The sequence below is a fragment of the Malus domestica genome, chromosome 10 (genome assembly GCF_042453785.1).
Source record: "Malus domestica chromosome 10, GDT2T_hap1".
In the NCBI taxonomy this organism is placed as follows: Eukaryota; Viridiplantae; Streptophyta; class Magnoliopsida; order Rosales; family Rosaceae; genus Malus; species Malus domestica.
This window is the reverse complement of record NC_091670.1, coordinates 26,834,643-26,906,731: the sequence shown is the minus strand read 5'-3', so window position 1 is coordinate 26,906,731 and position 72,089 is coordinate 26,834,643. Positions and strand designations below refer to the sequence as shown.

Here is a 72,089-nt window from a genome sequence, read left to right as displayed (position 1 = left end):
CATCATTTCCTTATGATTATCTATAAAAACATAAAAAGACCTTTTGTCTGTTTAAGGCGCAACCCTACTTGGGTTCGTCATTTGATTGCAAATGCTGATTTCGTTTACAACGTCTGGCTATGCATTTGTTAAAGTAAAACCCTCCTGGCCTTTGTTACTTGATATTTGGAGCATTGATCGGGAAGTTCTGTACAAATGGCTTGAAACTGGGGAAAAAATATAGTTGCGTTTGGTCCGGCATGCGCACCGGCAATGCCACTTGTACATTATTGTATAACGTGGTAAAAGATTATTTGTTTCTGCATTTAGCATATCATCTTACTCTTGAGGGATCTGTTTATAAATCAAGTTTCTCTGACCATACTCTAGAGTTGGTAATAACAAGTAAGTGTAGCGCTTTCTTTCTGTTCGTACCCTGGGAATTAATTATAACGCATACTTTGACAGGTGAAAAACATATCAATGGAGATACTAGATTTCTACGAAAACCAACGAACGATCCCAGATGAGAGGTTTAATTCTGCTCTCAATAAGCTTCCCCACAAATCATAGATGGCCGGAGAAGGCTAACGCTACTGAGAAACCATCGCCGGTCAATGTATGAAGAACTCTATCAATGGATCTTTCACCCTCCTGGAAGTGCAATAATGTTGTATAAATCAGAAAGATTCCGTTGTAAGTAACCTATCATGTAAGATTCTTATTATGGGTTTTCAAGAAGTTGGGTGCATCAATCGGTCTATCATTTCCAACATTTCGATGAACATTTTGAGCTGCATTAGGGTTTTCTCTGGCGTGATTGATACATTTTTCTACAGACATTACTTCCAACATTTCATCACTGCCAATATAACAAAAAAAGAAAAAAGAAGCCACTCACAAAGGCAACGTATGATTCCGTATCACTCTCGACTCTGTTTAGCTTTTCCCTTCTTCTTCTTGGCCTGCTGCTTCTCTGTAATTACATTCACCAAGCACAAAATCATACTATAGAAGTCGAGATGCAGGGGAAGTGATTTCCGCATAAGGTTGTGCGGAAAAGATTTTCCAAAAATAAAGTGAGAGGGTAGATAGCAGAGAGTGAGAAGAAGTACCTAGTTTCCTCTTGGCTTCAGATTTTGCGAAAAACTCCTTCCAATCGTCTGTTAAGACGAAAACCGGGTCGTCATCCTCTTCCTCTTCCAACCAACCATCATCGACCTCACCATACTCCAGCAATGGCCTGTTAACAAATTGATGAAAAACCAAATCTTGAATTGCCCAAGCTCAAAACGTGAAGCAAAAGAAAATGTTAAATAAGCTTGTGACCAACATGTGGGAGCCTAAACTGGAGTTTGTTGAGGTGCAAAAACGCAAAATGCATTCATCTCGCAGAATTGGAACAATTAACTGGAACCAGAGGGACCAAAATCAGACTTTGACCTTGAAGCAAAGAAGCTGAAGCTACTTACTGAGAGGTAGGATAGTCGTAGTACGCTTCTTTGAGCTCAGAAGGTTCTGAATTCAAATGGGTTGGGAAAGGAATGGCGGCGGCAGCTGGGGGTTCTGGGTTTTGCAGAAAAGACGCAAAATTGGGACGGTGATGGTGGAAGTGGTGGTTATGGTGGTGTTGGACCTGCTGGTGGTGGTGATGATGATGGTGGAGTAAGCATGGCCGCCATGGCCTGCTTCCATGTGGAGGATCCATGGGTTTTGTTGGGTGACTGATCGGCAATGGCAGCTGGATGGTGAGAAATCAAGTTTTCAAGATCCGAAGTAGATATGGGTTGAAAGGCCAAATGGGCTGGGTTCGGCTGTTTTGGTCCAACTCAATAATTCTTCGTACAAGTTTAAATGGGCTTCTATTTTTTTATTTTTTATTTTTTTTTTAACAAACGATAACATTAGCGGATTAAACTGTTAGTTGCTAAAGGGGAGGACTAAGATGGGAAATTCTGGATAAAGCATGATCGGTGGAGATCTAACATGTGCCATGGTGCATAAACATAATTGTTTTCCACCACTACGGTACCATAAGACACTTCTGTAAACCTTCAAAGTATGAATAAAAACATGAAACTGCAAGAAGACTTGAAGTTCAATTGGCTCCGTATCCTACATTCAAGCGCAAATGACTCTTTCATACATAATATCGCTTGCATAGAAAAAATATGACCCCGTTTGAAATTGGACTAAGATGGGGAGATTTGGGAGGTAAGGCCAATCGAAGGAGGGCCAGATGGCTCATTTTAGTCCTATAGCGCTCTAAGGAATTAATATTTTAAAGAACAGTGCCAAGTCATATTTCTTACCATCTCCAACAAAAGGCCAGAGGGTCATATGTCAAACATAGCCCTATGACAAAAAACCATCTTCAACCGACGGGGCCAAAGGGCCATATGGCCAAACATAATTTATTATTTTAATTTAAAGACTACAACAACTTAAATTTAAAGTCTATAATCATCATCAACATCATCATCCGCCATTGTGGATTATAGTCGAAGGTAAACAACTGACATCGGGCCATAATTCCCCTCTTTTTCTTATCAAAATAGGCCTTACTATTGGAGTGTAATCCGAAGTGTTCCTTTGCATATTCCTGTCATCCATCTCTTCTTATATTTGTTTGGCCCGTTCTTCATGCCTACGGTTCATTTCTTCAGCGGCAATGCCATTTTGCTCCGCCATTAATCACAAAGAGGCCGCAATTTCCTGTTGAAAGGCGTAATCATCCTTTGCCTAGCCCTTTTCTTTTAATTTTTGGGCCTTGTTTCATCCCATAACCCTAGGTATGGAACCTTCACCCTGAGACCTGAGACGGATTTTCTACCCTTGTTTCTTGAATGGTAAGAGATCCATCTTCATCGCCATCTGCAATTGAGGATGCATTTCCGAACACCGGCGTAGGACCTACTCTATGTTGAGGTGGACCTTCAAATAACACTCACCCTTTGTAAATTTCCCAACAACCGTGATGCTGAAAGGGTTTTGAGTTGTCCTCCATATACAATTCCTTCGCTTGGCGTACTAGAAATATAATTACAAAAATTAAAGAAAATTAATTTATGAAATTAAATGTAATATAATTAAATATTTAAAATAAATTGTGAAAACACTTACTTCGTCATAGTAATTGATGTCGCTTTCATGACTACTTGCGGCCGTTAACAGTGCTTGATACCATTTATTCAAACTTAGATGAAGATGTTTCTTCCATCTTGAAGAACAACTCTCGTGGTTTTGGGTATTCGGTGGAGTGGTGCCTTCATAGAACTCATAGTATTTATTAGACGTACGAGTCCAAACACCTTCACTTGTTTGAGAACTGCCCCTCACACTATCTTCCGAGACACATCTATAAGCCCAGCAAAGAGCTTCATCTTCTTTTCGGGTCCAAACACCTTCACTTGTTTAAGAACTGCCCCTCACACTATCTTCCGAGACACATCTATAAGCCCAGCAAAGAGCTTCATCTTCTTTTCGGGTCCAAACCCTACCTTTCATTGCAGATGTGGCCATTTGAAAATAATTCAAAAAATTGAAAGAAAGATTATTGGAAGAGGTAAGAAAATAGAATGTGAAGAACTGAAATATAATGAAGTAAGATAGTAAGGAATGGTGAAAATTATGTGAGAAATGGTGTAGGAATGGCTTAGGTATTTATAGGAAAAAAATGGTAATTTTTTTAAATTTTTCAAAAAATATTTGGCCAAAAAAAAAAAATTCAAATTCACCGACTATCTGACATCAGCTAGCTGTTGGTTTCAAATAATTGGGCCGGCCCTAGGCTAGCTGGCTGGCTCCTTTGGGCTAGTCGGTTGGCCTGATTCCTCTTTTTTGGCCGTGGGGCCCTTGAGCCATTTGGCCTATCCCTCGGTTGGAGACGGTTTTTGTGTCATTTCGGGCTATTTTCGGCACTCTGGCCCTCTAACCGGATCGGTTGGAGATGGCCTAAAGTTATCATTACTATCTTAGATCCTCAACCTAAGTCACTTAGTACTACGGTCTAGTGATATTTGTGTTCACTTGTAAGTAAGAGATCTTAGGTTCAATTCTCGTCAAATGCGAGTTTGAACCGCATTATTGATAGCCCAATGTAAGACTAAGTCCACCCCCTTCCCTTAGTGTAGATAATATCACTTGTTCAAAAGAAAAAGAAAAAAACTACAGAAATATCACGTGACTAAATTCCAATTCCTAATATATATATATATATATATATATATATATGTGTGTGTGTGTGTGTGTGTAATAATAATGTTAATAATAATAAAATATAAACCTTATGGCATCTAACATCACTTATACCAAGATCGTGCCATATTAATTAACATTTGATCCTTTGGAATATACTTATATACTATGACTTTATGTGGAAATCTCTGACCACCACTGAAGGATTGAACTAACTTTAAATAAGTGATTTTCACATATTTTTTAGTTTTTCACACACCTTTCTTTATTTACAAGCATGAGATTGAATGAATCAAATGGAATCACATCTAAAATTAAACAAAAATGTGTAAGAAGCTAAAAATTGTGTAGAAATCACTTCCTTAACTTTATATGCATCGCATTAACTCTTAGATTCTGTACCATAATTTTTTAAGGTCATATTCCTTTCAAACAAAACAAAACAAAAACCTTTGAGTCAACCAATAAAATAAGACAAAATAGAATAAATTCCAGGAATATAAGTAACTTCTTACTGAAAAATTGGAAACATTTTTCGTTGCATATAAATAAGAGTTTAAAGGGCATGGCATGCATGTAACATCCCGTCCCTAAAAGTTATGGTTTTCATAATTTTAATACGTGAAATTACGGAAATGCCCTAGGGGGCAAAGCGTGATTTTTCGAGGACGTATGTGATTCTCCTATATTTTGTCATGTTTCTTGACATGTTTGGATATAGTTCGACCTCACGGACGCATAGGCGCAAACCATTTGTGATTTGGAGTTATAACGAAGAAGTTATTAACGTTTAAAGTTGAGGGCATTTTGGTTAATATCTAGAAAATTCCAGATTTTTGGAGCAAAATCTGGGATGCCACGTGTGTGGCCCAGATTAAAAGGAACAAAGGATGGTCGGTGCAGATGAAGTATAAAGGAGATAAATGAGGGAAATGTGAGACAAATGAGAAGAGGAGTGATGTGAGGAGGACCAATAGGAAGCAGAAGAAAGGAGGGGAAGGGGGAGAAACGAGAAGCACATAATCACCCTTGACCCGTGCAACCCGCGAACCCTGTTACGACCCGTAGGTTTCTCCGGCAAAATTCATTATTTTTCCTACGAATTGAGCCGAACCACCACTCCCAATCCTCATATTGACCCTTCCTTTACCATTTCTACATCAAATTTAAGGAGATTGGATTCAAATTTGGGAAGAAATGCATCGGTGGGTGCGTCAATTTCGAGATGGAAATCCATAAAATCTGAAGTTAACTCCGTCAACCACCACCATCAATAGACTCTCCTCAAATCCGAAGTTAACTCTGTCAACCATCACCATCAAATCCGAAGTTAACTCCGTCAACCATCGCTAGTCAATGTATGAAGAACTCTTATCAATGGATCTTTCACCCTCCTGGAAGTGCAATAATGTTGTATAAATCAGAAAGATTCCGTTGTAAGTAACCTATCATGTAAGATTCTTTTATGGGTTTTCAAGAAGTTGAGTCCATCCATCGGTCTATCATTTCCAACATTTCGATGAACATTTTGAGCTGCATTCTCTGGCGTGATTGATACATTTTTCAACAGACATTACTTCCAACATTTCATCACTGCCAATATAACAAAAAAAAAAAAGAAAAGCCACTCACAAGTTACAGACTCGTAACCAAAGGCAACGTATGATTTCGTATTACTCTTGACTCTGTTTTAGCTTTTCCCTTCTTCTTGGCCTGCTGCTTCTCTGTAACACTGTTAGTTGCTAAAGGGGAGGGGGATCGGTGGAGATCTAACATGTGCCATGGTGTATAAACATAATTGCTTTCCGCCATTACGGTACCATAAGACACTTTTGTAAACCTTCAAAGTGAGAATGGAAACATGAAACTGCAACAAAATTTGTAGTTCAATTAGTTAAAAGCAATCACTTATATATTCAGAGAAATACTTAGGTAAACGGATTACAACCATTGCAGCGTCCAAACCACTAATACAAGACGTGTAAAGTCATATATATGGGGTTGAATGTCACAAAGTGAACTGGCTCCGTATCCTGTATTCAAGGTCGCAAATGACTCTTCATACACAATATCGCTTGCATAAAAAAGAAAAAAAAAAAAGCATGAACCCCGTTTGAAATTGGACAAAGGTGGGGAGATTTGGGAGGTAAGGTTATCATTACTATCATAGACCCCCAACCTAAGTTACTTCAAAATAGTTGGAGATATAGTAGGAGGATGACTTCGAACTTGAAACTTCTTCTAGTTTTAACAAGAGAATTATCACGTGACTAAATTCCAGTTGCTAATATATGTGTGTGTGTGTGTGATTGATTCTTTAAGCATCCGTGATTCCTTAATAATTGTGTTAATCATAATAAAATATAAACCTTATGCCATCCAACATCATTCTTCTACCAAGATCGTCCCATATTAATTAACGATCCTTTGGAATATATTTGTATACTATGACTTGTTGTGAAATCTTTGACCACCGCTAAAGGATAGAACTAACTTTAAATAAGTTATTTTCACACATTGTTAGCTTTCCACACACTTCTTTATTTATAACCATTAGATTGAAGGAATCAAATGGAATCAACATTCAGAATTAAACAAAAGTGTGTAAGAAGCTAAAAATTGTGTGAAAATCACTTCCTTAACTTTATATGCATCTCATTAACTCTTAGATTCTATACAATAATTTTTTAAGGTCATATTCCTTTTGAAAAAAAAAAAAAAAAACAAAAACCTTTGACTCGATCCATAAAATATGACAAAATAGAATAAACTTTTGGAAAATACGCAACTTCTTACTCGAAAATTAGAAACTTTTTTCGTTGCATATAAATAAGAGTTTGAAAGGCATGCATAAACCTTTATGTTCATCATTTAAAAAGAGCTATTTTCACATGTAAGACTATGAATTTGTTTATGATTGTGATTAAAAGTGTTTTATGATGACTAAAAACGTTTATATCCACATTTGTCAGAAAAAAAAAAAAAAAAACCCTAAAAGTGATTCGTGGATAGTTAGTTTGTAGTACTGGTTTTAGGGCAGTTTTAGGGCAGTTTATGTCAAGTATGTATTTAGTTTGTTGGAAGTGCTCTAACAAAGTGAGGTACCATTCATCCATAATCATTTTTTATTCTTTGATCCAATTACTTAAAATAATTGAGATATAGGGATTTGCACATATAACATCCATGAATCAATGGAGGGATTTGCATATGCCAAAGGATTTAGCATGAGTTAGAAATGTAGCACAAAACATTTTGCAGAGGAATTTAAAATGACCGTATACAATCCATTGAAAGAGATTTACAAATGACTCATTTCAACCCCTCTTCCTAATATTTTGTAGTGTGATTCAAATTCATCTTTCTAATGTTTTGTATTTATTTCTAACTAAATTGTTCTAAATTCATTGGTACTTATATATCTCTCATCAGAACATAGTGTAGTTCACTTTACAAATGGAATAATGAACTGAACCTAAGCATTCATCCTACTTGTCAATGACCTTATGTAAATCCAGAGGTGATGGAAAGCTCTGGGCGCCAAGGCCAAAAAGTTCATTAGACATGATAAAATATGTATCACAAGGGATGTAACTCAGTTAGATAGATCAAATTGTTTACACGTGGGCCAATGTTTTTCAGAGAAGTCTCCATCATGCTTGTGTGGTGATGAGTCCATATTATACTATATATTTTATCCTATTTTTAGTATTAATTTATTAGTTATTATGGTAGAATTTTGATACTTCGTTATATATTTCCAATGTAGGATATTTGACTTCCTCTGGAGAAAAAAGTAATCAAACGGATGAATTTTGGAGTGATTCTTATTGGAGGATGTTCGTGAGTGTGTCAAGATGTTCGTATCAAAATTCCAGATTTTTCTACCAAGCCGTTGACCGTGGCAATGAAATAAAGATCCAGCGCGCAGCTTTCCCAAATTGACGTTTTTGGACATTTTGGGTATTTTGAAGGTCAAGATGGCATATTTTAAGGAATATTCCTTATGAGGATTTGTTGAAGACGTCTTAAGCTTTCAAAAGAGACCATTTGGGACCAAATCGGAGTTGATTTGGTTGGTCAAAAGTTTGATTTTCTGAAAAGTCCGAATTTCAGTTTAAAATGGAAATGTTTTATTTCCTAGTTATCTTATTCTATTATGTTTCCTAGTTTTTAGAAAACCTTTTCTAGGTAGGATTTTATTTTGTAGTAGTATAAATAAAGATATTTAGCCATTAGGGTTAAAATGAGGAGAATGGAGGCATCAATTTGGAGAACTTAGCTAGGTTTTGACGTTTTGCATTTCAAGGTGTTTTCTATCTTTTTTCTATTTCAATAAAATTCCTTTTGTTTCATGGTTGTTCGTATCTAATTTTCGTTTGCTAGGACAATGCCTTGAGCCTTAGCATGAATATGTAGTCTTTATTCAATTACTTATGATATTATATATGCATATTTTGAATTATTAATCACCGTGTTTAAATTGTCTCTATATCTTAATGATTAGCTACCATTAGGATGTTTAGATAAGTAATCGGATACAATTCGGTTGGAATGCCACCAGAGGATTGAGTATTGCTTCTTGTGATTGATAGTTGTAAAGTTCACCTAGGGTGAATGCCACATCTTAGGAGTTGCATGGTTTTTCAAGGGGTTTTCAAAAAGCGTAATGATTCATGCATGTTTGATATATGTTTTAGCTTGAATGCCACAAGTAGAATATGCACAAGGAAAGCCTAACCTTCAAAGTTGCATGGGTAATTCATAAGTAATTGGTAAATCTACATAGGATTGTTAAGGGGACGGCAGAACCCTAGGACTTCTACAATTTGGTTTTCAAAACGTTTTCTTTTGTTTTCTTTACTTTGCTAATTTCTTTAATCATTTTAATTAAATTCGTTTTTATTATTTTTAAAAAATAATAAACCTTTTCCAATCTTTGTTTTCAAGTAATTAACTAAGATTTTGGTTTTGCATAAATTGTTTTAAATAATCCCTGTGGAAACGACTTTGCTTGAGCCGTTTATACTACACCTACCTTGTTCTCTTGCAAGTATTTTGTGTGTTTTTATGCCACTTCTGCAGGTGGTAAAAATTCTATCAAGAAATTGGCGTCGTTGCCAAGGATTGTTTTAAATACTTTGTGTTTACCATATTCTTAGTTAATTATTATTGTATATATATTTTTATTTAATTACTAATTTTATTTAATAGGCTACATTTTGTTAATTCTGAGAAGAGTGCAACAATGGCATGGGAACTGCCATCACCAACCAGACCACAACCTTTATGGGATTCTTCAGCGGCAATGGTGGGCTGGGAATTACCACCACTAGAAGGACCACCTTTATGGGTCTCATTCGCAAAGCAGAGTTTCTATGGATTTAAGCCTACAATTTGTGCTCTTTGTTGTTCAAATACCCATGAAATTTTGCAATGTCTTGAAAGGAAATATTTTCCAGACTATGTGAAGGAGCATATTAATATGAGGAATGACTCGCATTGGCATTGGAATGATCCCATTTTTTTATTTCTATGGTCTAGATTTGAAAAAAAATCCTGGTTTTAGATGGGCAGGTACTCAACAGCCTTTTGAGCAGCCTAATATGCCTCAAAGTTCAAAGGACGGTTAGGCTACTAGTACATTAGAATGTGTGGAGAGCTCTAATAACATGTTGGGAGATATTGAGATTGAAGAGCCATCAAGGCTTGATTCATGCACAATGGAGAAAACAGAACCTGCTGATCCTAACATATCCCAGGAACCCATTCCTACCCAGACCTATACGTCACACATACAATATCTCGAGGCTGCAAAGCAACCAACAAAGCTGCATAAAGGCATTGAAATTGACATGTTCGAAGGGGTTATTCATACAAATTCAAAATTTGATCCAACACATGACCAACACTTGACAAATCTACCAGATTTCGATACAGGGCAAATAGCTAAACATAAAATAATTTTTGCTGCCGTAAGAACTCATGAAGGACAAACCGAAAGCTTTCCCATAACTGTAGGATTACATCAAGGCTCATCCTTAAGTCCTTACCTTTTTGCGTTGGTAATGGATGAGTTAACACGACATATTCAAGATGATATTCCTTGGTGTATGCTTTTCGCAGACGATATAGTGTTGATAGATGAAACTCAGGAAGGGGTAAATGCAAAGCTTAACCTTTGGAGAGAAGTGTTGGAATCTAAAGGTCTTCGCCTAAGCCGATCAAAGACAGAATATATGGAGTGCAAGTTCAGTGCAAATGGAGGCCAAAACGAGTTAGGGGTGAGGATCGGAGATCAAGAAATACCAAAGAGCGACCGTTTTCGTTACCTAGGATCTATCTTGCAAAAGAACGGAGAATTAGATGGAGATCTCAACCATAGAATACAAGCTGGATGGATGAAGTGGAAGAGTGCATCCGGCGTGTTGTGTGACCGCCGTATGCCACTGAAGCTCAAGGGAAAATTTTATAGGACGGCAATAAGGCCGGCGATGCTGTATGGCACAGAATGTTGGGCGGTGAAACATCAACACGTACACAAAATGGGTGTAGCGGAGATGAGGATGCTTCGTTGGATGTGTGGGCACACGAGAAAGGATAAGATTAGGAATGAGGATATCCGGGGTAAAGTAGGAGTAGCCGAAATTGAAGGAAAGATGAGAGAAAATCGGTTACGGTGGTTTGGACATATGCAAAGAAGGCCTACTGACATTCCGATTAGAAGATGCGACTATGGGACAGAGGTTCAGGGCCGAAGGGGTAGAGGAAGACCTAGGAAAACTTTGGAAGAGACTCTAAGAAAAGACTTAGAGTACTTGGATCTAACGAAGGACATGACACAGGATCGAGCACAATGGCGTTCTAAGATTCATATAGCCGATCCCACTCAGTGACTTGGATTTTCCAAGTCTCCAACCGAGAAGTTTTCCTCATTCGGGAAATTAAGAGAACACTACCCCAACCTACAGGCTCCACTCAGAAAGTTTCAACATACAAGCTTTAACAAAAGAAAATTCAAAGAACTTAGCGAAGAAGGCTTTGGTGTATTTAACACAATACGTTGAAATGAAGGAAAGCTTATTTATTGATATCCCCGATAAGCTACAAATATGTACATATACATGAGTCAAAATAAGCACACAAGAGGAAGCCTTCACAAAGGTTGCTTAGGAGAAGTCTCAGCAGTCGGTAGAGCCCCAGAAAGAGAAGGCACCGGAGGGGGATCATTTGGAGCCTCAGTACTGGACAGAACCCTAGAAGGAGGAGGCATCAGAGGTTGATCATTTGGAGCTTCATTACGCGGTACAGCCCCAGAAGACGAAGGCAATAAATGCCTTTGGAACAAACCCACAAATCTCTGATGATCAAGTAAAACCTGACCATCAGTTTCCTTCATCTGGTCAAGCTTCCTCTTCATGTTTGTAGCATAGTCATGTGCGAGCTGGTGCAACTGTTTATTCTCATGCTTGAGCCCTCTAATCTCCTGTTTGAGACTCATCACTTCAGCCGCCAATGATTCAACTTGGCGGGTTCGAGCAAATAGGCGTTGGGCCATATTAGACACAGAACCTGCACACTGAACACTGAGAGCCAGCGAATCCTTAACAGCTAACTCATCAGACCGTTTGGAAAGTAGTCTGTTATCTTTGGGAGTGAGAAGGTTCCTGGCCACCACCGCAGCGGTCATATCATTCTTCATCACGGAATCCCCAACGGTAAGAGGACCAGTAGGGGAGACGAAGGATGGGCGCCATATGTTGTCTGGAGAAGGCGGGGCTGCCTCTTCAACAAGGTTCAAGTCAAAACGACGGTCGGAGGGGCCAGACATTTTCAAAGGTGTTGAAGAGAGAAGAGGTCGGACAAATCAAGATCTTAGAAGTGCAAGAATGAAGCTTCTACTGGTGGAGATTCAAGTGTGCTTTGGAACTTAATGCCAGCCCCTATAAAAATCTGCACTCGACGAAGCTTCAGAAATCGATGAGGCGCCTGCTCAGAAATCGAAGAGGCGTTTGCTTTCTCAAAAGCTGGGCTGCTTAGAGATCACGAGGGTTGATCTCAGAAATCGAAGAGGCGTTTGCTTTCTCAAAAGTTGGGCTGCTCAAAGACCACGAAGGCCGATCTCAAAAATCGAAGAGGCGCTCGCTTTCTCAAAAGCTGGGCTCCCCAGAGACCACGAGGGCCGATATCAGAAATCGAAGAGGCACCTACTTTTCCAGCCTTTTCCAGCCTTGTCAGCACCTGTCACACGCACTCAGTTTTGCGGAAATTATGGGCATTCTGTCAAAGACTTCTGGGGAAGTAGAAAACACATGAATCTTACTGTTCAATCACCCACTTCCCACACGCAACAATAGCTTATGGGTACCACAGATAACTTTGCCAAAGTTCTCTGCCAAAGTTGAGCACGTGAAGCTTGCAGCTCCCACTACATCGCTCTGACCAAGAAGGGTAAAAGAATAGCAAAGAAACAGCACTAACAAAGTTTAGACCCATAAATTTTGAAGGTCTAGCTACCATATTATTACCCACAAGGGTAAAGGAACAGTACCACTGCTGGATAATTGGAAAGTCCCTGTGTGTCAACCTCTGTGCTTCGTGGCAAGGTAGACTAGCAAACATGCCCAACCTTTACTCACATTCGAGAAAACACTCCCAATAAGATTGCTTGCTCCAAAATCGAAGAGGCACCGTCCTCCGAATCTCGAGAGCCAGACTCCCAACATGACTACTTTCTTAAAAATCGAAGAGAGGGTAAAGGAACAGTACCATTGCTGGATAATTGGAAAGTCCCTGTGTGTCAACCTCTGTGCTTCGTGGCAAGGTAGACTGGCAAACATGCCCAACCTTTACTCACATTCGAGAAAACACTCCCAACAAGATTGCTTGCTCCAAAATCGAAGAGGCACCGCCCTCCGAATCTCGAGAGCCAGACTCCCAACATGATTACTTTCTCAAAAATCGAAGAGACACTGCTCCCCGAATCTCGAGAGCCAGACCCCCAGCATGATTGCTTTCTTAAAAATCGATGAGGCATCGTTCTCCGAATCAATCGAAGAGGCGCTCGCTTTCTCAAAAGCTGGGCTGCTCAGAGACCACGAGGGCCGATCTCAGAAATCGAAGAGGCACCTACTTTTCTAGCCTTGTCAACACCTGTCACACGCACACTCAGCTTTGCAGAAATTATGGGCATTCTGTCGAAGACTTCTGGTGAAGTAGAAAGCACATGAATCTTACTGTTCAATCACCCACTTCCCACACGCAACAATAGCTCATGGGTACCACAAATAACTTTGCCAAAGTTCTCTGCCAAAGTTGAGCACGTGAAGCTTGCAGCTCCCACTACATCGCTCTGACCAAGAAAGGTAAAAGAATAGCAAAGAAACAGCACTAACAAAAGTTTAGACACATAAATTTTGAAGGTCTAGCTACCATATTATTACCCACAACTGTAAAGGAACAGTACCACTGCTGGATAATTGGAAAGTCCCTGTGTGTCAACCTCTGTGCTTCGTGGCAAGGTAGACTAGCAAACATGCCCAACCTTTACTCACATTCGAGAAAACACTCCCAATAAGATTGCTTGCTCCAAAATCGAAGAGGCACCGTCCTCCGAATCTTGAGAGCCAGACTCCCAACATGACTACTTTCTCAAAATCGAAGAGAGGGTAAAGGAACAGTACCATTGCTGGATAATTGGAAAGTCCCTGTGTGTCAACCTTTGTGCTTCGTGGCAAGGTAGACTAGCAAACATGCCCAACCTTTACTCACATTCGAGACAACACTCCCAACAAGATTGCTTGCTCCAAAATCGAAGAGGCACCACCCTCCGAATCTCGAGAGCCAGACTCCCAACATGATTACTTCCTCAAAAATCGAAGAGACACTGCTCTCCGAATCTCGAGAGTCATACCCCCAGCATGATTGCTTTCTCAAAAATCGAAGAGGCATCGTTCTCCGAATCTCGAGAGCCAGATACCACAGACCACTTTTTCAAAGTGCTCTGACAGAGTTAAAACATGTGAAACTGGCAGCTCCCACTACCGTGCTATGACCAAGCAGGGTAAAGGAATAGCATTACTACTTGTTGTTAGGGAGACTCCTATATATGTCGACCTCCATCCCCAACGGACAGGCAGACCTGCAAAAATGCTCAACCCTTCATCATATCTGAGAGGGCACTCCCAACGAAGCCTTTCGAAATATTCAGCTTTCTTTCCCCCCGATAATACCTCTGCAAACAAGCTATACTAGAGCAAGAATATCTCATATCATCAGGGTTAAAAGCAAGAGTATCCCATATCATGCTTTTTCCCTGTCTTTTCTTTTGGCCTTGTTTTTACCTGCAAGACAAGGAGAAAGAGAGCAATCAGTCAGCACTTGGAATCAAGCTTCCAGCCAGGAACTGACTGCCTGGAACCCCTTACCTGATTACTTACCTGGCATTGCTCTCGAGTACTCATCTTCAACATCTTATGTTTCCAGGGAAGATTCCGCATCTGCTTGAGGAACAGATAGGGCAAGTGCGAAGGATACAAGGAAGCATGTGGAGACAAGCGTAACAGCACACGTGCCGATACATTCATTACTCTGTCAAAAGCAAAAGTATCCCATATCAGTAGGGTGGAACGTACTCTAGATTTGATGGACTTGTTTTGACCCTCAAATTCTTCAGTCGGCCTTATACTCTGGAGGAAACCAGAAAACCCTCCAGCTCTGTTCAAGAATAAGCCTGTGGAAAGTTACTTCTTCAAAAGCAAAAGTATCTCATATCATATCTTCTCATTTTTCTTCTCTTTATCCTTCATGCTGCTGCAAGATGGGGAGAAGGTGAACAATCAGTCGGAGCTCTGATTGCTTACCTTGTCTGTCACCTCTTTCAGCAGACCCCCTAGCTCGGCGACTTGGGGGACTCCTACTACATGGTTTGTATCGCGCTTGACCAAGCCTGAAACTACAAGTAAGCTTCAAGTGAAATTGATACATTACCTTGTGTATCTCCACCAGTTAAAGATACCACCCCTGGATGGAGGAAGAGTACTTCCAGAGAAGATGCCACATCTACCTATGAGACAGATAAGGCAAGTCAAGACGACACCACACTCCGATACTTAGAAGTTTCGTGATTACGAGATCATTCTCCCACAATATTTCCTAATGTCATTTGTACTAAATCATTCACTTGTACTCACTAAATGAGAGCTTGAACCTATGTACTTGTGTAAACCCTTCACAATTAATGAGAACTCTTCTATTCCGTGGACGTAGCCAATCTGGGTGAACCACGTACATCTTGTGTTTGCTTTCCTATCTCTATCCATTTATATACTTATCCACACTAATGACCGGAGCAATCTAGCGAAGATCACAAAAAGCGATCGTTTTCGCTACCTAGGATCTATCTTGCAAGAGAACGGAGAATTAGATGGAGATCTCAACCATAGAATACGAGCTGGATGGAAAGAGTGCATCCGGCGTGTTGTGTGACCGTCGTAGGCCACTGAAGCTCAAGGGAAAATTTTATAGGACGGCAATAAGGCTAGCGATGTTGTATGACACAGAATGTTGGGTGGTGAAGCATCAACACGTACACAAAATGGGTGTAGCGGAGATGAGGATGCTTCGTGGGATGTGTGGGCACACGAGAAAGGATAAGATTGGGAATGAGGATATCCGAGGTAAAGTAGGAGTAGCCGAAATTGTAGGAAAGATGAGAGAAAATCGGCTCCAGTGATTTTGAACATGTGCAAAGAAGGCCGACTGACGCTCCGGTTCGAAGATGTGACTACGGGACAGAGGTTCAGGGCCGAAGGGGTAGAGGAAGACCTAGGACAACTTTGGAAGAGACTCTAAGAAAAGACTTAGAGTACTTGGATCTAATGGAGGACATGACACAAAACCGAGCGCAATGGCGTTCTAGGATTCATATAGCCGACCCCACTTAGTGGGAAAAGGCTTTGTTGTTGTTTGTAACAGACGGTGCACCTGCACTGCCAATCAAACTCAAATAAATTCAAGATAAGCCCTACCAGCAGGATAAGTTCTATGCGGGAATGAAGAAAAAGTTTAATGGTAGCCATATTCTTTGTTAAGAAATTTGGCCAGTGCAAGAATTGTGGGTGTTAAATACAAGGTTTAAGTAAGTTCAACAGAGGCGCAAGCCTCGCTTGAAGGGACTCTATTTGATTACAAGAATTGATTCACATAGAAGAGTAGACATTAAGGACTCAACCACAACATTTAAATACTCGGTCAATAAACATCAAGTCACTCATTACCTAATATTGTCCAATGATGCTATTGAAGATTGGTTGACTCTACAAGAACAAGTGACATGATCACCAACCTTCCACTTCGTCTAGTTATAGATGTTAACAAAAGCGCTTATTGGAAGGCAACCCAATTTTTCTAACTCTTTTCTTTTTATTTCATTTATTTTATTTTCCTGCTTTTATTCCTAATTACAAAAATCACAAAAAATAAAAAAATAAGAAAATTGAAAAGAAAAAAAATTGCAATTTTTAATTCTTGTTATTTTTCTTTACTTATCTAATTAGTTTGTTTTTTTTATTTGTGATTGCAGGCTGCATTCAGAACTGATTCGATCTAATCTCAACTACTTGTGGATTCATACATTCATCCATTCATCTCAGTATATATGCATTCAACCATCCATTCATCACAACTTTGCATTCAATATGAGCATTAAGGTGCAAAAATTTAAAAGGAAACCTAACTGGTGTTTGAGTTTAAGAAATGTTAGTGGGTTTGCAAAGAAGATTTTGTACCTACTTGGACCCACTCCACTCATTCACTCTCACATTTTGTAAAAAACAAAAAGAATTATATATACACACACACACACACACACACGCATACTACAATATGAGTTTGTGGGTGGGATCTAAGTAGCACGAAGGACGTAATATTCCAACAAAGACCAGATTCAATATCAGGCACAAAAATTTCTCAGACATTCATCACATGGTACATGGAAGCAAGACATAAGCATAAAGAATTCACTGATTTAACACATGCAAGAATAAATTGAAGATGGGGGACTAAGAAATTATACATTTTGCTTTGGATTCGAACATTTGACTTTGGATCAAATTTGGGTGCATCGTCGAATCTGAGATGTCGTAGCAAGTCCATTGTCTCTTCCATGGTACTGACATCAGCTCGAAGTTCCTTGCATAGAGAAAGACCATATGCATGTGTTAGTTTTGATTTATTTGACTGCAATGCATAACTCGAAACTGAAACAAAGAAGTTTGAGGGAAAGTTCTACCTGTGCACCTTTCGACTTTTGGATCGAACGAAAATGAGGCCTACAAAACTCCATGAACCTCTCTCTTGTGTTGTAGATGAGTAAAAGACTGAGAGAGATCTCTCATCTTAGGCCATCTCCAACCGAATGAGGGTCAGAGGGCTCGTTTTAACCCTCTGGACCTCCAACAAATTAATATTTTAATGAACATTGCAGGGCTATATTTCTTATCATCTCCAACCAAGGGCCAAAGGACCATAGGGCTCGTTTTAGCCCTGTTACAAAAACCATCTCTAACCGAGGGCCAAAGGGCCAAACATAATTTATTATTTAAATTTTAAAAATTTTGGCTGAAAAAATTAATTTCAAATCCAATGGCTAGCTGACGTCAGCTAGCCGTTAGATTTGAGTTTTTTTTTTGCTATAAATAAGGTGGATATTGGGCTATAATTCACACACCTATGAATTCAATCTCTTTCAATTCAAACTCTTTCAATTCAAGTTTGCAATGAATTCCAACTTTGGATCTTCTTCGAATTCCAACTGGGGGTCCGAATCCAATTCTGAATTGGAAGAAAAATGGGCGCAAATGAGACGAGAAGATGAGGAGTGTGATGAAGAAGATGAAGCATGGCGCAACACACAATATGTGGTGGCCATGGCTATGTCCATGGTGTGTCAGCCAACTGAGGAACAACCTTAATAGGGTGGCTCTATTACTGGTTGCTCTTACAAACCATGAAACAGAGCGATGGTCTTATGAACAACTACTTCAACCCTAACTCGGTGTACATAGAAGAGGATTTCAGATGTCGCTTTCGGATGATGCATCATGTGTTCGAGCGTTTACTTCATGATGTCCAGCAGGTCAATCCATACTTTCAACAAAAGTTAGATAGAGTAGGCCGTCCTGGTTTCTCACCTCATCAGAAGGTTACTATTGCACTCCGAATGATAGGCTATGCCTCCCCAGCTGATGCGATGAATGATACATACGGTATATCTGAGTCTACATGCCTTGATTCTTTTGCTAGATTCTATGACATAATTGTTCATCTTTACAAAGAGGAGTACCTTCGTGAGCCAAATCAAGAAAATCTGGATCGGCTCCTTCACAAAGTTGAAGACCATGGTTTTCTAGGCATGATAGGGTCAATAGACTTATGCATTGGAATTGGAAGAACTGTCCCACAAGATGGCAAAGAGGCTTTAGTGGATGATCGAGAAAGCCAACTATTGTGTTAGAGATGGTTGCCTTGTATGACATATGGATCTAGCATGCTTTCTTTAAAGTCCCTGGATCTCAAAATGACATTACAATTCTTGGGCATTTAACCCTCTTCAATAACCTGACGGAAGGTAAATCACCTCAACTTCACTATTACATCAATGACCGTCAGTATAATATAGGGTATTAATTGGCAGATGACATCTACCTAAAGTGGGCAACACTTGTCTAAGCAATTCCAAACCCTGCGATGATGCTAAAAAGTGTTTTACCTTACACCAAGAGGCATACCAGAAAGATGTTAAGAGAGCTTTTAGTATTCTACAAGCACGGTGGAAGATCATCAAGGAACCGGTAAAAAGGTGGAGTCGAGAAAATTTGGACTCCATCATGATGTCATGCATCATATTACACAACATGATTATGGAGGATGAGCGAGATGGGTGTATTGATGAAGAGTCTAATGACGACCAAGAGGATCCAAATAGGTCAAGAAGGGCTCGTGGAAAAATATATGATGGGCCTAATTTTCCTTTCAATCCAAGAACTGGTAGTATATCTTTAAATGAGTACATGAGGCGTTATTGGATGATACGTTCTTGTGCCACAAATAAGTACCTACAACAGGATCTTGTTGCACATCTTTTGTAACGACCCGTCCCCAATTACTACGAATTTTATAATTTTAAAATGTGAAATTTCGAAAATACCCTTCAAGGTAAATGTGTTGACTTTTGTTGACCGGTTTGTCATGGCACGTAAGATCTATTTTCTTGGTGTATCTTCGTAGGTCTCATCATTATGGATGCGTGGGCGCAAATGGAACGCAATTTGGAGTTATAACGAAAAAATTATGGACATTTGGAATTGTTTTACTAAACTTTAAATTATAAATTAAGTAAACTCCCACCATGTGGGAATGGTGGACCAATTAGACTAATGGCAAGGGACCAATCATAAATAAAAGGGGGGAACCAATCAGGAGAGGAGGGAGAATGACCCCTCCCATTTACCCATTCCCGCACAGCAACCGGAGTCGACCTGGTTCTAATTCCGGCCACTTCTACCATTTTTCTAGACCAAATTCACATATCTATCACCTGCAACTTCTTCCACAACCTTCCCTTTACCATCTCCACCCAAATTTGAGGGTTTTTAGGTCCAAAATCGTGAGGAATTTAACCGGAGCACCGGAGGTGCTCGATGGTGATTTTGCTGTTTTGGTGAGTTACACCACCCATCACCACCCTTAATCAACTCCCCTTGGACCCAGGAACAAGATCCAATCAGTTGTAAAGGCGTCGGAACACTGAGGAAGGAGAATCGAGCTCACCCACTCTAGGGTTTTCGACAGGTGCAAGCTAAATTGGGGCATTTCCCGTCCAAATTGGACTTGGCCACATGTATGAAACTTGCTCTACTTATTTGAGAAGTTTTAGAAATAGTTGGACTTTCCAGCGAGCCGGGACGACTGGCCACTATGTATGGCAGCGCGTGTGCCGAGACCCCACCTACCCTTCCTAGACTAATTTGGATATCCTGATTACATATGTGACGTTCGATTGACAAAATCTCGTCGTATGACTATAGTTTGATAGAGACCGTCATTTGGACATTATATGAATCGACAATCCGACTGTTGGATCGTCACCAAACTTTAATACGTTATAGTACGTAATATTTGACAACCATAGAAACTTACGGATCGGGAATTCGAGGAACGGATCTCCCTAAATAGAAATTCTAAGTTGTAAAACAAACTTTGATATCAACCTAATTTTAGTGATTGGCGGAGATTCGACCGTTGGATCGTTTCGAAACTTTAGCATGTTGTTCTAGAAGTTTATTGAAACTTTTGGGAAGTTACGGATTGGAAATCCAATGTACGGATCTTCCGGATCGAGTTACGTAAGGTTGTGGACCCTACAGTCAACCTTTGACCGACGGTTGACTTTTGGTCAATGAGTTACAAATCATTCTAGAACGTCCTTGGGAATGTGTTTTATGTAAGTTACGTGTTCTATCGATAAGAATTCTTAGACGAGATTTGATATTTGTTCTAGGTGACGATCGATCATGACGTCTCGATATTCGTGCTAAAGAGTTGTAGCGCGGACTTCAGGTTCAGGTGAGTGGGTATTTTCCTTTTTATAGTGTGTGTGTGTGTGTGATTGATAGTTTCCATTTATGCATTTGAAAAAGAATTTCTTACGTACGCTTGGATTAGACTAAAGTTTATAAGAATTAGCAAAATGACGGAATTTCTGAAATATGCTACATCCTACGGGATGCACATGTATGCTTATAATCTTTGATGCCATAATTATATGTACGGCCATGAATGTTAGTATGTTGATTAGAACTATCGAATCATTGTGGCATGCTTATATTTATGTAGTTTGCTCATCATTGTTACACCCCGGTGTTAGTGTTAGTGTTCGCCCAGGGCTAGGACCAGTCTTTCACGTGTATGTCCACCTCTACACCGCACGCTCACCTTGGATCCAAATAGGTGCCAATCATGTCGTACAAGTTTCATTAGGCAACTCTGACTTGTAGGTGATTGTGAATAACGCCAATCTTCACGTGATTGTAGCACTAGAGCGTATATTATGATTATACCCAGTCATGTCGTACAGGTCGTATTAGGCGACTTAGACTTGTGTGCTAGCATAGATTGATGAGCACCTGATTTTACTTATATTACTGTTAAGATTTTGTGATTTTGGATGTCCCACCCTTAGTTACGAGATATTGTGCTGTAATGAATTCTTGAGATATTGTGTAGTATTTTTATACTACACGTAGTAAGTATATTTTAGAAACTGTAATTGTTTTACAGCGAAGGGTTACAATGTTTTCAGAAAGGTTTTTATAAAACTTTATTTTCAGGCCCACTCACCCTTGTTTTTCACCCTTCTAGGTTTTAGTAGCGGAGTTTACGTATCGACGAGGATTCTTGGTGAATCTCGGTATAGGTGGCTACCATAAAGGGTATGATCCTCACCCTATCTTACTGTATAGTACTTATACTTTGACATTACATGTGAAATGGGTTCATTCCCTCTCACAGCGCACTCTCATATTTAGGCACTTTTAGGTTTAAATTTATTCACATTTTCCACATCACTACACTTTATGGCTTCGTCACCTTCCAGGTGTCGGCCAACACACCTCAATTCGGAGTCCTAATGCACATTCGGGGTCGGGGTGTGTCATCTTTGGGCCAAAAGAAGCATGGAGTATGTGTTTAAGTTTTATGTTGTTAAATGTTTTTAAAAATGTTGTTAAATGTTTTTTTATGTTGTATAATTTTTATATTGTTTAATGTTGTGTCATGTTACTTAATGTTATTTAATGGCTTAGGAAGTTATAAGGAAAAAAAAATAGAATTTTTTATTTTTTAAAAACAAAATTTGTAAAAAAAGAAAAGAAAAAAAGCTGTAAAAAAAAATTCAAAAATAATGGCTAGCTGACATCAGCTAGTTAGCCGTTGCAATTTGAATTTTGGCCTGGCCCGGGGCTAGCTAGCTGGTTCCTATTGGCCAGACGGTTGGCTCTTTGGCCCTTTTTTGTCTATTGGGACCATGAGCCCTTTGGCTTGGCCCTCGATTGGAGATGGTTTTCTTGTTATTTTCGATCATCTGGCCCTCTTGATCTTTCGGTTGGAAAAGGTCTTAGGAGAAATAGGGAGGCTAGGGTTTGAGTGCCCACATAGCTCTGGGCTCGAGGTGGAGTGTTTACAACTGGGGTTGGAAATGGTACATGTGAGCTAAACTTTTTATATATGAATTTGCTAGGGTTCACATCAGAAGGCTTCGCACATGTTGATCAGCGCCTCTTCTATGCTTCCAAGTCTCGAGTTTGACTCCAGGATTTTCTGTTGATTATTTGCCTATTTTATGTTTTGGTTCATTTTCATATTCTTTTATTTGTCTAGATTCACTTATGTTTGTGTCTTAGGATTTTCTAAGGTTTAGGAACCGGCCCACCCCGTAAATAACCATGGCCCGCCCCGCCCCGCCCTGTTTGTTCCCAAAAAAAGAAGGACCCGGCCCGTACCCGCCCCGAACCTACATTACCCGCCCCGACCCGCGGTTCCTCTACCCGTTTGCCCACCCCTAGTCATAAGTAGTCATTTTTATTTTATTTTTATTTATTTTCACATCTTGAGGACAATGTGTGATATAAGTTTGGGGGTGGGAAATAAGAAATTTTAGATTTTTAATTTTTGATTCAAATAAAATTTTCATTCTTTTTAAGTTAATATCCATAGATTATTTTAAACGTTAGAACAAATGGACATGGTGAAGGTTAATATCATAGTAGAGTTTTTTTCTATTTATCTTTGCTTAGACACTAATTTATGAGTTATACTTTGAAAATTTCCACATTTACATCAACATGGTTTGTGGGGAGTGAGATTGAAATAGTTGCTTTTTGCCTAGCTAATTTTTAATTTTTTATGTTCTAAATAAAGTAAAGTTTAGTATGTGTTACAAATAAAGTAATAATTGTTCCACCCAAGGCTTTGCTTAATAACCGGGCCAATCATGCCTGATTAATAGTGAGTCTCACGTCAAACGGTAGAGTTTTGGCATGGGGCAAGATGGTTAGTTGGTTTCGTAGCCTTTTCATCTCAAGTTAGTAAGTTCTTAGGGGTGTTCTACGCCTAGTGCCCTAAAGCCTTTGTGGTTTGGGAGTCATTGACCTAAAGCTCGCTACCTGGGTTGGATCGAAAGCTTAAGTAAACTGACATTGCATGACCATAACTATTACTGAAGAAAATAAAAAAGTGTAAAAAAAATTTTGAGAAAAATTTGAAAAGAGAAAGAAAAAAATAGTTATGTGTGAAGTATTAAATAAAGAGGACGAAAGCTAATGATTTTAGTCGAGTCTCTTTAACTATGTTGTTTCACTTTACACCAAAGAAAGTTCATGAATTCTTTTCTAATTGATTCTAAATGGCTTAGACTCTATGGTGGGATTAGTTGGAACTTTTGAAAAGATGTTATAATTTTTAACGTTTTCTTTGGCTTGAGACTTGAAGGTGAAAATTGTCTTAGTTAATTTTTGTTTAAGTTTCTAGTTTGTTAGTTTTTATATTTGTTTTTTATTTTAGTTTTACTTGAGGACAAGCAAAAAACTAAGTTTGGGGGTATTTGATGAGTCGATATCTTAGTATTAATTTATTGGTTATTTTGATAGAATTTTGATACTTTGTTATGTATTTTCAATGTAGGACATTCGACTTCCTCTTGAGAAAAAAGTGATCAAACGGATGAATTTTGGAGTGATTCTGATTGGAGGATGTTCGTGGGTGTTTCAAGATGTTCGTGTCAAAATTCCATATTTTTCTACCAAGCTGTTTGACTGTGGGAAAGAAAAGAAGGCCCAGAGCGTAGCTTTCCTAGATTGATGTTTATGGACGTTTTGGGTATTTTGGAGGTCAATATGACATATTAAAGAGGAAGATTCCTTATGAGGATTTGTTGGGGACGTCTCAAGCTTTAAAAAGAGATATTTTGGGACCAAATCGGTGTTGATTTTGTTGATCAAAAGATGGATTTTTTGAGAAGTCCAAATTTTAGTTTAAATAGGAAACATTTTATTTCCTAATTATTTTATTCTATTATGTTTCCTAGTTTTTAGAAGACATTTTCTAGGTAGGATTTTATTTTGTAGTCGTATAATAAGGCTTTTTAGACATTAGGAACGGAGGATCAATTTGGAGAACTTAGCTAGGCTTTGAAGATTTGTATTTCAAGGTGTTTTCTATCCTTTTTCTATTTCAATAAAATTCCACTTGTTTTATGGTTGTTCGTAATTAATTTCCGTTTGCTAGGGCAAGGCCACACACCTTAGTAAGAATGTGTAGTTTCTTTTCAATTTACTTATGATATTATGCATGCAAGTTTTGAATTATTGATCACCTGTTTAAACTATCTAATTGTCTTGATGATTGGTCACCATTAGGATATTTAGAAAATTAATTTGATGCAATTTTGGCGGAGGGCTATCCCTGAAATTGGCGCTGGCTTCTTTTGGTTAATATGTGTAACTTCTTAAGATGGACGACATGTCTTAAGAGTTATATGGTTTTTCAAAAGGCTTTCACAAAACTTAGCATGTTCACATTCGATCTGGACGCCATGAATGAGTTGCATGTTAGATATACGTTCTATGTTGGAGGTTCCAAGTAGGATATACTTTAGGAAAACCTAACCTTCAAATATGCATGTGTAAGTCATAAGTAATTGGAAGAACTACGTAGGATTGTTAAGGTGACGGCGGAACCCCAGTGCTCAAATTTATTTGATTTTCTTTTGTTTTCTTTACTTTGCCAATTTATTTAATTGTTTTTAATTAAATTCGTTTTTAATATTTTAGGTAATAAAATCAACTTCTTTTGAACTTTGTTTTCAAATAATTAATTAAGATTTCGTATTTATATAAATTATTCATTCAATCCTTGTGGAGAACGACCTTGCTTGAAATACTATACTACGATAACCTTATACTCTTGCAAGTATTTTTAAGTGTTTAAATACCTATCAAAATCTGTAGGGTTTTTGAAGTGATTTATTTTATCTAACGACACCCCCCCCCCCCTCCTCCTTCTCTCTGATTTTGCCGGTGAACTTCTTCCTGTTGAGAAGGCTTGTGGGGGTTAAGATAAAGGGCTCCTAGAAGTAGGAGAGAGTCTCCAAAACTGGTGAAGGCGGAGATACTGATGGTGAACATAAGATCCATGTCTATTGGGGCAAAGTTTATTTCTGTGAGAAACGATATGGCAAAGTTGCAACTCATATTTCCAGTTTGCACAGAAAACTGCATTGAGCCGACGAGTTGAGAAGCACCGGCGTCTGATCGGTTGGGGCCAAATTCAAGCTGGAATAACCCTTGATCTCCTACCCTCCCCACATTTGATTAGTTGAGTTGGTGAAGGCAGACAATATTTGAGAAACTTCATTTGGACCATTATTGCTTTTGTTTTGGGTATTATTATCTTTCTATAGTTTGATGAAGGTACTTTCTGCTTCATTATTTTCATATGCAAGTTTTGATTTGGTTATATTAACTTTGTACTCCTGAAAATATTCAATTTTATGAATTTAATTTGGTCTGTTTGGAATCTTTATAATATGTTTGTGAGGTGATTGGATCAGTGGTTCAAGCCGGTGGATTAGATTTGGGGCTATTTGAACAATTCTTCAGTCTCAGAGTGAAAGTGTTGTTTCAAATTTGATTAAGAGCTGGTTTGGTATTGTTGTGCTTTGAAAAAAAAAACTGATTCTGCTGTGCTGTGAGAATAAGCTCATTTTTGCTGCTTCTCGTTTTCAGCTTTTTTTTTCACCAAAAATTGTGAAAATAAGTTGTTTTTAAGTGTTTACCAAACACCTTTTTGAGCTCAGTTTTTTTTTATACTCACTTTTTATAAAAGTACATCAATACCAAACCAGTACTAAGTGGGTTGTTTGTATATGGTATAATATTCACATTCATAATTTATTGAACATGCAACTTCGTAGTAAATATGAGCTTAGATAAGTTAACTAGAACAATATGATCTCCCTTAAGTTTGAATCCATCCATCACTATACTTCAAGTGCTTGAATGATATCATGACTTTTTGAACGTTTAATTTCTAGTTTTGATACTTCGACACGGTGTACATGTGTGCGTATAAACAGTAATTCATCCGGTAGAAAAACATGTTAATTTCACCCAACATGTGATGTGTATGTAGTTGAGTGATATGTGAGGTGATGAGATTTTTACCACTTGTAAAAGTAGGGATAAAAACATTTAAAATAATTGCAAGAGTACAAGGTAATCGTAGTATAGTAGTTATGGCAATGTCATTTTCCACAGGGATTGAATAAATAATTTATGTCAAAATTAAATCTTAATTAATTATTTAAAACAAAGTTTGATAAAAGGTTTATTTTGTGATTTAAAATAATAAAAAAAAATTTAAGAAAAATAAATAAATAAATTGGCAAAATAAAATAAAGTAAAAGAAAACGCTTTTTGAAAATTAAATTGTGAAAGCACTAAGGTTCCGCCGTTACCTTAACAATCCTATGTAATTCTTTCAATTACTTATGAATTACACATGCATATTTGAAGGTTAGGTTTTCCTAATATATGCCTACTTGGACCCCCAACATAGAGCGTATATCAAACATTCAATCCGTCTATGGTATTCAGATCAAATCTAAACATGCATGACTCATTAAGTTTTGTGAAACTTTTTGAAAAACCATACAACCCTTAAGACGTGATATTCATTCTAAGTGAACTTGCACATATTAACCACAAGAAGCCTTCGTCAATTTTAGAGACCGACATCCGACCAAAATTGCATCAAATTACTTTTCTAAAGATCATAATGGTAGCTAAGTATTAAGACAATTAGATAGTTTAAACCAGTGATTAATAATTCAAATCTACATGCATAATATCACAAGTAAATTGAAAAGAAACTACATATTCTTGCTAAGGCTTGTGGCCTTACCCTAGCAAAAGAGATTAGTTACTAACAATCATAAACAAAATATTACTAAAAATAATGATAGAAAACACCTTGTAAATAAACTTGAATTGTCAAAAGCTCCAAAGTAGTGCGTTCTACTCCTCTTTTCCCCCTCTTCCTAATGGTTCAATAGCTTTATTTATATACTACTAGAAAATAAAACCCTACTTAGAAAAGGTCTTAGAATACAACTAGGAAACATAACTAGGAAACATAATCCTAATCAAATATAGGAAATCTGCCCAGCCTCAAATCAGCCATGTTTTTGGACTTTCAGGGGCTACAAAACAGGCCTAAATGGCTAGAATTAAAGTTTGAGATGTCCCAAACATAATTGCAGAAGGCCTCAAACCCAAAAGACATCATCTTAGACACCAAAAAGCCTAAATAAGCTCAAAATGTCATTTTGACAGCACTGTGCGCTGATCCTTTATTTCATCGACATAAATAAACCGCTCGGTAGAAAATTATGAAACTTTGATGAACACGTTGAGAGACACATGAACGTCCTTCAATTTGAATCACTTCAAAATTCGCTCGTTTCATCACATTTTGCTTCAGAGAAAGTCGAATGTTCTACATTAAGAATATTAATCAAAGTATCAAAATTCTCACAAAATAACCACTAAATTATAGGGTAAATTACATTTTATCCCCTCATGTTTGGATGCAATTGCAACCTCATACAATATCTTTAAAACATTTCAGTTACATAAATTTATTTATCATTTAATTACAATTTTATAATCCGTTAATCAAACTGTTAATTTGACCGTTAAGTAATGACGTGACAAATATAAAGTCCATATGTTTTTATGGTGTGGCAAGTAAAAATAATTAAATATTACAAATCAATTAAAACAAAATGACCCCACTTATCTCTCTCTCTCACTCCATTCTCTCTCTAAACTTTCCAACCCTAAATTCAGTGGTTGCTACCAACATTCATCGTCTTCTCCGATGATTCCTAACACACCCAGATGATTTAAACGGTGGCTTCACTGTCATTCCCCGTCGATGTCAGACCACCACCATGAGCCAATGTTTCTCATAGAACAAACACAAGTATGTGCTTGGTGAATTTCAAACCCCAAGCCTTCGAATTGAAGAGCATCATCTCGCACTCGACTTCCCTCGACAAAGTTCTCATCATTTTCGACAATGGTAAGCCTCGAGATTACCTTAAACTAAACCCTCGTCTTGTGTATATGGTGTTTGATAAATTACATGCTCGTTTTGGATGAGTGTTGTTGCATATCGAAGTGAGGGAACGAACCCAGATACTGGCAAAAACCAATGGCTTCCAGGTCGTTTTCCATCATCTCAGGCTCTACCTCTTCATCGACAGAGTCCTCTTCTCCCTTCTCTCCTGAACCACTCCGACCAAGCCCCCTTATCATCCTCGACATTCGCCTCGTGGCCAACACCTCTCGTTCTTCAATTTGTTCAAACATTGGGACCCCAATTTCAAGGACCTCTGTAACACCATCTTTAGTTAACAAGCCTCTTAGGTGGAGAAGAAGATGTGGGAGCAAGAGAGATGAAGGGAGGAAGAAGAAGGATAGACCTATGAGATCGAGGGACCGCTCAATGGTAGAAAAAGAAGAACAGGCAGTGGGGGTGGGCATTGGTGTGCACATATGCGCTCACAAAATTTTCATTAGGTTTTTGTTTTTATTTAATTTCATCTTGGAAACCATTAAATCTTTATTTTATATTAAATTACATAATACCCCCTCAGGTTTGAGGTCTATTACAATCCCGTACAATATCTTTAAAATATTTTACTTTCATACCTCAAGTACTATTTTATTTCAATATAATACATCTGTTACATTTTCCATCCATTGATCCGTTAAGTGCTAACGTGGCTGCCACATTTATACCACGTGGTTGCCAAATGTGTGCCACGTGGCAAAAAAAAAAAAAAAGAAATCCATTACATCTGCCCGCAACCCCCCACCAAAAAAACCCAACCCAGATGTCGTCATCCCACCAGACCCTTTCCTTCCCCCCGCGTCACCCTCTCCACTCCTTCCTGACATCACCCCATTCCCCCTACCCACGCGCAACCCATCTCACTTAGAACCCCCAACCCCCCCCCCACGACCCAGCTCACTCATAACCCAACCCACACCCTTCTCTCATCTGCAACCACACCCACCCTTTTCTCCTCTCTGCAACTTGCACTCACCTTTCTTTCCCATTCGAATCCTGCTCGTCGGCGAGTCAGTCGACTCCGACAACGAGGTATGCATTTAATTTTTTCCTTCAAATTTTGAATTTTTCAGTGCTTGGTTGGTGGTGGTCTGCATGGAGTTAGGTTTGCTAAGGGTGGGTAGGGTTGCAGATAAGAGAAAGGAGAAAAGGGGTGGGGGTGAAGAGGAGAAAGGGATCGGGGAAGGTGGGGCTTTGCTGGGTTTTTTTTATGGGAGGAGAGGTGAAGAGAGTGGAGGAGAGGGAGGTGGGTCAGGGGGAAGGGGGTAAGGTTTTTGGGTTTGTTTGCGGGGGTGGGGGGTTGCGGGATGTGGGTTTCAGTTTTTTTTTTTTTTTTTTTTAAGAAGATTCAGGTGGTTTTTTTTTTAATTAAATTTTTTTTTGTGCAACGTGATGTGCCACGTTGGCAACCACGCCAGCACTTAACTGATCAATGGATGGAAAATGTAACGGATGTATTATTTTGAAATAAAATAATACGTGAGGTATGAAAGTGAAATGTTTTAAAGATGTTGTATGGGGTAGTAATAGACCTCAAACCTGAGGGGTTACTATGTAATTCACCCTTTATAATTTTATTTTTATCTACATGGCATATCACATTAGCAAAAATGTGGGCTCCATATGTGTCACGTCATTACTTAACAGTTAACTTAGCAGATTTTCTAGCGGGTGTATGAAATTGAAATGAAATAAAAGGTAATGTATGAGATTGAAATGTATTAAAGGTGTTGTATGAAGTTGTAATTGCACATAAACATGATGGGGTAAAATGTAATTTACCCTAAATTATAACTAAGAAGGATAAAATATATAGTATAACGTCGACTCATCAAATACCCCTAAACTTGGCTTTTTGCTTGTCCTACAGTAAAATAAAACTAAAATACAAAAGGAAAAACTAACTTAAACAAAAGTTAACTAAGACACAAAAAATTTCACCTTCAAGTCGCAATCCATAGAGAACGTTAAAAATTAGAACATCTTTCCAAAAGTTCCAACCAATCCCACTATAAAGTCTAAGCCATTTAGAATCAATTAGAAAAGAATTCATGAACTTCCTTTGGTGTAAAGTGAACCAACATGGTTAAAGAGACTCAACTAAAGCTCTTATCACTTGTCATTTTATTTCACACAAACCACCTGCAAAAAGACTATTTTTTTTTTCTTTTCTTCTTTTCGATGTTTTTTTTAATCAATTTTTTTTTTCAGTTTTTAGTAATAGTAGTGGTCGTGCAATGCTAGTTCACTTAAGCTTTCGATCCACCCCATGTAACAAGCTTTAGATCAATGACTCCCAAAACACAAGGGCTTTAGGGCACTAGGTGTAGAACACCCCTAATGACTTACTAACTCGAGCTGAAAATGCTACGAAACCAACTAACCACTATGCCCCATGCCAAAACTCTACCGTTTGATGTGAGAATCACTGTTGATTAGGCAAGAATGGCCCAGCTACAAAGCAATGCCTCGAGTGAGACAATTATTACTTTATTCATAACAAGAACTAGACTTTACTTTACTTAGAACAAAAATTAAAAAATAACTTGATGAAAAGTAAGTGTTTTGTTGGTGTGGATGTGCAAATTTTCAAAGTATAAGTCATGAATTAGTGTCTAAGCAACAATAAATAGAAAAGACTTTATTATGGGATTAACCTTCACTCTGTCCATTTGTTTTAACGTTTAAAGTAATCTATGAATATTAACTTAAAATCGAAAAAATTTTAATTGACACAAAAAAAATTAAAAATCTAAAAATTCTTATTTCCCACCCCCAAACTTAAATCACACATTGTCCTTGGAAAAACCCAATTGGGGGACGGCACTGTTCATTAATAGTGTCAGGACGGAAATGCCCTTCAATTGCTCATGGATTTTTGTTTTTGTTCTCATTTGCACAGCGAAATGACGACTTTGACCTTGCTGGGTACACGTTTTTCATCGCTAGCCTTTCCTGTTTGAGTTTTTTGCTTCTTCATTCTTTGCCTTTCGTTTTGCTTCTCTCTCACCATTTCATGCACTCGCCTTTTCTTTTCTTTTCTTTTTTCTGCCCCACGTCTGCACGTGTTGGTCATTGCGAAAGGAAAGCAGTGGAAAGGCTAGGAAAGCAGTGGAAAAGCCCAATTGCTTTGACTCGCTGATCTCAGAAGGGCATCCTTTTCCATTCACCGTTCTCAAGTTCTCTCCATGGCGTCTTTTCTACCCTGCCTGATGCAGGAGGAAGACTTGGAGAAAACAAGTTGAAACCATTAATATGCTTTGGAATAACAAAGGTTTTGTATTTTAATTACTTAGGAATTTGTTAAGTTATTTTGGGAATTGTAAGGGTGTCATGGAAACTTAAAGTCTATTAATTTGTAAACACTTATAAATATTGTACTAGAAAGCCTTGAATGGGGAGACTTGAATGAATAAAATTGTATTTGCCTTGTGCATTTGAAGAAAGTGATTTCTCCTTCTAAAATCAAGCATTTGGCTTGGTCATGTGAGCGAATCATAGCAACGTGAGCGAGCTCCGTTGCCCCTGGTTAAGTGATTCCCATGTCATCTATCCTTGTCTCCCCAAGAACCCTTGGCTTGTCCTACATCAAGTGGCACAGAGCAGGTTATCCGCTGCGGGTTGAAGACCATGGCTGTGATTTACAATCTGTTTGAGGAGCACACTGTCGAAGAAACTAGTTTCGTCGATTGGAATTTACCATCAATTTATGATGAGTATGTTGATGATGATGACGACCTCAAAGAGAACTTTTTCAATGGGTGTTCTCTACTAATTTATGGCGAGTAAGATGAAGATTACAAGGCTATGCTTACGGTGGTTAATCACCAATGTTGCTTGCAACTTGGAGTCAATGCCAATCCTGCTCCAATTTTTTATGAATACTGCTACGGTGACAAAGGAATGAGTTCATCTGTAAGGGTGTCATGGAAACTTAAAGTTTATTAATTTGTAAACACTTATAAATATTGTACTAGAAAGCCTTGAATGGGTAGACTTGAATGAATTAAAATTGTATTTGCCTTGTGCATTTGAAGAGAGTGATTTCTCCTTCTAAAATCAAGCATTTAGCTTGGTTGTGTGAGCGAATCAATGATTAGTGACGTGAGCGAGCTCCGTTGCCCCTGGTTGAGTGATTCCCAGGTCATCTATCCTTGTCTCCCCAAGAACCCTTGGCTTGTCCTACATCAAGTGGCATCAAAGCAGGTTATCCGCTGCGGTTGAAGACCATGGCTGTGATTTACAATCTGTTTGAGGAGCACACTATCGAAGAAACTAGTTTCATCGATTGGAATTTACCACCAATTTATGATGAGTATGTTGATGATGATGACAACCTCAAAGAGAACTTTTTTGATGGGTGTTCTCTACTAATTTATGGCGAGCAAGATGAATATTACAAGGCTATGCTTACGGTGGTTAATCATCAGTGTTGCTTGCAACTTGGAGTCAATGCCAATCCTGCTCCAATTTTTTATGAATACTGCTATGGTGACAAAGGAATGAGTTCATCTGTGAAAGAATGGTGCATGCATCATCATAAAGAGGTAATATTTGACCTTGATACCCATTATATATGTGACTACATATGGGAATCCTTTATTGCTTTCCACAGTAGGAAAATATACTTGGACCAAAGCACTTTTCCAAGTCATCAATATCAAAAGGAAATCTAGAAGATTGAAAAGCATTTTTCAAAAGAAATTGTTGCTATCATGAAACAGTTAAGCGGTGCACATAACTTGAGAAAGTTTTGGAAAGCAAAATACTTGGAATATTCTACTATTTGGATTTGCTCAAGGAATTGGAAAATTTTGGTGCTAAATTGGGTATTGTGGAACATCTTGGTTGGACATCCAAAAGATCGAGGAAAAAAAAAGAAAAAAAAAGAGGTCAATTGAAACTCGAGGATGAGTTTTTTCCGAGAAGAGGAGAATGATGTGGGAGGAAGACTTGGAGAAAACAAGTTGAAACCATTAATATGCTTTGGAATAACAAAGGTTTTGTATTTTAATTACTTAGGAATTTGTTAAGTTATTTTGGGAATTGTAAGGGTGTCATGGAAACTTAAAGTCTAGTAATTTGTAAACGCTTATAAATATTGTACTAGAAAGCCTTGAATGGGCAGACTTGAATGAATTAAAATTGTATTTGCCTTGTGCATTTGAAGAGAGTGATTTCTCCTTCTAAAATCAAGCATTTGACTTGGTGGTGTGAGCGAATTCACGATTAGCGACATGAGCGAGCTCCGTTGTCCCTGATTGAGTGATTCCCAGGTCATCCATTCTTGTCTTCCCGAGAACCCTTGGCTTGTCCTACATCACTGCCTTCTGCCGTTTGCTCCACCACGGCAAAAGCTTTTGTGATTTCTTCCATCCCGTAGAACCCACTTGATTTAGATTGTCTTGATGCTGTGCAATTCTGCTGGGTGAATGCAACTTTCACAACCAACCCAGCAGCAGACCCAACACCTTTCTTCTCAACTTTCCTGGAAAATCAATGGCACCCATGAATCAGATTCTCCAAGATTTCCAAGCAATGGAATTTTTAATCCGTGCTGCCATTGTTGCTCTGTCTATGTTCTTCCTGTTTTCTGTCAAAGCTTCAATCTTCGCCAAGAAAAATGCTTTTTCCAAACTCGCTTATGTTCCAGGTACTTATTTCTAATTACGCACTTTTATTTATTTTTGTATTTATTTGTTGGGGATTTATGAGTTTTGATGAAATGGATGGTGAGTAGAATGGGAATTGATTTGATTTGGTTTTCAGTTTCAGGAAACGGTGGTGATGGAATTTTGAGTGTTTTCTATGTGTGTTTCCAAAAAGGTATCTCACATTTTATAAATAGGAAAACCCCCTATAATCACATAAGAACTTTTCGTCATACATAAATATAGTGCATTAAATATTAAAGAGTCTCATTAAGTCCATATGAGAGAGTTTTCAACACAATCGTGGTTCATGGAGCCTTGTGATTTGGAGTGCTACTATTACAAGGACGTGATTGTTATATCTTGAGAGACTTACGCCGATCAACCATGAGCATCGTAGTGGGGCGTAAACTTGTCTTAAGGATAAAGTGTCCAACACTTGCCTTGACCGTATTTTCTAGGTTTTTCTAATCCATTATATCATGTTCATTTAACATTGATTACTCTCGTGCATGCATTATTTTGATATATAATTGCATGAATTATTTCTTAATTTTCTATGTGATTTAATATAGCAATTAGAGACTAAATTTTCCAACAATCTTAAGACAAGCTTACTGTTTTATTTGCTATATTTGATTAAAAAAGGTTGGTTTGAGAAACTGAATTTGTTTCTTTGCAACAATCATTTTTATATTATTCTATTTAATAGTTACGCATGAAAGCGTTTACGTTTTGATTGAAAAGTTTAGGTTTGATTGCTATAATTTTGTCATCAATTCCGAATTGGCATTACATAAGTGTTAATTCATAGTTGCTGCTTGTTTTGCATGATTGCATGCGTGGGTTTTTCATGTTCATTTTGACTGTTAATTTAATAAGTGCATGATCAGTTTGTAGACAACATATTTTGTATTCATACATGTATTGTTTCGAAGAACATACCAACTAGATATGTGTTATTTTTGTATTTTTACATATGCTAATTAATGTTGTATATGCGAAGTGATTTATATATTCATAGTATACGTAAAGCAGTGAAAAAAAAAAGTTCTTGGAAACAAAATTCCAGGCCAAACGGTTAATTTGCACATAGTTTTTTATGCATGTTTGTCCTATCTCTCTCTGAAACAATGATATATTTGAATAATCGATTGCAATCTTTCCATGTTAATATATGAAATGGTGGGACATGTTACGAAAGTCTTTATTTGGGAAGTTCTGTTCCTTGGAAGGCATGCAATAATGGCTTGTGAAATCAGTCTGATATGTTGTTTCAAAATTTGGAAAATATGTTAGCAGCGTAAGTGTAGTTGGAAAGCCTGCACCGATTTCTGAAATTTTTGGTTTTCCAGAAAATTTTGTTGGTCATGATTGCAAATCAAAAGATATTTCTAAAAAAAAGGAAGAATATACGTGGAAATGTCAAAGTCTGAGTAACTCTTTACGAAGGGTTGTCGTCGTTGGCCAGTCAATTGCGTTTCTTGGATAACAACTTTTCAGATAAAATTTATGACATAAAACCAGATGTGGCTACTGTCAAAAGTTATGACATGTGCCGATCAACCATGAGCATCGTAGTGGGGCGTAAACTTGTCTTAAGAACAAAGTGTCCAACACTTACCTCGACCGTATTTTCTAGGTTTTTCTAATCCATTATATCATGTTCATTTAACATTGATTACTCACGTGCATGCATTATTTTGATATATAATTGCATGAATTATTTCTTAATTTTCTATCTGATTTAATATAGCAATTAGACACTAATTTTTCCAACAAATGGGTCATAAACAACGGTGAGCAGAAAACTGTAGCCTAAGATTGTAAGAGAGGCATCACATATTGTTTTCTTGACTTATTTATATTGTGAATACAGCCTTGCCATTACATTTAGATTCTGTTTTCATCGGTAAGTAAAGGTCTCAACATCAATCAACGACATATGCGACACTAAATATGTTGATGTTGGTAAATGATTTAGACCTGCCTTAGAATCAAAGGAAAAACATGTAACCAACGCTGAAGTGGTTCTTGCACATCCCCTAATTATTGAAACCCACCCAAGAAAAAGGTAATACTTGAACAAAATTTTCAGTTATATTCCTCAGCTTACACTACACTTTAACAGCTATGAAAATTAAACATCTTTGTAATTAAAGTTGTAAGATATGCTCATTCATTTTGTGGGTTCATATTGTGGATTATATGGATGTTTTGTAGCTCGCAAGAGGTTATTTTGGTGCATTGAGGAAATTGTAGTTTTACAACCAAGCCAAATATCACTGAAGCTCCTAATGCTTCAGCCATCCTCAATATAAACAACCTCACAAATATTTGTTTTAGTGATAGGAGCATATTTATGCGACTTAGTTGGCTTGTTCTTGTGCATTTATGATTGTTTTTCTTTAGTTATTTTAAGTGTTTAAAGTCATTTTCGTGCAGTTTCAGGTTTTAGAGACAAAGTATGCAAAGAAGTGCGAAATTGAGCATTTTAGAGCAAAATTGAGCTGGAATGTTGTGTATGCTTATGGAGCACAAGGAATGGACGAGTTTGAAGGTCAAAGGAGCTTAAGAAATGAAGAAATGAAAGTGAAGAACAAAGAATTCGGAATTGGAAACCAAAGTTTCTAAAGTTGGAAGTTTCTATTCTTGGAGGTTTCCATTTTCGAGAGTTTCTATTCGTGGCTTTGGGCTTTTAGATGACCCATCCTTACCCTCTTAGATTGGAGCCGCACCTTCCTAGCCTAATCTCTCTTGAATTCTGACTTGTTAGGCCCTTTCCTTGTGGATTTGGGTTATACACATCCCTTTCTACAACTAAGTGGACCTAAACCCTAATTCCTTGTGGATCTTCACCCTTTGCCGCACCTAAACCCTAGCCCATTGCCTAATCTGATCACCCTAACCCTTGCCGCACCTAGCCTTCTAGAATACCTGATTTCCTTGCCTTGCAAGGCATTCTAGAAGGCCCATCTCTAAACCTAGCAAACCAGCCGCACCCTAGGCCTTTTTCCCATTAAAAATCTGGTTGTTTTAACCTAATTTCTGATGGATTTGGGTTTTGGAGGCCCTAATCTGATTGCCCTAGGGTTTTGGATGCCTCTATATACACATTATAACCTCTTGGCCGAATTACCATCTGCCATATTCATTCTACATTCCAGAAACCCTAGTCTACAATCTGCCGCACCCATCCACCATTCTTGCCGAGCTTTCCACCATCTTCCACCCATCAAACACTAATCCACACTCATCCTACACCCCTTGCCGTGCCTCTACACCCCCCAAATTCCATTCTACATCATCAAAACAATCCAGGAAGCACCACCACCCAATCTGCCGCAAGCAAGGAAAGGGGACAGATTCTCTACAATTGTTTGGCTCTTCATTCTGAGTTGTTGAACGATTTTAGGTGTTTTCTATCTTATATTTCAATGTCTAATTCATGTAATCTTTGTTTTGCTTTAAGTATGATTGGCTAAATTCGTTTTGGCTAAGGGTGGATTCAAAACCATGATTATTTATGTGAAATAAGTTGATTACTTTCAGTTATCGTTGCATAAGTCGTGAATACAATTTGCTTAACCGTTTGATTTAGAACTTATTCTTGTATGTTGATTGAGAGTGCACGCTTAATTTGCATGCTTGAATTTGGTGCTAGGATATAAGTTTGTTTCACCTAATCGTTATGAATTTATATTCGTAAGTAGTGAAGGTCGCTAGTCACGATCGTGTTAAGTAGATTCCTGGCAAGAGTATCATGCTTTTCATAGTTACGAATGCCTTGTCGATGCTTATGATTTCCAAAGAACGTAATGATTCTAACTTGTGTCTTTATCATGCTGTTCATATAGAGAACTTGTTAGGAATAATTTGTTTGCGATGCATATTCATCCAATTCAATGATTCTAGGGAAATCTGAAGGTTAATTTAAGCGGACCTAATTAACTTGGAGTGTCGAGGTTCATAACTTATTAATTTGATAACTGGAAATTGATTTAGGTTGCATATATTTCATGTGTGCAAAAGAACCCCTTAGCTATTCCATCATCCCTTGATTCATCACAATTTTGTCTTACAATCTGTTTTCTTTACAATCTGTCCATTTAGTTTATTTTCGTCCAAATCAAATCCCCATTTATTTTGAAGTCCTAGATTAGTTAGAAAGTGTGTTGGTTTATGTTTTTAAGTGTTTTGGTACAAGTTAAAACCCAAATTCGTCCAATTTGGTGCTTTGTGTTCAAAACTGCCCAGAAAGTGTTTTTAAGGCAGTTTTGAGTCTTTTAGTTGCTGTTTTGAGTTTTTGGTTTGTTTTAGTATTTTAAACGTTAGTTTTGCATTCTTTGAGTCTAATCTAGTGTTTTAAACTTTGTTTTTGCATTTCTAATTCAGTTTTCAAGTGATTAGTACCCCTAGTTAATCCCCGGTTAGAACGATCCCTACTTACATCGTTACTACAATTGTCACAAATAGGGATTAATTTGTGTGTGTGTCAACAAAATTTTCACATCATTTAGTTCTTTTGATATAAAAACCTTTTAATCCTAAATTAATTTCCTTCCTCATAAGAATATTCACTACAACCATCAGTTATAAGGAAAACAATTATACCAAGTGCAAAAAAAAATTTTTTACCATATTTTAGTAGTGTTGATCATGGACTGTAGTATAGGGAAAATAAGAAAACTAAATCGACTTTTTGATTTTACAATTTTCTTCTCCTGTGTTATGCTTCCTAACCTTGGTTCTATATTATCTTATTCAGGCAAATGAGAAAATTGAATGCAGTGTTTCAGTACCTGGTAATTTTCCTTCTAACAATAACCATACACTTCAGGATGTTTCTTCGATCAGGAAGAATTACTCCTCCAAATTGAAACAGTTATTAACATCACTATAAAGGCTTAGTTTAGATAAGTAACAGTAAGGTCGCTTTTGTATTTTTGCTTTTAAACATAATTTAAAAAATGAATGATCATTATGTAATTTGCAATGTATTGGTCAAAAAGTGCAGAAAAAAAAAGACATTTTGAACAAAAGAGAGAACAAAAAAAAAAAACAATCTTTGGTCAATTGGAAAAAGCATCAGGTTCGATGATGATACCATTAAATACATTTTGTAATAATTTAATTTCAAGTTTGAAAAAATCCTGACTCTTTCAACTTCAAATTTTGTTGGTTTTTTATTTAGGTTGAACAAAAAAACTCTCCAAGATGCCAGTTCTTTTAAAAGCAATGTTAAGGTAAATTTTAATTACATTTATTCCACATGGTATACATTTTGAAAACCTCTTTGACAAAATTTATGATCTAGGAAGCCCCTTAATAGCTTTTGGCTTAGAAATGTTGCTCGACATGTTCATCCCAGATTAGACAAATCAATTCGCAAAATATCATCACCGTCAATGATTGACAGTTTTGGCATCCACTCTATAAATCACAAATATGATAGATCAAAAGGTAATGACTTTTACACTCCCATTGTCTATTTTATTTAATCTGCTCTAATTTAACCAATCCAAAAAAAGTTTTTGGTCTATCTTATTTTCTTTTCTATGAATAATATTAGTAAGACCACCTTGGTAAGCAAAATTCGATTATATAGGCATGGTTGCTTACAAGACAAAAGATTTGTTCTTTGCTTTATGATTTCTAGGCTTTTAGATTAGAAATGTTAGCTTCAACACCTTGGCATATGATCAAGTACAAGATTGGGGTGATGACACTTACATACTCTCAAGAAAACCACTCACCTTTTAAATGAATTTTAAGATTAGCTCCAGCCCATGTTTGTTTAACAATGTTGTATCATTCGTTATATAGTTTCACAAAGATCGTGCATAATTCTTGCTAAACTTGGTTTGGTTTTCTTTTGTTTAAGGATAGAGTGAGCAAATCACAGTTCAACCAAGTCTTGAATGATGAATTGAGCCAGATCATTGAGGTGTCTTTCTCAAGTTAAATTTTTATTCATTTATTTATTTATTTCATTTTTAATGCTCATTTCTTGACTCAAACATTGCTTATGAAGTGAATGAATTTGCATAATCTTAAATATAATTTTCAATTCCGCAACAAAGCGCGGGCACCGTTGCTAGTAAAAACTAAAATGAAGAATATAATATAAAGACAAAAGATACAATTCTTAATAAAACAAAACTTAAAGGAAAGATGGTACCTGGACTCGACATGGTGTCCTGATGCATGAAATTGAATCAAAGACCCACTTTTATGGGTATTCAAATTGCAAAGAGAACAAATTGTGCAGCTCCAAAACCATAACAGAGAAATTGAATCAAAGACCCCTCCACCCCCTCCACGGCTCCACGGCTCTACCCCTCCATCCCAATACAAGAATAATTAATTTTGCAACTCCAAAACCATAACAGAGAAATTGAATCAAAGACCCACTTTTACCAAAAATTGGATAATCCAAACAATGGAGGAAACGAATATGAGAATCATAATCTATCCATATATTTAAATTCCACACATTTAACCTCAAATCTAACAGATCTTATCCTCAATGATCAAAACGCACTCGGAGGATGATAAATCAATTCAATCTCTAACAATACTCAATCAATCACAATTTTTCACCAGAAAAAGGTTAAGGTTTGATGCAATAACAGCTTTAGATCCAAATATCATAGATTAAGTGGGCAAAATAAGAACAAAAGGGAAAGAGAGAGAGAGAGAGAGAGAGAGAGAGAGGGATCTAAGAACGAGGCCATCGCCATCCTTGTCGAATAGGCTGAACGCCTCCTTGAACTCGGAGATTTTATCGTCGGTGAGCTGATCGGCCATCGTTGAGAACGTTTGGCTTTCGAGAAAATCACAGAGAAAGTGTCCAAAATGCAAAGGAAAATATGTTTGTGTATGTCTCAAATGTGGAAAAATGTGAGAGATGGGTAGGCTTTATATATCCAAAGAAAGAGTGGTGGAGGGGATGGAGGGGTAGAGGGTGGGGGAGGACGAAGGGGTTTTGGGTGTGTAGGATGGAGGGGTGGAGGGTGGGGGATGAAGAAGGGTTCTAGGTGTGTGTGTGTGTGTGTGTTTTTTTTTTTTTTTATATATTAATTATTTAATTTTTTTTTAAATTTTTTTAATGACACATGGCGTCCAGTTATTGTCCACATGGGTGCCACGTCATCAATTAACGGTAAACTTAACAGCCAGACTAACGGATGTATGAGACTGTCCCAAATTAACACTTTAGGTATGACTTTGAGACGAAAAAAACTTCATGTACTAAATGTTAAAAACCACGAAACTTAAGGATAGTAAACTGATATTTACCTTAAAATCTAGAACACCCCCATTTGTCATTTCGAGCTTCGAAACCCTCAGCCGCTTCTCTCTCTATCCTCGAGCCCAGAGCCGTGAGGCCTCCTTATCTCTAACCTTCATCCATCTCTACTTTCTAGCCGTGCCACCATAGCCATTTTGTCCAAAGTCGTAACCGTCGTTCGAAATACAACCTCCAACCCCCAAACTTCGGGTTTGAGAAATGAAGGCCGGGAACTCTAAAGCCATAGCCGCAACCCCAGATCGATCAAATCTAAGCACAGCCATCACAGGGATATTTGTCCTCCATGGCAGGTAAAAATGCTCACTTTCCTTCTGCGATTTTTGTGCTTCTGCTTAGATGAAATGGAAGAGAGATGTGATGTACCTCATGCATGTGTATATCTTGTGCAAGACTTTCGGATCCAAAGCAAGAAACAACCCAAATCCCAGATCTTAAGGTTGAACGAAATGTATAAATTTTCAACCGCGATTTGGATAAATAGATTATGTGAATCTGTGTCTTTGTGGTCATTGTTGTTCATGTGATTTGGTCAGTGTGTGGCTTCTGTCTCGCATCCATATATTTGAAAGTCTCCATTATTCTCATGAAATTTTTTTTTCTACGCATGCTGCCCTGAATAATATGATGAATATTGAGCTAAACAATGCACCAACTGGATCCTTGGTTTGCATGAACAGTTGTGCTTCTCCTCTGTGTTGCTTGGATCCCACCCCCAAACATTTACGTAGTAATATTTTAAATAAAATGCAGGGAGTGATTAAGTGAGAGGGGGTGCCAAGCAATGCAAGGGGCTTCATCACCAACCCCACTGTGAGTATGTTTGGAACACTGCCTGTGCATATTTCTGCATTCGATTAATTTTCTGCACTTTTCGTTGATGATGAGTGATGATGAATGCTGATGTGCTGAGTTGAATGTATAAATGCTGCTGAATGCATGATTCAGATGAATGTGCGCGCTTAGTGGATTTTTAGGGCTGAATTGCTTCCAATGCAACCTACAAAGATCACACAATAAAAAACTAATTAGAGTAAAACCTACAATAAAATACTGATTAACTAAAAAAATGGTTGTTTTTGTGTTTTTCAATTTTCTGATAATTTTTTTTTATTTTTTTATTTTTGTGATAAAGACTAAAAAGGAAGAAAATAAAATGAATGAAAATAAAAAGAAAAGAGTTTAGAAAAATTGGGTTGCCTCCTAATTAGCGTTTTAGTTAACATATATAGCTAGACATAGAGGAAGGAATTGATAATCACGTCACTTGGTCTCTTAGAGTCAACCATATTTTAACAACATCACAAGGCAACAGTAGGTACGGAATGAGATGTTTGTCAATTATGTGTTTCAAGGGAGTGGTTGAACCCATCATATTCGGCCTTCTTTGTGAATGAATCTTTGTAATCAAATAGAATCCCCTACAGTGAGACTTACGTATCCATTGAACTGACTTAAACCTTGTATTTAACATCCACAATTTCTGCACTGGCTGAATTTCTTGACGAAGAATTTGGCTATCACTAAGCTCTTCATGCTTGCCCTTATAGAATTTAGCCTGCTCATAAAATTGGCCCTGACATTCTTGAAATTTGATGGGCTCTACCTTTGGCTTGTTTAATTCAGCAACCAGAACTTTTATCAATAGCCTGCCCTTTATGCAAAATGGTTAGAGCTCAAAATCTTATCGTGGGAATCATCAAATTTTGACTAGTTTTGAACAACACTGTCCAACCCGTCAGTTTCAACGTGTTCCTGCAACTTTGTGGGTAGCATTGCAGCCCTTTGCAATAGTATGTGTGGCACACAGACTTTGGTATGAGCAGATTATGTGGAACTTTCAGGATCATTAGGTGCTTTTTACTCCATTGTGCAAGAGTCATACGTCGATGGCTCTTTAATTTCAATATCTCCCAGAATGTTATTATAGCTCTCCACAAATTGGGATGGTTGAATTATGCAGCATTCCTTTGAACATTGTGGATTAGTAATTGGTTGACTAGGAAACTCCTCTTCTCCCTGTTCTTTCCATTGATGCACCATATTTTTTTTTATTGATTTATGGATATTATGAATTCCTTGATCTGCTTGATCAAGCCTTGTAAAGGTACTGTCTGCCAATTTCTCAACTGCAACCTCCCAATCAGCTTTTACTGGTGCATGAGGCTGTTTAATACACTCACACATAGGATTTTTAGGCTCTAGCCAAGATGGATTGGAAAATTTTGAGTTGCACCTAGGCCTTTGAAAATTGTTCCTCATATTTATATGGTGTTGTTCGTGGCAGGAATTTCCGTCGGGGATGCTTCATGGCCGACGAGCACACAACTCTCCGAGAGGTCGGTGCCGGTTGATGCTTTCTGTCGGGCTTCTGCTTTACTAGCGGGCTTGTCGGGCAAAGCCTGTCGGGCAAGGCTTGTCGGGCAAGGCTGAAAGAGAATGACATAGTTAACTTTGAAAGGTGCCTTTGTGGGGCCTTAGGTGTAGGCCTTGAGGCTCACAATCAAGATTAACTTTTAAGTGCTCAGGCGTGCCACTGTCATCTTCAGCATGGCAGATGTAAAACGGATGTTTGCGTTTTATTTATATATTCAAGAGACTATATTAGTTATTGACAGGTGCCTTTGTGGAGCCTTAGGTGTAGGCCTTGAGGCTTCCCGTTAATAACTAACTTAGTACTCGAATACATAAGGTTCATTTTCTTGGTTATATAAGTCTTATAACCATTATACTTCTGATTATCTGAGCCCGAAGAGCAGAATGAATCCAAATAGGTGCCTTTGTAGGGCCTTAGGTGTAGGCCTTGAGGCTTCCCATCAAAACTCTTTCTATACTCAATTTTCTAGCCCGAGAAACAGGATGAATCCAAATAGGTGCCTTTGTAGGGCCTTGAATAGGCCTTGAGGCTTCCCATCAGAATTCATTCCGTACTCGAACGTTTTATGGTAATCATAATATAATAGAAATAAAACTAAGTGACGAGTCAATTACTTGCGCCTCAAGTAACTTCGAACTTCTTGTTATCAAAGCTTGTCGTGGATGGGTTAAGTCCACATCAGGTTCTTTTTTATGCCTTAAGGCCAAGGACTTTTTAGAGTGATCAAATCTTATATGCCCGACGGTTTAGAACTTAGATCTGGCTTGAACTGTGAAGACATATTCAAATCGGACTCAAGCGCTGAGAGAGTCTTTTAATAGCCATATTACTAGAAATAACTTGGATACAACTTGTAGTACACAACATATTGCTAGGCTAATGAATGAAAAGACAAAAACAAAGAGGGTCGGGCAAGGCTGATCGTCTTGCAACTTCCTATCTTTGTGGTTTATCAGGAGATTTGAAAGCTTAGAAAAGGGGTTGGGAGGTGATTTTACAGAAAGAAATCGATACTACAGCAAGAGTTGAACAGGGTAGCAGAGCTATTACAAAGGGTTTATCCCGAAAAGGATGAAGGCTTGGCTGACTACAACTTCGTTTTAAAGGCAAATCTGGCTTTGAGCAAAGTTTGTGCTTGTATTTGTTTGTTTGAGTGTCCTTGACTTTGATTTCTCTGTCTCCTTTTATAGACACTTTGGCATGGCCTCCTGTAGCAATAATCTTGCCCGAATTGAATGATGATTTTGTGAAAACATGTTCATTTAAGCAACATCTATAAGCATGCAATTAACAATTAAAGGCGGAATCATGCTTGCATGCACTTAAAAACAAAACATTAACCATGAAATTCAAAGCCTAGTAGATTGGTGAACCAAGACTCAACTCAAATCAAAGTGAGTTGAGAAATATACCTTTGTAGATTCCTCTTTGCATAAGCAAAGGCTAATCACCCAAAGAGAGGGCCTTCATTCCTTGCATCTAAAATCTATGGATTTGGATGGAAGAATATGGTTCTCCAAGTTCCCAAAATTGAGAACCTCTAAGTATCCACACCAAGGTAAGATTGATGAAGAAATGAGTGACCTTGGAGTAGTGGGATTGCTAGATACACCCTCCAAGGGGGCCGGCCTCTTTAGAGAGAAAAGAGAGCATTGTGTTCTCTCCAATTTCCTAAAAGAAAACCCTAAATGAATTTTGGCTATAAAGTCATATTTATACCTTTATTCATTGGAGTGGCAAACTTGTAATTAAAGCAAGTTCACTACCCTCCTCTAAATGGCCGGCCATAGGGTTTTGTTTGGGCTTTTTGGGCCTTTGTGAATTAAGTTGTCATACAACTTAAGTCAATGGGCTTGACGTTCGAAGCCCATTGGGCCTTAAGGTCCAAAACTATCCTGAGGTCTTTAACGAACTTATTCGTTTAATTAATTAACATATTAATTAATCATTGCCATAAATAATTAAACCATTTAATTATTCTTACTCATCTCCATTGTTTCTTCAATCTCCACCTTACACGGTGTACGATCCATTAGGTTCCTTTTAGCGAGGCAGTGGGCGATTAAAACTCTTTAAAATCGATTGTGAATTGAAACTTACTTTCAATTCTCCCTTTAGTGTTTATACACGTTTAGGGCTTCCACAAACCAAGAGTGACACCTAGCAGCATATCATGGTTACCCAAGCTAATCAGAAGAGGTAGAGAACCTATTCAGTTTAGGATTACAAATGCAATACGGTCTTTCTCTAATACAATACTCTTGATCACATTGTTTGGTTTGATAGTTTATTTATTCATGTCTACTATCCAATGTGATTCATGTGCTTATATGATTACCTTGAATGTGATTTGGAACGACTTCCTAAATCTCATTCATACTCTGGCCAGAGGTTCTAAATCATATCATAGAGTATTCTCCCTCAAACGGTTTGAAGGTTAGAGATCCCTTGTTGCGCATTCACTTGCCTCCATAGCTAAGTGGCTTAACCCCAACTATGTCGTGGACACCCTCCTTTTGGAGTGACTTTTGACATAATCAAAGATCAAGGACTTAACCACAAGACAACTATAATGCCTCAGGTCAAATGACTACTTTGCATTATCCCAACCATGAGTTCTCATGTGACATGAATATGAGAACTCTTCGTTGATCGTGTTCAGTGAACTCATTCTCTATTGAGCACCTACGTACTTGTCTTGATGTCACACACACCAATGACTCGAGACTAGTCACTCTCCCTGAGAGAAGACACAGCACGTACTGATCTTAACGGACTGTCAATGCTCAATTGGCAATTCTATGATCAGGAACGTTTAGGATGTGTCTACGAAAGAATGGTATCATGAATCTAACTTCTTTAGATTGCATTCTCCCAATCACATATTCCTTAGACTTTATCATTTAAGCATATAACATTTATATGAGACGGCTCAAACAATAATATTTGCCCTTTATATTTAAACTAGATTAGTTTAACATGTGAAATGTCCGTAAAGTATCATCATATGATTAGCTTTAGGGCACATTTCCAACACGAATGCAGTTTTGAAGGATAGTGACTCATCAGCTATTTACTTGTACTGCCATTATAAAGTACTTTTGGGCTGATTAGCTGGCTAGTCTATACCACTTGGCCCTTGGGTAGGTGAGCAAATGGTGCAAATGATCTGCACCTAGTCGGGAAAGGCCTTTTCTGCTTTCTGGGTTTGGGCTGAGCTTCGGGCTTTTCCTTCTCTTTTTGGGCCAACTCCCTTCTAAGCCCAAAGTTTAAGTTTTAACCCAAACAGGTGCTGCACAAACTTTAGAAAATGCTACCTTAGAGGACAATACATAATATTATGGGTATTCAAATTGCAAAGAGCACAAATTGTAGGTGCTCCTTGTGAGAATCCAAACCAATCTATTGCTGCAATGCTCTCAAAATCAACAAATTGTTACCTAAAAAAACAAAATCAAGTAAATAAAAAAATATTTACAAAAATAATTAACTAAGAATTGATATACACAAATTATTTAAAACAATCCCCGGCAACGGCATCAATTTCTTGATGAGATTTTTACCACCTACAAAAGTATAAAAATACTTAAAATACTTGTAAGAGTACAAGGTAATCGTAGTATAGCAATTCTAGCAATGTCGTTTTCTATAGTGATTTAATGAATAATTTTTGTCAAAATTAAATATTAATTAATTATTTAAAACAAAGTTTGAGAAAAAGGTTGATTTTGTGATTTAAAATAATAAAAACGAATTTAAGAGAAATAATTAAATTAAATAAACTAAAAGAAAATGGTAGGGTTCCATAGTCACCTTAACTGTAACGACCCAAAATATCTAATTCGGAAGCTAATTACTAAGATAGGCTCCAAATTCGCAAATTTCACTAAAAGAATAATCTTATGTATTTTATTATGACTACATCTAACCTTCTCATTAGACTGCCTACGTATCCTACTAAGGGATCAAGCCATTCGTAGTTCATATTATGCTTCCAGAACAATATACTAAAATTTCATCATAATCCAACGGTTAGATCTTCGCCAATTAAGAAATCAAATGGCGGTCGATGTTTTATTTTACGAACTTACAAATCCAATTTGGGAAGATCTGTACGTCGGATTCCCAATCCGTAAGTTCCTAAGGTCCTCAAATATTACGTATTATAATGCCTTAAAGTTTGGTGACGATCCAACGGTTGGATCGTTGGTTCATATAATGACCTAGTAACGTATCGTAGTGAATTTAGGTTCAAACGATCAACCTACGTCATATGGATATCACAACTGAATTCAAGGCATCAAATTTAGCATAAAAATAGCATTGACAACCCTCTAGCCACGCGCCGCCGTGGGTGGCGGTAGGTTGTCCCGACTCGCCAAAACATTTCAACTATTTCAAAAATTCTCAAATTTTATAGACAGATAGATCTCAATAAGAGGAGAAATTTTCATACCTGGGCCGAAGCCTAGTTCATCCGAGAAGTGGCCTAAAATCACCAAGAACCGCCGGAAAACCCTAAAAATGGGTGGCTTCAATCCATCACTTCCGGTGCTTCGCCACCCCTAAGGTTGTTTGGGCTTTGTTCTAGGCCTCAAGGGATGTCTAATGGTGGTAGCAATTGGATGAAATCATTTCAAAATTAGTGGATCTCAGGCAAGAACCACCGCACCCACCGGTGCATTTTTCCCAAATTCAAAGCTAAATCTCTTGATTTTTGGGGTGTAGTAGGAAGAGGAGATGATGTTGAGTTGGTTCTAGGTGGTAGGTGGCTACAATTCGCAAGAAAATTGCCTGAAAATGCGTCGAAAAGCCTAGGACCCGTGAGGTTGGATCGCGGGTCAGGAAGATGATCCAATTCTGTGCTTTCCTTTTGTTGACATCGAAATTTCCGTGAAATAAATGTTGATCAATAATTAAAATTTCAACGTTCACGTGTCACATAAATTTTACACATAGCAGGTGACTCAATGAAAAATCGAGAATCATCAGAAAAGTCATCAAACATGACACGTGTCAACACTTGGCAGAAATGATTTATTTCATCTGATTATTTAAATCCAAAAATCAAGTTTTGGAATTCTATAAATAGGAAGCCAAGGCATTCATTTTGGGGACCAATTCATAACCAATTCACATTACACCAAAACCTTGAAGCTTTGAAACTATAAAGCTCCTAAGCAAATCCCGAAGAATCAAGAAAGCTCTCTTCGTTCTTCGTCAAATCCTCTTTCAAGACCAAGCCCCGACAGCCCTTGAAGAACTTCCACCAATTCGAGATCAAGCCCCGACGGCCCCTGAAGAAAGTGTTCATCGTTCATCATCCGTTCATCCTAAGATCAAGCCTCAAATGCCCTTTGGATCAACAACATCAACAAATCAACACATCAACTGTTCATCAAGATCAAGCCCCAAAGGCCCTTGAAGATCCGTTCATCAACAGTTCTTCAAGATCAAGCCCAAAAGCCTTGAAGATCAGTTCATCCATCAACCTTCAAGATCAAGCCCAAAGGCCTTTGAAGAAACTTCCCTCAACCTTCAAGATTAAGCCCCAAAAGGCCCTTGAAGAAACTTCCAACCGTTTATCCAAGATCAAGTCTCGACGACCTTTGGATCAATATCACAATCCACACATCAACACCTTACGGAAATCGAATCAGAGGATCAAATTTGAGTGAGATTGCAACCCCTAAATCATTAATACAAATATTATTTTGTACACATGTTCTTGTCTCGTTTGTTTCAGGAATTTCCATGTTTACAAATTTGGCATGCCCAGTGGGACCTCTCTGCCTCTCATCTCTATCTTCAAATCCACAAGAAACACACATGGCATTAAGGAAGGCTCAAGCTGTTCCCGCAACTAAAGCGAAGAACAAAAGCATCTTCGCCATAGGTGATGTCACTTCGGGCATCATAACTCGAAGCAAGGCAAGAGCTCTTTTTACCTCTTCTTCCACCTCTACATCAACTCTGCCGAAAGAACAAGGGCACTCGAGGCACGAGCCCGTGATCACTTTGGCCTCGCTAAGGGTGCCAAGGGAGGAAAACCCGATGAAGTACTCTGAGTCTTTGCTTTCCGATGCTGACTCGAGCGAGAGCACAGCCATGCAAGTTATGGCTACCGGAGCAACTTGAATTGAGGAGCAGCTAGCTCAAACGAATGAAGCGATCGCAAGGCTAACACGGATTGTGGAAGAGAAAGACTCACAAATCGCTGCACTCGTCAGCCGACTAGAGCCACAGGACGGCAAGAACCCCGACCTAGAGGATGATCCACTAAAGAGATGAGCTGGCGAAGAAGAGGAGCCTCAGGTGGAGAAAATCGATGTGAAGCCGGAGCCAGACCAAGCAACGGCACTTATGGGATCTCTTTCTATTCAGCAGCTGCAAGAGATGATCACTAACACCATCAAAGCGTAGTACGAAGGGAGCTCACATACTTCCTTGTTCTACTCGAAGCCCTACTCCAAGAAGATTGATGCCCTGAAGATGCCAAAGGGTTATCAACCACCAAAGTTCATGCAGTTTGATGGAAAAGGAAACCCGAAGCAGCACGTTGCCCATTTCATTGAGACCTGCAACAACGCGGGGACAGAAGAAGATTACCTCGCCAACCAGTTTGTACGATCGCTGAAAGGAAATGCCTTTGAGTGGTACACAGACCTAGAGCCTGAGTCCATCAACAGCTGTGAGCAATTGGAAAGGGAATTTCTCAACCGTTTCTACAGCACCCGCCGCACTGTGAGCATGCCAGAACTGACGATCACAAAACAATGGAGGGATGAGCCAATCGTGGACTACATCAACCGATGGCGTAATCTAAGCCTCGACTGTAAGGACAGGCTTTCGGAGATCTCTTCAATCGAGATGTACGTCCAAGGCATGCAATAGGGGTTACACTATATCATTCAAGGCATCAAACCACGGACCTTTGAAGAGTTAGCCACCCGTGCCCATAACATGGAGCTAAGTATTGCCCATCACGGGAAGAAAGAGCCAATCACCGACTTCAAGAAGGATAAGGTGTTCTTCCCAAATGTAGACAAGACTGGGAAGAAAACCCCCAAGGAAGCGTTCACCATCAACACTGCGCTCGTCAAGACCGCCTCCGCGCCTATCAAGATCTCCTCCAAAACCAAAGCAAAGAAGATAAAGAGAGGTGAGCCTCCTCATACCCAAGACAGGTACAAAAGCACATTGAGGGAATTGGAGCAGAAGGCGTACCCTTTTCCTGACTCAAACATGGATGCAATGTTAGACGACTTGCTGGGAAATAAGGTAATCAAGCTACCCGAATGCAAGCGGCCTGAAGAAATGAATCGCATAAACGATTCTAAATACTGTAAGTACCATCGAATCGTGAGCTATCTTGTGGGTAAGTGCTTCGTCCTCAAAAAGTTCATCATGAAGCTGGCACAACAAGGGCGAATCGAGCTCGACCTCGAAGACACGACCGCAACTCATACTACTACGATTACATTTGGATCTTTCGATCCCGTGCCTTTCAAAGCAACATTTGACCATTCATATTAATGCTCAAGTTGCACGATACCCACTGCCCAACCATCGTCGTGGGTAAACGAACAAGATGCACATACTGATGATGAAGAATGATGGACATTGGTGACCTACAAAAAAACAAGGAAACCAAAACCATAAGCCACAAGACCAAAGGTGGAACAAATGAGAAAACACCGTCGCCGCAACAGTAGGAAGCCTAAAAGAAACGTAAAAGCTGCTAAGCCAACGTATGCTGGGGAACCTATGGAGCAAGAGCCACACATTCCTGTCTCCTTGCACGAGTACTTCCCAAATGACTTCTTCCAACAGTGCATTATCGCTGCATGCCATATGGTCGAAGTAGAAATGGAAGAACCTTCAAAAAGCAAAGTTATCACCACTGAGGGAGAAAAAACTCTCACGCTCGAAGAAGGTCTGCCAACACACTTTAGCATCGAGGAAGCGCTACGATTTCCAAAGAAGATATGAAGAGCACTGGCAGTGGCCTTGGCAAGTCTCGAGGACTACGAAGTGCAAGAAAGTAAGAACAAAGGCTTGAAGCTTTGGCCACATGAATATGCCACATGTTATGCCATCGAGGACACAATCCACTCACCGACAAAGACTTATTGCTAGGATCCAAACCTCACAACCGTCATCTCTTCATCTCTAGGTACATAAGGGAGCACAAAGTCAACCGCATGTTTGTGGATGGTGGATCAGCCATAAACATCATGCCAAAGTCAACAATGACCACAATCGGCATCAAGGAGGATGAACTGTCCCTAAGTTGTCTACTAATCCAAGGTTTTAATCAAGGAGGACAAAGAGCGATATGCATGATCCGAGTGGAGATGATTATTGGTGAACTCAAGTCAAGCATGATATTCCACGTGATTGATGCAAAAACTTCATACAGCTTGCTTTTAGGAAAGCCTTGGATCCATGTGATTGGAGTAGTACCGTCCACCCTTCACCAATGTTTAAAATTCTACCGAGAATGAGTGAAGGTGATCTATGGCGACACCAAACCATTCACCGAAGCCGAATCACATTTCACAGATGCCAAGTTCTACATGAATGAAGACATGGTGCCTGAAGCTCTTCCAAAAGAGATCAAATCCACGGGTAAAGCAACACCTAAAAAGCAGGAGTGGCAAGCCATGCCCAAGAAGCAAGAAGGAGAAGCCATGCCATCTTCAAGCAAGAACGATGATGAGCTTGCTAAACCTGTAACAACCAAAGGGGGTAGGACGCCTTCAAATAGACCAAACACACCCGTCTTCCGATACATCCCAATGTCGAGAAGAAAGAATGGTCAATCTCCGTTCGAAACTGGAGCAAGCAAAGTCGATGCACCGTGGCATGTGAATAATGTAAAGTTGCTCAAGACGAATGCAGTTTTACCTCTGACACAGCTAGGCAACGCTAAGGTTGCAAGACTACCACAAGGCTTCATAAAAGCTCTACCAAAAGGGGTGGAACCAAGCTTTCTCCCAATCAAGAGGACAGAAGAAGGTTTTGATCTAAACGCCTACAAACTCATGTCAAAAGCTGGGTACGACTTCGCTTCTTCTTCGAATCCTGGAAAGAAGGTTTCAAACACCGTCAACAATAAAGAACGTGACCTCACCGAGACTCAAAAGAAGTTAAAGAAACATGGTTACGGAGTTGACAACGACAAAGCTGGACTTGGCTTCACACCAAATGCACCCGTGAAGATTTCAAGCAAAGCAAAAAATGCTAGCACTCAACACATCAGCATGAGCATTGAACAAGATTAATATGAGCTTAAATTCGCCCCTCGGACGTCGGTCTTCAATAGGATGAATCGTTTAAGACCTAAAACGTCAGCACTTAATCTTATTGGTGGTCAAAACCGAACCCCTGTCTTCAAGAGGCTTGACAGGCCAACATCCCAAAGCTCTGTTTTTGAAAGGTTGTTAAAACCTAAGAAGCAAAGCCACACGACCAGCTCTCATTCTCGTCGGTCGACTTTGGAAAGACTTGAAGACAACTGGAAGTTTTCTAGAAATATGGAGACAATATCAAAGGAAGAAAAGCTCAACAGGCTAGCAGAAAAAGGCGATATTCGAAGCTCAATTCCTTCAAGGATGAAGCGCCAAACAATCTTAGAGGTTAACACAAATGGACCACTGAAGGTAAGAAGGCGCACCATCATCCACACTGGACAATCTTCATGCCAACAAGCCCAAGAAGATGACACTGAAAGGGAGATCCAAGACATCTTCCCCATCACGATCCAAAGAGGCAAAGGAGACGAAATCCCTAAGGAAGACGTCACTTCTGGCTCTTTCGACTCAAAGTCATCGCCTCAATCGCTGAGGGCATGCTCCAAGTCAAGCGAAGTTGAAGGATAGACTCATGTCGCTTCAAAGAAATTACGCATGAAGCCTATGTCGCATCCACAAATGCACCAGTCGAAAAGAGGGTAAGAAACCATTGTTAATACACTTTCAAGCTTGGATGAAGCTGAGATCGACAACATGATCGAAGGTGATCTAAATCAAGAGGTCATGGACGCGGGATGGAACTTAAATGTTACCTTTAAAATATCAGGGGAACTCCGCGCTTGCATAGATTTTTGTAACTGTAACACCCGAAAGGATGGCACTGAAGAGGAAGTCCAAGATGTCTTTCATATCACGAGAAAGCAAAGAAGACCAGATCCCCGAAGAAGATGTCACTGATGTGCCACCACAACTTGAGGATGGGGCAAGCCACAGTTAACGATCTCAAGAAGCTCAACTTTGGCACAAAAGATGAGCATAAACCTATCTTCGTAAGTGTGCTGCTAAGTGCGGACGAGACAGATGAGTATTACCAACTGTTATCAGAGTACAAAGACGTCTTTGCTTTGACTTACAAGGAAATGCCCGGCCTTGACCCTGTCATCGCTGTGCATCATCTTACAGTCAAGCCTGGAACGCGACCGATAAAGCAAACTCAAAGGCGCTATCGATCCGAGCTTATTCCATAAATTGAGGCAGAGATTGACAAGCTAATCGAAGTAGGCTTCATTCGAGAGGTGCAATATCCCAAGTGGATCTCCAACATCGTCATCGTCCTTAAGAAATCTGGACAAATACGTGTTTGCGTAGACTTCCAGGACCTCAATGACGCTTGCCCGAAAGACGACTTTCCCTTGCCAATCATCGAAATCATAATGGACGCAACCACTGGCCACGAGGCACTATCATTCATGGACGGCTTTTCTGGATACAATCAAATGTGCATGGCTCTCGAAGACAAGGAGCTAACAGCCTTCCGCACTCCAAAAGGTATCTACTGCTACATGGTGATGCCCTTTGGTCTGAAGAACGTTGGAGCTACATATCAACGTGCAATGCAGAAAATCTTCAATGACATGCTACACAAAAACGTAGAATGTTACGTAGACGATGTGGTGGTCAAGACAAAGAAAAGATCAGACCACTTGAAGGATTTGGGAATAGTGTTCGAAAGGCTGCGAAAATACAACCTCAAGATGAACCTGTTAAAATATGCATTTGGCGTCACCTCCGGAAAGTTCCTTGGCTTCATTGTCAAGCACCGTGGTATTGAAGTAGACCAATAAAAAATCAAGGCCATTCAAAGCATGTCTGAGCCAAGAAACCTGTACGAGCTGAAAAGTCTACAAGGACGGCTAGCCTTCATCAGACGTTTCATCTCCAACCTTGCAGGGCGTTGTCAACTGTTCAACCGACTCATGAAAAATGATGTTCTGTTTGTATGGGACGAAGCATGCCACAATGCTTTTGAAATCATAAAAAAGTATTTGTCAAGTCCACCTGTCTTGGGGGCACCTGTGCCTGGGAAACCACTCATATTGTACATCACCGCTCAGGAAAGTTCAGTTGGAGCACTTTTGGCGTAAGAGAATGAATCCCAGAAAGAAGGAGCGCTTTACTACCTCAGCCGAACTCTCACCGGCATCGAGTTGAACTACTCCCCAATAGAAAAGATGTGCCTTGCCTTGGTGTTCGCAATCCAAAAACTCAGGCATTACATGCATGCTTACACCATCCACTTGGTTGCCCAAGATGACCCGGTCAAATACGTCACACCATGTGACAGAAAAAAAAATGGTGGTATAGCATCAAAAGGAAAAGAAATAATATATAAAACAATGGTGCTTAAAATAAAAAAATAAAATAAAAGAATAAAAAAAAGGTGTTGATGTCCATTCACTCTGACATGATTGTTGTCTCCACTTACTAATATATATATATATATATATGTTGATAAAGATATCATGAATGGTGCACGGCACCATGTGACAGAAGAAAAAAAATATATATATATATAACAATGGTGCTAAAAAAAATGGTGCTCAGGCACCAACAAAAAAAATATGTATATATAGACACTAAATGAAATAAAGCTCATTTATTGATATCTCTGATAAGTTACAAATATATACATATACATGAATCAAAATAAACATATAAGAAGGAGCCTTCACAAACGCAGTTTAGGAGAAATCTCAGTAGTCGGGGGAGCCTCAGCAGTTGGCGGAGCCCCAGAAGGAGGAGGCATCAGAGGTTGATCATTTGGAACTTCATTACGCGGTACAGCCCCAAAAGACGAAGGCAAATGCTGTTGGAACAAACCCATAAACCTCTGATTATCAAGTAAAATCTGACCATCAGATTCCTGCATCTGGTCAATCTTCCTCTTCATATTTATAGCATAGTTATGTGCGAGCTTGTGCAACTGTTTATTCTCATGCTTGAGCCCTCTAATCTCCTGTTTGAGACTCATCACTTCAGCCGTCAATGATTCAACTTGACGGGTTCGAGCAAATAGGCGTTGGGCCATATTAGACACAGAACCTACACACTGCACACTGAGAGCCAGAGAATCCTTAACAGCCAACTCATCAGACCGTTTAGAAAGCAGTCTGTTATCTTTGAGAGTGACAAGGTTCCGCCCCACCACCGCAGCGGTCATATCATTCTTCATCACCGAATCCCCAATGGTACGAGGACCAGTAGGGGATATGAAGGATGGGCGCCATATGTTGTCTGGAGAAGGCATGGTTGCCTCTTCACCAAGGTTCAAGTCAAAACGACGGTCGGAGGGGCCAGACATTTTCAAAGGTGTTGAAGAAAGAAGAGGTCGGACAAGTCAAGATCGTAAAAGTGCAAGAATGGAGTTTCTACAGGCAGAAATTCAAGTGTGCTTTGAAAAGTACTGCGTGCTTCTATATAAATCAGCACTCGACGGGATTTCAGAGATCGAAAAGGCGAGCTCAGAAATCGAAGAGGCCAATTCAAAAATCGAAGAGGCGCTCGCTTTCTAAAAAGTTGGGCTTGCTCAGAAACCACAGGCCAATCTTCTTTTCCAGATTTGTCCGCACTTGTCACATGCAACCTCTGCACTCGACGGAGCTCAGAACTCGAAGAGGCAAGATCAGAAATCGCAGAGGCATCTGCTTTTCCAAACGTGTTAGCATCTGTTACATGCACACTCAGCTTTGTGAAAATCACGGGCAGTTTGTAGAAGCACCGATTCCAGATATCGAAGAGGCACTTGCTTTTCTAGACGTGTCATCGCCTGTCACATGCACACTCAACCTTGCGGAAATTACGGGCAATCTGTCGAAGATTTCTTATGAAGTAGAAAGCACGTGAAGTTTATTGTTAAATCATCCAACGATTGCTAACAAGAGTAAAGGAATAGTGCCGTTAATGGTTGTTGAAAAAAAGTCCTATATATGTCGACCTTCATCCTCCATAGCAAGGCAGACCTGCAAAAATGCCCAACCATTCCTCACCTCCAAGAGTACACTCCCAGCAGAGCCTCTTGAAATACTCAGTTTTCTTCCTCTCCGGGAATACCTTTGCAAACAAATGACACCAAAAGCAAAATTATCTCATATCATCAGGGTAGAAAGCAAGAGTATCTCATATCATGCAATCTCCCTGTCCTTTTCTTTGTCCTTGTTCTTACCTGCAAAGACAAGGATAAAGAAAGCAATATGTCGGAACCTCCACTCAAACTCCCAGTCAGGAACCGACTGCTTGGAACCCTTCCCTGATTGCTTACCTAGCACTGCTCTCGAAGCATCCATTGTTTCAACATCGTATACTTCCAAAGAAGATACCACATCTGCTCAAAGAACTGATAAGGCAAGGGAAAATGATACATTGAAGCATGTAGAGACAAGCACAACAAGCATGTGCCGATTCATCCGCTACTTCTTCAAAATTAAAAGTATCTCATCTCATCAGGGTTGCAATCACTCTGGATTTGGTGGACTTGTTTTGACCCTCAAATTCTTGGGTTGACTCGCTAGGCGTTGTGAGCTGCACGTGCAGATTCACCACCCTTGAATCAAATCCTTAAAGATCAAGTCACCAACTAGAAGAAGAGCCCATCATTCTTAAAGATCGTACCGTTGACCAAACTACTCAGGTGTGAATTAAAAAGATTGAACAAAGAAACAGGCCATCACCTTCACCTCGTGCCTGCTTGCCATGTGTTCGAATCAACCTTCAAGATCAAGCTTCAACGGTCCTTGAGGAAATCACAAGTCCGATTCAAGATCAAGTGTCCACCACCCTTGAATCAAATTCAGTTCAAGAATAATCTGTGGAAAGTCAACAATCGGAGGAAGCCAAAAGGTCCTCCAACCCAGTTCAAGAATAAGCTGTGGAAAGTCAACAATTGGAGGAAACCAGAAAATCCTCCAACCCAGTTCAAGAATAAGCTGTGGAAAGTAAACAATTAGAATAATCCAGAAAATCCTCTAACCCAGTTCAAGATCAAAGTTGTGGAAAGTCAACAAGCGCAACAAAATACGCGCTGATTCATCAACTACCAAAGCCAAAAATCATCTACCACGTGAAGCTCCTTGTGGTCCAATTTCAACGTTCAAGTTCAAGCCTCGACGGCCCTTGAAGAAATTTCAAACAAAGTGCAAGAACAAGCCTCAACGGCCCTTGAAGAAATCTCCAGCCCAATTCAAAATCAAGCCTCAATGGCCCTTGAAGAAATCTCCAGCCCGATTCAAGATCAAGCCTCAACGGCCCTTGGATCGACATCTACATTAAAGGACTTCAAAACACGTCTTCTACACGTGACAAACACATGTATACAGCGCACCTTGAAGTGGGGGCATTTGTAGACATCGAAATTTCGATGAAATAAATGTTGATCAATAATTAAAATTTCAACGTTCACGTGTCACATAAATTTTACACATAGCAGGTGACTCAATGAAAAATCGAGAATCATCAGAAAAGTCATCAAACATGACACGTGTCAACACTTGGCAGAAATGATTTGTTTCATCTGATTATTTAAATCCAAAAATCAGGTTTTTGAATTCTATAAATAGGAAGCCAAGGCATTCATTTTGGGGACCAATTCATAACCAATTCACATTACACCAAAACCTTGAAGCTTTGAAACTCTAAAGCTCCCAAGCAAATCCCTAAGAATCAAGAAAGCTCTCTTCGTTCTTCGTCAAATCCTCTTTCAAGACCAAGCCCCGACAGCCCTTGAAAAACTTCCACCAATTCAAGATCAAGCCCCGACGGCCCTTGAAGAAAGTGTTCATCGTTCATCATCTGTTCATCCTAAGATCAAGCCTCAACGGCCCTTTGGATCAACAACATCAACAAATCCACATCAACTGTTCATCAAGATCAAGCCTCAAAGGCCCTTGAAGATCCGTTCATCAACAGTTCTTCAAAATCAAGCCCAAAAGCCTTGAAGATCCATTCATCCATTAGCCTTCAAGATCAAGCCCAAAGGCCCTTGAAAAAACTTCCCTCAACCTTCAAGATTAAGCCCCAAAAGGCCTTTGAAGAAACTTCCAACCGTTCATCGAAGATCAAGCCTCGACAACCCTTGGATCAACATCACAATCCACAAATCAACACCTTACGGAGATCGAATCAAAGGATCAAATTTGAGAGAGATTGTAACCCCTAAATCATTAATACAAATATTATTTTGTACACATGTTCTTGTCTCGTTTGTTTCAAGAATTTCCGTGTTTACACTTCTCTCTCCCGTCCCCTCATTTTCTCCTTCCCTAATTGGGCAGTCCCCATCCCCCTATCTCTCCTTTCTTTCCTTCCTTCTTTATCTCAGCCACACACATGGCACTCTCATTGCTCTACATTTTCTGGAGCCTTCCAAATTAATGGGTAAAATATCTATTTTGCCCTCGACTTCGATCATCAATAACTTCTTCATTATAACTCCGTTTCACGAACGGTTTGCGCCTACGCATTTGTGAGACTGGACTCTATTAAAAAAGGCCAAGAAACATGAAAAATATATGAGGATAAAATTTGTCCTCAAAAAATTACGTTTAGCCACCTAGGGCAATTTTGTCATTCCACGTTTCGATAAAAAAATTTCTACATAATCATATATTTTAAATTTTTCAGGGTATTATATTAACAATCCTATGTAGTTCTTCCACTTACCTATGAATTACACATGCATATTTGAAGGTTAAGTTTTTCTAATATATGCCTACTTGGAACCCCAACATTGAGCATATATCAAACATGCAATCTATTTGTGGTATTCAAATCAAATCTAAAAAATGCATGACTCATTAAGTTTTGTGAAACCTTTTGAAAAACCATGCAACCCTTAGGAAGTGGTATTCATCCTAAGTGAACTTCCACATATTAACCACAAGAAGCCTTCGTCAATTTCAGGGACCGACCTCCAACCAAAATTGCATCAAATTACTTTTCTAAAGATCCTAATGGTAGCTAAGCATTAAGACAATTAGATAGTTTAAACCGGTGATTAATAATTCAAATCTGCATGCATAATATCACAAGTAAATTGAAAAGAAACTACATATTCTTGCTAAGGTTTATGGCCTCACCCTGCAAAAGAGATTAGTTACTAACAATCATAAACAAAATATTATTAAAAACAAGGATAAAAAACAGTTTGTAAATAAACTTGAATTGTCAAAAGCTCCAAAGTAGTGTATTCTACTCCTCTTTTTCCCCTCTCTTTCTAATGGCTAAATAACCTTATTTAGACTACTACAAAATAAAACCTTACCTAGAAAAGGTCTTAGAATAAAACTAGGAAACATAATAACTTAAGAGAAACTAGGAAACATAATCCTAATCAAATATGGAAATCTGCCCAACCACAAATCAACCACTTTTTGGACTTCTAGGGCTCCAAAGTAGGCCCAAATGACTAGAATTAAAGGAAAACTAACGAAAAGTAAAAATAAAAAATAAAAAAAAAACTTTAGTTTTAATGAAAAAGAACAAATAAAGGTGTAGTGAATAGTACCATGAAAAAGTAAATATGTGGTTTTTCGTTAAAAGTGAATACTACCCGGAGTGTTTCGTTAAAACTCTCTAGAATTAAAGCTTGAGATGTCCCAAACATAATTGCAGATTGCCTCGAACCCAAAAGACATCATCTTAGACACCAACAAGCCCAAATAAGCCCAAAATGTCAATGTGACAACACTGCACGCTGACCTTTTATTCCATCGCCATAAATAAACTGTTCGGTAGAAAATTATGAAACTTTCACACAAACAACTTCAAAGACACATGAATGTCCTCCAATTTGAATCACTCTAAAATTCGTCTGTTTCATCATATTTTGCTCCAGAAGAAGTTGAATGTCCTACATTAAGAATATAAATCAAAGTATCAAAAATCTCGCAAAAAAACCCACTAAATTATAACTAAAAATAAGATAAAATATATAGTATAATATCCACTCATCATTAGGCATGCAAAACATGGTACCGAAAGAAAGAGTAACAAAAAAATGTGGCTTTTGAGGAGAAAAGGCCGCTACTTGTGAGCCATGGCCATCAAGTTTCTGTCTCTTGCCTCTTTTCCACATGTAGTGTGACACTTCAAAAAATGCATGTGTTTTCCACATGTAGTGTGACACTTCAAACGTATGGACGGCAATAGAGTCCCTAAAAAATGGGTCCACCCTGTACTTTTTTCTTTCGAATTTTACTAAAAACACATGTATAATGAATATTTTATGCGCATATAAACTAGACCCGCCTGGTTTTAAAGGCTCAACAAGAGTACAATGAATATTCGTCCTTCATGGAACACGTGCGTGGATTTTAAATGCTATTTAAGTGAAACTCAGTTCCTTTGTGGAACTGCACACGCCTCTTTTCCTACAACACATCCCAATATCTACTAGTCTATACATCCTCCACACAATCTTACTATCACTTAACTCTCTCTCACCAGTCACCACCATGGATTCAACAATTTCTCCATTCCAAATCTTTCATGCAATTTTAGCTTCTCTAATTCTCTATGGTGCCTTGAGAGTCATAATAGCAAACACTAAGAAGAACACAACCCACAAAAAGACCATGATGCCCAAAGTCCCTCAACCCTCCGGAGCGTGGCCCTTCGTAGGTCACCTCCCTCTGCTACGTGCCGAAAACCCAATTGCACTTATCCTCGGAGCCATGGCTGATCAAGTCGGACCCATGTACTCCCTCAAGCTTGGCCAGCACGAACTGCTTGTTCTCAGCGCTTGGGAACAAGTCCAGGAATTGTTCACAAAAAATGACAGAGTTTTCGCCACCCGGCCGAATACAGCCGGCGGCAGATACTTGGGCTATGACAACGCCATCTTCGCCCTTGCTCCGTACGGAGACTACTGGCGGAACGTTCGTAAAATGGCCACCATGGAGCTTCTCTCGAGCCGAAGAGTTAAAACCTTGAGCCACGTCAGAGCCTCAGAAGTTGACTCCTTCATCAAAACTTTGCACTCACTAGTTTGCAAAAAAGATAATGTGGATCCAAGTTCCGCGTCATCGTCGTCATCAGTGCATATGAGTGAGTTATTAGAGCACTTGACGTTTAATATAAACATGAAGTTGATCGCTGGGAAGAGATTGACGGCTGGCCAGTATAATGAGAAACACGGGGACGTTTGGCGTTTTGAAAAGGCAATAAAAGAAACTTTGTATCTCTTTGGTGTTTTTGTCTGGTCAGATGCTATGCCATGTTTTGAGTGGTTGGACGGTTTGTTTGGTCATGTGAGTTCCATGAAGAAATGTTTTAAGGAACTAGACTACGTACTTGGGAAATGGCTCGAAGAACATCGACGAAGGAGATTGGAAAGCAAGAATAATAGGGTTGAGAGTGACTTGATGGATGTTATGATATCCAACTTTGAGGAGGATGAAATTTATGGCCATAGCCGTGATAATGTCATCAAAGCAACAGCACTGGTAAGTTTGTTTGGTGTAATATATAATTATGTATATGGCACAAACCATATGTTTTACGTAGCATTATTGAGTCCACTAGAATATAACACATGTTCATATTTTAATACCTAACTGTATATACAAAATGGTGCACCCAAGACAATATAAACTTTGTTATTACTACGGTTGTATGAACTTGTAGAATTATACTTAATTAGTATGCACTCTGAGGTTACACTTGACAGTGATCATAAACAATGTAATACTAAGTGACATGTGCTAAGTATAGTACTACATAAACGAATTGTTATGTAATTTGTTTTACCAATTGACGTGACACATAACATGCCAATTTTTGTTACAAATAAATAAGCATCAGTTATATCATATAAGTTGGGATTGGAAAACTTGGATTAATTTGTTTTCTATTTTCCTTCCTTTCTCAGATGCTAATGATAACTGGCACGGAAAGCACATCTGTGACACTAACATGGGCAATCTCCTTACTCCTCAACAACCAAAAAGTCCTCAAATCTGCCCAGGAAGAGTTGGACATCCACGTAGGAAGAGACCGATGGGTTCAAGAATCAGACCTCACAAACCTCAAATACCTCCAAGCCATTCTTAAAGAGACCATACGCCTATACCCACCTGGCCCAATCACAGGCCTCCGTGAGGCCACGGAGGACTGTCATCTCGGTGGCTACTTCGTCCCCAAAGGAACTCGTTTATTAGTCAACATTTGGAAGTTGCAGCGGGACCCACGCATGTGGGCCAACCCTTGTGAGTTTCAACCTGAGAGGTTCATGACCACTCATGCTGACGTGGATTTCAAAGGTCAAAGTAATTTCGAGTATATTCCATTTAGTGCAGGTAGAAGGTCGTGCCCTGGTATGACACTAGGGTTGCATGTTGTGCAATTGGTTCTGGCTCGTTTGATTCAGGGATTTAATATGAGCAGAGTTGGTGATGGGGCGGTGGATATGAAGGAAGCATTGGGGCTTGCGCTGCCTAAAGCAAATCCACTGGAGGTTTTGCTTGCTCCACGCCTTCCTCTTCAGCTTTACCAATGCCTTTGACTTTGAAGTACTTCGGTTTGATGTCATGATGTGCATGGGATGTATTAATTATTAAGCTGTAGAAATAATGTGATTTGATGATTTGCAGTAGCAAGATTGAAGTTTATATTGTGAAGGATTGATGGATGTATGAATCCCTTTTTTTTTTTTTTTTTTTTTGTATTTCCAGGTTTTTTTTCAACTCTTGCTGATAGGTAATTTAAATATTATTCAAAGTAAAATGTTTTGTATTGCCCTTATGATCTACTTAATATCATGATAATGTGAAGAAATATCTCACACATCAGACGAATTATCAAACTTATTCAAAGATATTTTAAGTTACTTTGAAGGAAATGGAACCCTTACCATAAATCATTTCTTCACTAACCGTTGGCTAACCCAAAGATAAGGAGAATAACATAAATATTAAATGAATTTACTGTCACATAATATCTCATTTTAATAATTTATTATCACTATGTTTATCTATCACATGTCAATACATATGTAATACTATCATAATGATAAACTTGTTTTATATAAATTGTTTCAAAGACTTGAAAGTAATTATGGAAAGTGTGGAAATAAAAAGAAAGACTGATGCTATATGTTGTAAATTACCGACTGCATTTTATGCATGATTCGTCGTAAGATGGAGACATTTCTCATGCTAATGCACGCAAATAATTTATCTTTAAGAAACGCAAAAATAAAAGCTGACAATGACAACACTCATATGAAGGTTGTTGATGCAACATACTTACCGCATAATTTAAGGAAGACTTGTCAACTTTGTCAACGTCACCAATGAAAGAAAACTTTTTGACCATGAATTTGATCACCGTTTGATGGAGGACCGAGGATTCGTTGATTGACTGCTCTATCACTGTTGGATGAAGAGTTCATTGATCAAGATATTGTATAATCGTTTGGTGGCTTAGAGGAAGCCACCTCACCATGACAACCTTCTGGTGGAAGGTTTGGAAAAGGAACTAATCACCAAAGTTACAAAAAAAAAAAAAAAAAAAAAAAAAAAAAAAAAAAAAAAGATGATGATTGCCACATGTTGAACTTCTGTAATCAAGATATTATATAATTGTTTGGTGGCTCACAGGAAGCCACCTCACAATGAAAACCTTCTAGTGGTAGGTTTGGAAAGGGGTAAGAGATCCCCTTTGGATATCTTCTACCAAAACTCACCAATTAATTAATTTGGGCTCTTGAAATTTGATCCAACGGCCATAAATAAAGGACTTCTTAAAAAGTTATAATAATTTTTACTGTTGGATCAAATTCCAAGGGTCCAGATTAATTGACTGATGGGAGAGATCCGGAGGGAATCTCTTCCCTTGGAAAGGGAACCAATCCTTAGAGCAAGTTCACTTCACTAAGGTAAATGGATGCGTTTGTTGCGTCTGACTATTTTAGATTGAACTAATTTAGAAATTAAGCCAAATTAATTTAATGAAGCATTTGATACAATGACGGACTAAGAAGCATGATAATTATAAAAAGGAAAAAAAAAACCCTATGATAGGTAACAAATTTTTTTGCAGAATCTAACTACATCTAGAAACCAAAGTAAAATTAAAAATAAAAAAATAAAAATTGAAAATAAAAATAAAAAAATAAAAATTGAATGATCAACCGCCCCTCATTGCTTAATGATCAAAACCCAGATGCAAATTTCACCAAATTAAAAATCTCAAACAAGAAAATTAGTTCTTGCACACAAAAACAAAATTTGCGAGCTCTAACGAAAAGGGCAAAAGCTTTTACCTTGGAAACTGGAAAAAAAGAAAATCAAATCCTTCGAACTCATAAAAAATCGATTCAAAATTTTTTAATAATTCCTTCAAATCCTTTAATTAAGCTTAGAACTCTCAACCCAAAAGTGAAATTTTCCAATAAATCATTAGAACCCAAAAACCCAGCTGAAAATCGCATTGATTTTTCAATTGGGGACTCAAAGGGGGGCATTCGCCATGCTGCCGCCTTTTAAGCTCTCTGTCTTTGTCTGCCAGCGAGGGTCTAAGAGAGATCGAAGGTGAATCAGACGATTGCCTAGTGTAGATTTAGATTTTGGCTCAACTCCAAAGACTTTCCCAGATATGAAGAAGATGCACATTGCTTGGGCATCCCCGCTGAGCATCATGAATGGTGTTGGTTGCTTAACCCTCTTCGTTGGGAGAAAGGTGGGCTGCCTTCGAAAGAAGAGATTAACAGATCAAGGAAGAGGCGATTGCTCTTTTAATCAACGTGGTAAAGCCTACTGCCAGTGGAGGTGGAAATAAGAAATCTTTGTCAACTGCTTGATAATCATCAGTTAAGAAAAAGCCAAAGACTTCTTCTGCTGCTCTTAGGGGATGGCCTACTGCCAAGAGGCTTGTCATTGATTTGACTTCTTCCAAAGGAAAAAATGAGACTGCTGACTTTGAGCCTAGCCTGCTGTTCCAAAAGTGGCTAGAATCATTGCTGAGAGGATTGCCCAGTGCTAGATCAAATTCCCCATAACTCCGTGAGTGGTGGTCGAGTGTAAATTCGAGCAACCTGCAAAATAGTGAAACAACCTTAAGCAAGCCTAAGACTAGGGGAGGGGGTTTACCAGCCAAAGGCTTTCCGAAGATCAAGTTGTGAATGATTTTAGACTCAAACAATGGACAAGAAAACTCAAATGTTTAGATTGTGTTACCATAGATGAACCCTAGATGAGTGTATTTATATCGTGGGAGAGATAACTTTTTAGGATAAAATCCTAGTTGTAAGTTGGGAGAATCCTAGAAGATATCTAGAAGTAGATATTGCATCCTCGTATGAGTTATGATTACTTGCGGCGCACACAAATTCCTAGATTGTAAGAACTTCAAGACTTATAGGATATGATGGTGTCCATATCTGGATTAGATCTCATGTCTTGTGGAACAAACATGGTTATCCAATAGAGTAGCTAGGATTCCACGTAGTGAACCAAAGCAGAGTGATGGTGGCACCGTTATTCAGTCTGATACAGCTCCGCTCAGAATTGGTGAGTCTATGACTAGACCTCTGAGGTAACAATATTCAGATCAGATTTACTTCAGCTTTAGAAAATCATGGTCAACTTTAAAGAATGGCGTTTTGGGGAGTCGGGCAATCCATTACGTGGAAAGTGACCAAGTGATTATAGGGTTTTGTTTGGACCGTTAACTTCACCGTTCCCAAGTATTGGACCGGTTCCTCGTTAAAGGTGTGAAAAGTTATTTTCGTTTTGTTGATGTTGTCGAGAATTCCCATCTTTTTTAACGGCGTCCTTGAATGAAATGCTGACTCATAAGCTGTTGTCAACTAGAACGCGGCTTACTAAAGCATTGGAAATTTGGACTTTGACGACGAGGGCGTCTTCATGAAGTGAACATACGTCTTTCAAATCACTAGCTGAAAACATCAGGATTTTGGAATCGATTACCAGTGGTTTATTGATGTAGGCCACCATTCTTGGTTTCTTGCAAGCTGCCTTTCTTTCTTTCCGGGTGCTTTCTCGATATTTTTACTCCCTGTATATATAGTTTACCTTAGAGGATGTTTCATTGCTTCTTCCCCTGAGCACTGGATAGGGTGGAGACCTCAAAGCCTTTGGGATTTTCTAGGACGCCCTTTTAGGAGATGGCATTGAGATGATTATTCTAACGTTAAATCAATTACCTTCATCTTCTGGGTGACCAATTCTTCAAAGCGAGTAACAGCTTCCTTGAGGTTTTTTATGTGTGCCTTTATATCGGCGAGTCGAGCAAGTTCTCTAGCCAAAGAGCTTCGTCAAATGCCTTTTAGAGACAAACAAATTTCCATGACTTTTTCCCACGTCTCGTCAATGGCAGCGACATTGTCATACCCCTGATGGATACTACTCTGAAAGGTGGCGAAGTTGATGTGACTAATTGAGTTTTCTGACATGTTAACTGGTATAGTGATCTGGCCGAGAGAAATATGAGTTCACTCTCGACGAAAACACCAATTGTTGGAACCAAATTCGCGCACCTCCATCAATGGTAGTCGAGCACAAATCTAAGCAACCTGCAAAACAGTGAAACACTCTAAGCAAGCCTAAAACCAAGGGGGAGGTGTGCTAGCCAAAGGTTCTCTGATAATTAAGTTTGTGAATGATTTTATACTTAAGCAGTGGGCAAGAGAATTCAAGTTTTTAGATTACGTTACCTTAGATGAACCCTAGATGGGTGTATTTATAACAGGGGAAAGAGATACCTATTTAGGATAGAATCCTCGTTCTAAGTTGGAAGAATCCTAGAGGATATCTAGAAATCAATATTGCATCATTTTAGGAGTTGTGATTACTTATGATGCACGTAAATTCCTAGATTGTAAGAACTCTAAGACTTATACGATCTGATTGTGTTTATATCTAGATCAGATCACGTGTCTTGTGGAACAAATATGGTCATCCAGCAGAGATGCTATGACTCCGCCAAGTGCCCTAAAGTAAAGTGATAGTGGCACCGCTACTCCGTCTAATACAGCTCGGCTAGGATCTAGTGAGTCTATGACCAGACTTCTAAGGTAATTGTATCCAGATCAGACTTACTCCGGCCCTAGAAAATCATGGTCCCACACCTAATATATGAGTTATGTTGTGCCTCATGTGCTTGAGTCTACATTGAGATATTGGTCTGGAGCTTTGTTTGGTTTAACTTCTGAAAGGCTTGCCACTATGAAGAGTATGAAGGTGGATTATGTTGCCAATGTGGCGCTTAGGCCTACTTTTCCTCCACTGCCACGACTGATTCACCTGCTGAGAAGAATGAGGCTGTATTCGTAAGCAGTTATATGAAATCCACTGAGTTTACTTCTGGAGAGTTCTATGAGATTTCTGCGCTGCTGAAAGTTGACTTGCTCGATGACCTTGATGTTTGCGCCAAGTTTGTTGAAAATGTTGAGAAAGTGATTCGTTCGGGTTCCTTTGCAAAGCATTCTGCCAACTTAAGAATGACTTTTTCATTTGTTATGATGCATAAGACTTTGATGTTGGCTGCCGAGTCTATGTGTGTCAATTAGGATGCCATTAAGGGTGCTAAAGGGGTCGAGGCAGAGATAGCAACTTAAGCTCGTTTGGCTGCTACAAAGATTGGAATATTAGAATCTAAACTCTTCAATTTAAAGGTGTTTAATGTCTCTGCCTCTATTTTTGTGCAGCTAGAAGTCGTTCGCCAAATTGTTGATAGCTTGATGGCTAGGCTTTGTGTAACTCATGGGATGTTAAAAGCTACAGAAAATGAAGTCGACCATTATGCATCGAAGATTTAAGACTTTGAGCACGTCAATTTGAAACTTTGGTCTACCTGCTATGCGATGGATGAGGAGCTTATCTCCACCTATAATGAACTGATTTGTCTCTAAAAGGTTGCTAGTAAACTTGAATCCAAGGAAGTGAAGCTGCAAGTTGTGTTATCTGCTAGCGAGAACCTGAAAAATGAGTTGGATGGACTGTAGAGTGCTCATACTAGTCTGGTTCAAGGAAATGAATAGTTGAGAAGTGAGAAAATTGGCCTCAAAGTCATGTTGGCTCAGGGTCAAGCCAATGTATACATGTTATATTATGTAGATCATCTCTAAGATAGGTCGTCTGATTATGAGTTTTATGAAAATGACTTCAAAACGTTATCCATTTCTCCAGATGACCAGCTGTTATTGGTGGAGCAATTGATGATGGTGCCACTCAGGTTGCTGAAGATGAAGTAATGGAATGTGTCGCTATTGAAAATAGTGTGGTTACTGAAGGCCTAGTGACTGAGTAGCCAAAAGATGTACAAGCTGCTGATGAATATTCTTCTTAGGTAGACTTTAGGAATTTTCTTATCTTTTTTTTTCTTTGCTTTACTTGAACTTGTTGGCCTTCAAGCCAGTTTATCAATTTGATAGAAATTTAATAAACTATTTTTTTTTTCACTTTACTTCATCTTAGTTTATTTGCCTTGTTTTTTTAAGCACCAACTTTGGTTGGTGTTCTGGGAACTTTCCTTGCTTAAGGCGTTTTTCAAAACTTTTAACTTATAAAGCCAACGGTCGAAAACGTTGCTTTTATAAGAGAAGAATAGCAACGTACCAAGTTTTGACCACAGGACCAACAGCTAGGCACATTGTTTTTTGATAAGTTGATGGTCCTGCATGGTCTATGTGGCCGCAGTTTTGGTGTATAACCTTTGCAAAGATGTTAGCCACAGGTTCGATAACTGGATATCTTGCTTATAAAAGCAGAGGAGTTCGAGTGACCACTTGAATGTGAGCTTTGGCTTTTTGGGGCAATGAACTGCTGAACTTCGTCGAGCATTGTTACTCCTTAACCATGTGCTGGTTATCCAATCGTCAATTCTTCAATCTTTTAAGCTGTGCGGCCTAGATCACAACATACTAAAAATTTTTGGGATATGAATTTAGCTAACTTATCACATCAAAAGTGTGGAGTTGTATGAAATTTTGTGGGTAGTGGTTCGAAAGAACACTTTGCACTTTATGTAATCGATTTCGTAGGTTGCATAGCAAGTAGTACAACACTTTAGGAATTAGTGTGAACACAAACGTTGCTAACTTGTCCCAGCAGAAGTGTGTAGTTGTTTGGATATTCATGTCCTTTAACCTAAATGGCTATTTTTTGCTTGGAAGTGCGTAAAACCGTAAGTTGCGTAGCATGTCGGCAACGGATAGAGTTTTGTATGGACACACGAACTACTTAACCTTTCACAAAAATGTGCGGCTATATGAGTATTCATGGCTAACTAATCTAAAGGCAAGCCCTAAGCAGTTGTCTGGAATCCATAGGCTATTCAACGAGCCAGCAGTGGCTTTAGGGTTCCATGATACCATAAAGATTGCTAGTTGGTCACACATAAAACGCTCAGCCGCGAATGCTAGTTGGTTGTGTAAAAGATGCTCAATTGCATTGAACCCCCATGTGTAGTGGAGTTAAAATTTCATATCCACATAAAGATCACATGTTGGTCACATCAAAAATGCTCAGCTACGAATGCTTGCTGGTCACACTAAAGATGCTCAACTGGGATGTTCTTTCTTAGGTAAAGAGAATAATATTCCATAACACGAAGATTGATAATTAGTCACACCCAGGACGCTTAACAATGATGCTAGTTGATCACATCAAGGATACTTAACTGCATTGAACCTTCACAAGCAGCCGTTTAGTGGACAAGTTGTGTTCTTTGCCTACTCAGTTTCTAAGGCCCAAATCCTCATAAATTAAGCTGAATGACAAAATTCCTTCAGTTAGATAAGTCTTGAAAAAACCTATTGTGGCTAATTCAAGGGATTGTCGGTGCAGGTCATCGTGCACCCAGTTATACCAAAGCAGGCTGACCCATCCACATCTGGATATTCAGAGTGCTAATATGTCCCAAACGGTCGCAATTCATGTGATATGTCCTAAGAGGGCGTAATTTTTTATAGAGAGCAAGAGCGAGCAGCTGTTATAAACATGCAATTGAGTCAAGCTTGTGAATGACTTCTTGAATCTTCATTGAGAATAAAAAAAATGTATCAACTTTGCTGGAAGGTAAAAACTCCATAACTGTTAGGGAATAGAGTGTATGGATGTTGTGGATTGATACACTTGTCACTTGATAAGCATAAGAGTTAGTATTGTTAGAATATGTTAAGTGATAGGGTTATAGAGGTTAGTTGTACAAATCATCTTTATATTGGTGAATCGTTGTTGTATCTTTCCAATCAAGAAATATAGAATTCTCTTATTCTTTCTATGCTCTATTTCTAAACCTTCAATTATGTTTCAATGGTTGCTGTGTTTCTTTATCTTAACATGGTACCATCGCCCAATAAGCTTTGTTGCAAGCTTTTTCGATCCTTAGTGCTTTCACTATCTATTTCTTTCTTCTATGATCTCTCTGTGATTTTTTTTTTGAATTTCTGGGTTGTGATTCTTACCCATTTCTGTATTCTACTTTCTGCAAGTTAATCTCAGAGAAACTGGTTAACATGATTACTGCGAGTCAATTGCAAATCTTGCAATCTCCAATTATTAGCTTGATTTCTTTAGTCTCTACATTCGTTTATGTCAAGTTAGACGAGACCAACTACCTTCAATGGCACTTTTAGATACAGTTGATGCTTAGAGGCTATGGATTTTGGGATTTGTTTATGGAACGAATTTATGTCTTACTCAGTTTTCTTTTACTTCTTCAGGAGATTCAAAGGTAAAATCTGGCACTTCATCTTCAAGAATTGAAATTGATGATACAAAGTTAGGAAAATGCATGATCATGCTTTGATATTACTTACTGCAACATTTTCTTCATCCATTATTTCTTGTATGATTAGTAGCAAGATTTCTTGAGAGATGTGGGTTCGTCTTCAAAACCAGTTTTTCTTACCAATCACAAAAACTGGTATCATCAAGTTAAAGACTGATCTTTACAACATTAAGAAATGATTTGATTCAATTTTCTAGTATATTTGAAGAATTAAAGAGGTCAGGGATGGACTTTTTATTCTTGGTGTCATGTTT

General features: G+C 38.7%; 4 protein-coding genes and 2 long non-coding RNA genes across 6 annotated transcripts in view; 4 read left to right on the top strand and 2 right to left on the bottom strand.

Annotated features, from left to right (window-relative positions):
- LOC114827671 (cyclin-C1-2-like) overlaps window positions 1-754 on the top strand; it is a 3,912-nt gene extending 3,158 nt beyond the window's left edge. Inside the window, exon 9 of the mRNA XM_029109887.2 lies at window positions 448-754. Within this exon, the coding sequence (XP_028965720.2) occupies window positions 448-552 (105 nt within the window). The 3' untranslated portion in view covers window positions 553-754. The remainder of the gene's footprint in view (window positions 1-447) is intronic.
- Window positions 727-1,833, bottom strand: LOC103429562 (uncharacterized). The gene is made up of 3 exons (XM_070806878.1): window positions 1,452-1,833; window positions 1,095-1,222; window positions 727-955 (listed from the first exon to the last, which is right to left on the bottom strand). Exons 1-3 carry the CDS (start codon window positions 1,685-1,687, stop codon window positions 903-905), a joined length of 417 nt encoding a protein of 138 aa, XP_070662979.1. The 5' UTR covers window positions 1,688-1,833; the 3' UTR covers window positions 727-902.
- Window positions 1,834-17,954: 16,121 nt separating this feature from the next.
- Window positions 17,955-18,691, top strand: LOC139188645 (uncharacterized). Its single transcript, XM_070806287.1, has 2 exons — window positions 17,955-18,119; window positions 18,194-18,691. The coding sequence occupies exons 1-2, from the start codon at window positions 17,955-17,957 to the stop codon at window positions 18,689-18,691; spliced, it is 663 nt and encodes a 220-aa protein (XP_070662388.1).
- A 14,821-nt stretch (window positions 18,692-33,512) lies between these two features.
- Window positions 33,513-40,401, bottom strand: LOC114827670 (uncharacterized). Its single transcript, XR_003776790.2, has 2 exons — window positions 40,264-40,401; window positions 33,513-33,919 (listed from the first exon to the last, which is right to left on the bottom strand). It is a non-coding gene; the product is annotated as an uncharacterized lncRNA (long non-coding RNA).
- Window positions 40,402-41,402: 1,001 nt separating this feature from the next.
- LOC139188867 (uncharacterized) lies at window positions 41,403-44,091 on the top strand. The gene is made up of 3 exons (XR_011572228.1): window positions 41,403-41,687; window positions 42,148-42,207; window positions 43,682-44,091. It is a non-coding gene; the product is annotated as an uncharacterized lncRNA (long non-coding RNA).
- Window positions 44,092-61,328: 17,237 nt separating this feature from the next.
- On the top strand, window positions 61,329-63,804 carry LOC103445375 (dimethylnonatriene synthase-like). The gene is made up of 2 exons (XM_008384375.4): window positions 61,329-62,525; window positions 62,951-63,804. The coding sequence occupies exons 1-2, from the start codon at window positions 61,536-61,538 to the stop codon at window positions 63,581-63,583; spliced, it is 1,623 nt and encodes a 540-aa protein (XP_008382597.3). The 5' UTR covers window positions 61,329-61,535; the 3' UTR covers window positions 63,584-63,804.
- The last annotated feature ends 8,285 nt before the right edge of the window (window positions 63,805-72,089 follow it).

Bases quoted from the DNA above. Each gene is read 5' to 3' on its own strand.
- LOC103429562 (XM_070806878.1), bottom strand. From the start codon at position 1,687: ATGGATCCTCCACATGGAAGCAGGCCATGGCGGCCATGCTTACTCCAC. The intron at 1,223-1,451 runs GTAAGTAGCTTC...ATTTGTTAACAG, and splicing joins TACGACTATCCTACCTCTCA to GCCATTGCTGGAGTATGGTG. The intron at 956-1,094 runs GTACTTCTTCTC...ATGTAATTACAG, and splicing joins TGAAGCCAAGAGGAAACTAG to AGAAGCAGCAGGCCAAGAAG.
- LOC139188645 (XM_070806287.1), top strand. From the start codon at position 17,955: ATGAATTCCAACTTTGGATCTTCTTCGAATTCCAACTGGGGGTCCGAA. The intron at 18,120-18,193 runs GTGTGTCAGCCA...ACCATGAAACAG, and splicing joins TGGCCATGGCTATGTCCATG to AGCGATGGTCTTATGAACAA.
- LOC103445375 (XM_008384375.4), top strand. From the start codon at position 61,536: ATGGATTCAACAATTTCTCCATTCCAAATCTTTCATGCAATTTTAGCT. The intron at 62,526-62,950 runs GTAAGTTTGTTT...TTCCTTTCTCAG, and splicing joins TCATCAAAGCAACAGCACTG to ATGCTAATGATAACTGGCAC.